Below are 72,089 nucleotides of genomic sequence, written 5' to 3' on the forward strand. Positions count from 1 at the left end.
TATTCCATCCTCACTTGTTTTTCTTCCACTAGCTCTCTTACATAATGATACTTGATTGTGATATGCTTAGTTTTAGCATGCATTACTATATTCTTTGATATATTGATGACACTTGTATTATCACAATAAAGTGTCACAAGCTCAATTGCCTCTTCCTTCATACCTTACAACAAATGTTTGATCCATACAATATTGGTGTAGTTTATAGAAGCTACCACATATTCAACTTCAGCAGTGGACTGTGAGGTGCAGCTTTTCTTTTTTCTGGTCCATCTAATCAACCTCTTTCCTAAGAAAAGTGCTCCTCCACTGATATTTTTTCTATCATCAATGTTACCTCCCCAATTTGCATCAGTTTAGGCTTTTAGTTTAAAATTCTCATTCCTCTTGTAGTATAAACCAAAGTCATTAATTCCTTTTAGGTATCTCAATATTTCTTCAGTTCCATTAAGTGATTTTCTCTTAGATTTGTAGAAAATCTTCCAATAATTTCAATAGCTAATTCAATATTTGGTCTACTATGTGCAACATATTGTACCTTTTTAATCATTGACCTATACAATATCTAATTTACTTCAATAGACTCATCATTGTTGGATAGTTTATAGCCTATTGCCATTGGTGTGCTAACTAGTTTTGAGTCTTCTAACCCAAATGTTTTGAGTACTTTGTTGATGTATTTGGTTTAGGTCACAAATATTCTGTGCTTCAACTAATGTACTTATAATCCAACAAAGAATTTGATTTCTTCAAACATTGACATCTCAAATTCATGCTTCCTTTGATCAGCAAAATATTTGCATAAAACATCTTTTCCTCCAAATATTATATCATCAACAAATATTTTTGATGTCAAAATGTCTTTACCTTCTTCAACTTTGATGTACAAGTTGTTGTTGTCATTTGTTCTTTCAAAACCTATTTTCATAAGATATTTGTGCAACCTCTTATACCATGCTCTAGGTGCTTGCTTCAATCCATTAAGTGCTTTGTGTAGCTTGCAGACCATGTTCTTGTTCTTCTCATCAACAAATGCCTCTAGTCATTTTACGTAGACTTCCTCTTCTAGTATACCATTCAGAAAAGAAGACTTCACATCCATCTGGTAGACTTTGAAACCTTTATATGTAGCATATACAAATAGTTTTCTTACTCCTTCCATTCTTGCAATAGGGGAAAATGTCTCTCCATAATCTAGTCCTTCTTCTTATGCATAGGCTTTGCAAACTAGTCTAGCTTTGTTTCTTGTTATCTCCCCATTCTCATCAATTTTGTTTCTAAACACCCATTTTGTTCTAACCAAATTCTTATCAACTAGTCTAGGAACTAGAGAGCATATTTTGTTCTTCTCAATCTAATTTATCTTTTTTTTCATGGCTTTATACCAGTCATCATCTGGTAGTGCATATTTTACTATTTTCGGTTCAACCTTGCTTAGTAGACATGATTCACTTCTGAGCCTATTCCTTGTCATTGGTCATGAATCCTTGTCACCAATGATTTGATCTATACGGTGATGTTTTCTCACATACTTGGCTATTCTAGGTTCAGTCCTTCTTTACATGTTTGATCCTTCAACTTCAGAGTCATTTCGTTCTTCTTCATATGGCATTTCATTATTCCTTTCTTGCATACTATTTTATGAATCACAATGTGCATTTTCTACATTCTACAGCTCAACTTCTGAATGTAGCTAAACATTCATAGGTTGAGACTTGGCAGATAATAAAGTTTGTTGCTGATACCCAACTTGATTTACAACATTGTCTTCAATTGTCATTCCTTCATAGAAGTATACAAAGGATCTGTAATCCTCTATTTGCTTTGACTCATCAACTTGAACTTTTGCATGCTCATCAAAATTTATATTTGCACTCTCCACAACTTTTTTAGTGTTAACATTTAAACACTTATATGCCTTACTTCTAGTGGAATATCCAATAAATATGCCTTCATCAATTTTTGCATCAAACTTGTCATTTCTAGTATCTTTTAGAATATAACATTTACAACCAAATATTTTAAAATGTTTAACATTAGGTGAATGACCATACCATAATTCAAAAGGTATTGCATTTGTTCCTTTCTTGACTTGAACTCTATTCATTGTGTAGACTACAGTACTTACAGCTTCTCTCCAGTATTTTAGTGTAACATTTTTCTCCATCATCAAGGTTCTATCACAATCAATCACTGACCTATTCTTCCTTTTAGGAATACCATTTTGTGGTGGAGTTCTTGGTGCTGATGTTTTTCTTTTGATACCTTTGTCATTACAAAATATTTCAAACTCTCTTGATATGAACTCACCTCCTCTATTTGACCTTAGGAATTTTAGGTTTTTTCCTGTTTCCTTCTCAACTCTAGCCAAATACAACTTGAACATTTGGAATGCATCAGATTTTTTCTTTAAAAACATAGCAGTCATCATCCTAGAATAATCATCTACAAATAGCATTATGTATATATCTCCTAGGTAGCTTTTCACTTCTATTGGGCCATATAAATCTGTATGGACTAACTCTAGTAATTCTTTGAAAGTGTATGTTTTGCTTTTGAAACTAGACTTAGTCATCTTCCCTAGTTGACATTGTTTGCACATTGCATTTTTAGGTTTCTTCAACTTGGGCAATCCGTTGACTTTCTTTTTCTTGCTAATGCTAATCAGATTATCAAAATTAACATGACACAACCTTTTATGCCATAACCACACATCATTGATTCTAACAAAGGGACATGTTGCTTCTTCCATATCTAGGTAAAATAGATTACTCCTAGTTTGTTCACCTTTTCCTCTCAGTTTTCCATCAGTGTCATAGATCTTGGTAGTTTTGTTTTTAAATTCAACTTTGCAACCTACATTGCCTAACTATGATACACTCAACTTGTTGTAGTTCAATCTTTCAACATAGTATGCATTATCACATGAAATTTTCTTTTTAAGTTTGATAGAGCCTTTTCCTTTGATTTGACATAGGGCATCATTACCAAACCTAACACTATTTTTATCATATTGACTAAAGGTAATGAACTTACTTTTATCTTCTATCATGTGATATGAGCATCCACTATCTATGATCTACTTGTCATTCTTATTCACATAGGTAACCAATGTTGTTGCTTTATCTTCATCTTTGTCTAATTCATCCTTCATGGCTACATAAACTACTTCATCATCATTCTCATTAGAATCTTCTTCAACAATGTAGCATCTCTTGCCTTTCTCTTTGCAATCTTTGCTATCATCTTCTCTTTTGTTCATGTACTTATTTCCTTCTTTATAGTTCTTCTTCTATGGACATCTTGTACCTATATGACCTACTTCATTACAATTGAAACATATTATAGGGAGCTTACCTTTGAATTTTCCTTTACCTCTATGGAATCTCCTTGCCAGTAGTGCTTCTAACTATTCCACATCTTCCTCATCTATGTGTTGGAAATGATTGAATAAGATCATGAATGAAGTAATGGAACTGGTAAAGAATGTTTTCAATCATTATTTTTTCATTGATGTCAAACTTGCTACTTGCAAGAATGACAATTGCTTTAGTAATCCAAATACTATCCATTGGTTGATTGACAATGAGGTGACAATCAATAAGATATAACTAGAACACCTAGAGAAAGGTTCAAGTTATGATGTTGTAATGAAGTACAAGGATCAGCTAAGCCATTGATGAAATAGTGTATTGTTGACATACTCTAAGACATAGATAATGGACACACTAAAACACATCAGAGATGTAAGGTTTAGCTAAGTCATTTATAAAGCCTAAATAAGTTCATAAGAGAGTGTCGAGCAAGGTAGTTAGTGCCAAAAAAATTCTCAGTTGAAGCCAAGAAAGTTCACCTTTAAAGTGTGTCGAGTGATCTTCAAGTGTCGAGAAAAGATTAGGTGCCGAGTGAAGATCAGGTGCCGAGTGAAGATTAGATGCCGAGCAGAATATAGGAGCCAAGTAACACAAAGGAAGCCGAGCATCATTTAATCAATAGTGTCAAGTTGCTACATTATTTTGAAAGTCAAGGATTTGACAGATCTGAGCTGACAAGGTTGTTACCTAGAATTTTGTGAACCAAAAAGAAGATAAGAATGATGAGTTGGTGGCACAGAACTCTATGTAAAACATTTTCTAGATGAAAGTTTCTAGATGAAGATGAGATATGGGACAAATACATTGTATCCTACCTAATCTATTGAAACCCAAAAGTTGGAGAGGGAGAATCGAGCGGGAAAGGTATTCTAGATTTCTATTTAAGGAGTCATAAGGTCATGAAACAAGTAGTTTGTCAAGCATGAAAGCATGAAGTGTTGAAGAAGGTGCTAAAGGGAAGAAAATATAGAAACTCTATTTCAACAGATGACCACAAGGATGATTGCATTGGTATGATGAGTAAGAAGACTCAAGGAGATGAAGCTTGAGAGGAAGATAAGCTGTTAGAGCTGCAGTAATTAAAGCCAAGAAAAAGATTGAACTGAAGTATGATCTAAAATCTGCAAGATATGTTGTGAGTTGTATCAGATCAAAAGTCATTATTGTTACTCTCTAGCAATTGTAATAGTTAGTATAAATCCTATGGACTTAGGTTGGTTTAGTAGCCATGTTATAAATCCTTTATCAGGGTGACATTCCAAGTGAATGTTCCAAAGTCCTTTGACCAGGCCCATTCCTAACAGTATGGTGAAATCCTCTAACAAGGTCACATTTAACAGTGTGTTGTAAGCCTTTAACCAGGTAGACCTTTAATAGGGCATCACTTTAGAAAAGTGAGAATTGAGTAGCATGTTACTGGTGGTTTTTCCCAAATTGGGTTTTCACGTAAATCATTGTGTCATGTGTTAATCTTGCATGTTTTATCTATGCATGTTGATTTACTGTAACTTGCTAAGATTGGTTTTTTAAGCTTGGATGAATGAATAGTTTAATGGGCTCGCTATGATTTGTGAAAAAGTATTATTAGGGAATTTAGACCTTGGATAATTGATTCACCCCCCCTCTCAGTTATTCTAAAGAATTCTAACAATTGGTATCAAAGCTTTGCTGTTGATTTAGTTTAAAGGGACTAGAAGTAGAAAAGATCACAATGCCTAAGAGAGAAGTTCCCAAGCTCAACAAAGAAAAAATTTTTGTATGGAAAATTTTGATGAAGCTACATCTTGGATCCATAGGAGATTATGCCCAAAATTCAATTGTTACTAACCATACTGATCCAACTGGTACTCTTACTACAAAAGACTTGAAAAATAAACAGGAACACTGTTAGACAATGCTGGAGATTGCTTCTGCACTCAACTATGCTGAATTTGATGATATCAAAGGATGTGACACTACATTCAAAATGTGGAAAGCCCTATCAAACATCTATGGAGGAGATCAGAATGTCCAAAGAGCAAAAATAGAAAGCCTCAGAGGAAAGTTTGATGATATGAAAATGGAAGAAAGTGAGAACGCTGCTCAGTATGGCTCTAGAATAAAGGAAGTGGTAAGTGCAATAAGATGTTTGAGTGGTCAACTGGATGAAGATACTATTAATAGTAAGTTCTTAAGAACCTTGCTCCCTATATATGCTATTAGAGTATCTGCTATACAAGAGCTAAGATGTATATCAAGAAACAATCTAAGTTTTGAAGGAATAGTGGGTAGTCTCACTGCATTTGAGTTATCTAACTTTGAAAATTATAGACCTGAGAATGCTGAATCTACTTTCAAGGCCAAGCTATCACTAAAAGATGTTGAACAGGTGAAATCAAAGAAGGGAAGAAAGATGAAATATGTATCCAGTGACAGTAGAACTAATGAGGAAGATGTGGAACAATTGGAAGCATTACTAGCAAGAAGATTTCACAGAGGAAAAGGAAAGTTCAAAGGTAAGATGCCTATCATTTGTTTCAATTGTAATGAAGTAGGACATATTGCTGCAAGGTGTACACAGAAAAAGGATTACAAGGAAGGCAACAAGTACAAATACAAAAGAGAAGATGATAAGAGAGATTACAAAGACAAAGGTAAGAAGTGCTATATTGATGAAGAGGTTTCAAATGAAAATGATGATGAAGTTGTGTATGTGGCCATGAAGGACCAGTCTGATGAAGAAGAGATTACAACACTAGTAACATGTATGAACAAGAATGACAGATGGATCATAGACAGTAGATGCTCACATCACATGACATGAGACAAAAGTAAGTTTGTTAACTTTACTCAGTATGATGGAAATAGTGTTAGATTTGGAAATGATGCTCCATCTCAAATCAAAGAAAAAGGCTCAATTAAAATTACAGAGAAAATTTCATGTGACAATGCATACTATGTTGAAGGCCTAAACTACAATTTGTTTAGTGTCTCACAGTTAGGCAATGTAGGATGCAAAGTAGAATTTGGAAACAAAATGGCAAAAATCTATGATATTGATGGTAAATTGATAGGAAAAGGAGATCAAACAAGAAGTAATCTATTTTATCTTGAGATGGAAAATATTTCTTCTTTTGTTGCAAAATTTGATGATGTGTGATTATGGCATAAAAGGCTATGTCATGTCAATTTTGATAATCTAGTCAATATCAGTAAAATGAAGAAATTCAGAGGTTTACCTAAACTAAAGAAGCCTGACAACATAATGTGCAAACAATGTTAGCTAGGAAAGATGACTAAGTCAAGTTTCAAGAGTAAAAACTATACATCAAAAGAAGTACTTGAGTTAGTCCATACTGACTTATGTGGTCCAATAGAAGTACAAAGCTACAAAGGAGATAAATATATAATGTTGTTTGTTGATGACTATTCCAGGAGGATGACTATTATGTTCTTAAAGAAAAAATATGATGCTTTTCAAATGTTTAAGTGGTATGTGGCTAGAGTTGAAAAGGAAATAGGAAAGAGTTTGAAATGCTTGAGATCAGACAGAGGTGGTGAATTCATATCAAATGAATTTGAGACATTTTGCAATGACAATGGAATCAAGAGACAAACATCAACTTCTAGGACTCCCCCGCAAAATGAAATTTTTGAGAGAAGAAATAGATCTATAATTGATTGTGCTAGAACACTAATGATGGAAAGGACTGTTGCTCTAAAATATTGGAGAGAAGTTGTAAGTGTGGCTATTCATACACTAAACCAAGTAAAAGTCAAGAAAGGTACAAGTGCAACACCTTTTGAATTATGGTATGGTCACTAACCCAATGTAAAGCATTTCAAAATATTTTGTTGCAAATGTTTTATCCTTAAAGATGCTAGAAATGGAAAATTTGATGCAAAAAGTGATGAAGGTATATTCCTTGGTTACTCCACTAGAAGTAAAGCTTATAAGTGTGTAAATACTAACACTAACAAAATTGTGGAAAGTGCAAATGTAAACTATGATGAGCATATAGAAGTCCAAGTTGAAGAACCAAAGAGAATGGATGAATATAGAACCTTTGTGTATTCTTATGAAGGAATGCTTGTTGAAGAGATTGTTGTCAATCAAATTGGCATTCAATAGCAAGTTTCAGTTTTACTCGAATCACAACCAGTGAATGTCGAGCTGCATTCAGAAGTCAAGTTGCAGAATGAAGAAAATGCACATTCTGGCTCTAAAGACAGTACACACAAAAGAGATGTAGAACTACCTAATAATGAAGTACATAGTGACCCTAAATCTAAGATAGAAACAAGGATAGAACCAAGATTATCCAAATATGTGAAGAGGGATCACCTAGCTGAACAGATAATTGGTAACAAAGATGCAAGACCAATGACAAGGAATAGACTAAGAAATGAATCATGTCTATTAAGAAAAATTGAACCTAAGACAATGTTTGATGCATTGCAAGATGGTGACTAGTATAAAGCTATGGAAGAAGAGATTGATCAAATAAAGAAGAACAAAACTTGGAGTTTGGTTCCTAGACCAACTGACAAGAATGTGATTGGCACCAAGTGGGTATTTAGAAACAAGCTAGATGAGAATGGTGAGATTACTAGAAACAATGATAGACTAGTATGTAAGGGTTATGCTCAAGAAGAAGGATTAGACTATGGGGAAACATTTTCCCCTATTGCTAGAATGGAAGGTGTAAGAACTTTACTTGCATATGCTGCATATAAAGGTTTTAAAGTCTATCAGATGGATGTAAAGTCTGCTTTTCTGAATGGTATATTGGAAGAGGAAGTCTATATTGAACAACTAGAGGTATTTATTGATGAGAACAATAGGGATATGTTTTTTAAACTACATAAAGAACTCTATGGTCTGAAACAAGCACCTAGAGAATGGTATGAGAGACTTCACAAGTATCTAGTGCAAATAGGATTTGAAAGAATTAATGATAACAAAAACATGTACATCAAATCAAAAGAAGGTAAGGATATTCTTGTATCTAAAATCTTTGTGGATGACATCATTTTTGGAGGAAAGGAAGTTCTTTGAAAAAGTTTTGCTAACAAAATGAAACATGAGTTTGAGATGTCTATGTTTGGAGAGATCAATTTTTTTGTTGGATTGCAAGTACATCAACTAAAACATGGTATATTTGTGACACAATCAAAGTATATCAAAGAGATACTTAAAATGTTTGGATTGGAAGACTCCAAACCAGTAAGCACACCAATGGAAATTGGACATAAGCTATCCAAAAATGATGAATCAACTGCAGTCAATCAAACTAAGTACAGATCCATGATTAGAAAACTACAATATGTTGTACATAGCAAACCAGACATAGCATTAGCAATTGGAATAGTGGCTAGATTCTCTTATGATCCTAAAAAAATCATCTCATCCAGTAAAAAGAATAATGAGGTATCTCAAAGTTATGGATGATTATGGTCTATATTACAAAAAGAATGAGAAGTTTGAACTCAATGCATACACAGACGTAGATTGGGGAGGTAACATTGATGATAGGAAAAGCACAAGTGGAGGTGCATTATTCTTAGGAAAAAGGCTAGTTACTTGGACTAGCAAAAAACAAACATGCACATCCCAATCCATTGCTGAAGCTGAATATGTGGCAGCAGTAGTCAATTGTACAAAGATTGTGTGGCTCACACATCTATTGAAAGGAATGAAAGAAGAGGTAACCAAACCTGTGATATTGTATTGTGAAATACAAGTGCTATAAACATATCCAAAAATCTAGTAATGCATGCAAAAACCAAGCATATTGCAATCAAGTATCACTATGTCAGAGAATTGGTAGAAGACAAACAAGTGAAGATGAAATATATCAATACAAAAGAAAAAACTTTTGATATCTTCACCAAACCATTGCCCAAGGATTCTTTTGAATATCTTAGAGGAAAGTTGGGGGTAATGCCCCTAACTCAAGTAGTTTAAAGCAACAAAGAGGCTGCCCTGCATCAACAGAACAAATCATTGAAATATCAAAAGAATGATGCATAGGATGAGAATAAGAGCGGAAACTCTAAATCAGTCACATGCATGGTGACAGAGGGAGAAAACATGAGATGCAAAGCTTATGTTTGGCATGTTAAAGATGCTACATCTTTGGTATTTATTTCAAAGAGGGAGATATATGTAGATACTGATTAGTACAAAGAAAGAGGGATATATATATATGAAAGAGGGAGATTCATGAGAAACTAAAAAGTAAAGATATGTGAGATCAATAGTAAGGGTGCAGCAATAAATAGAAAGAAGTAGTAAAGAGGGGAAGCAGAAAGTAGCAAAAAATGTATGTAATTTTGGTGGTAACTAAGTTGATCAATTGATCAGTTTGGTTTGCCATCAATGCCAAAGAGGGAGATTGTTGGAAATGATTGAATAAGATCATGAATGAAGTAATGGAACTGGTAAAGAATGTTTTCAATCATTTTTTTGTCATTGATGTCAAACTTGCTACTTGTAGGAATGACAATTTCTCTAGTAATCCAAATACTATTAATTGGTTGATTGACAAGGAGGTGGCAATCAATAAAATGTAACTAGAACACCTAAAGAAAGGTTGAAGTTATGATGATGTAATGAAGTACAAGGATCAGCTAAGCCATTGATGAAATAGTGTATTGTTGACATACTCTAAGACACAGAGAATGGACACACTAAAACACATCAAAGATGTAAGGTTTAGCTAAGCCATTTGTAAAGCCTAACTAAGTTCATAAGAGAGCGTTGAGCAAGCTAGTTAGTACCAAACAAATTCTTAGTTAAAGCCGAGCAAGTTCACCTTTAAAGTGTGCCGAGTGATCTTCAAGTGGCGAGTGATCTTCAAGTGACAAGTGATCTTCAAGTGCTAAGTAAATTTCAGTGCCGAGTGATCTTCAGGTGCCGAGCAAAGATCAAGTGCCAAGTGAAGATCAGGTGCCAAGTGAAGATCAGATGTCAAGTAGAATATAGGAGCCGAGTAACATAGAGGAAGTTGAGCATTACTAAATCAATAGTTCCAAGTTGTTGCATTATTTTGAAAGTTGAAGATTCACTAGATCTAAGCTGACAAGGTTGTTACCTAGAATTTTGTGAACCAGATAGAAGATAAGAATGATGAGCTGGTGGCATAGAACTCTATGTAAAAAAATTTCTAGATGAAAGTTTCTGGATGAAGATGAGAAATGGGACAGATACATTGTATCCTACCTAATCTATTAAAACCAAAAAGTTGGAGAGGGAGAATTGAGTGGGAAAGGTATTCTAGATTTGTATTTAAAGATTCATAAGGTCACAAAACAAGTAGTTGGTCAAGCATAAAAGCATGAAGTGTTGAAGAAGGTGCTAACGGGAAGAAAGCATAGAAACTCTATTTTGATAGATGACCACAAGGATGATTGCATTAGTATGATGAGTAAGAAGACTCAAGGAGACGAAGTTTGAGAGAAAGACAAGATGTCAGAGCTGTAGTGATTAAAGCCAAGAAAAGTTGAACTGAAGTATGATCTAAAATTTGCAAGATATGTTGTGAGTTGTATCAGATCAAAAGTCATTATTGTTATAATCTAGCAATTGTAACAGTTAGTATAAATCCTATGGACTTAGGTTGGTTTAATAGGCATGTTATAAATCCTTTAACAGGGTGACATTCCAAGTGAATGTTCCGAAGTCCTTTGACTCAGCCCATTCCTAACAGTATGGTGAAATCTTCTAACAAGGTCACATTTAACAGTGTAATGTAAGCCTTTAATAGGGCATCACTTCAGAAAAGTGAGAATTGAGTAGCATGTTACTGGTGGTTTTTCACAAATTGGGTTTCCACGTAAATCATTATGTCATGTGTTAATCTTGCATGTTTTATTCCTACATGTTGATTTATTGTAACTTGCTAAGATGGGTGTTTTAAGCTTGGATGAATGAATAGTTTAATGGGCTCACTATAATTTGTGAAAAAGTATTATTAGGGCATTCAGACCTTGGATAACTAATTCACCCCCCCTTTCAGTTATTCTAAAGAATTCTGACACTATGCTACTATATTGGATACATGTTTTTCTTTTCTTCTTCTTTTACTTGATGTGTCCTCCACAGTATCTTTTATTGTCATCTTGGCCTTGAAAGTAGATTCAAGGTTTTTAGGTCTGTACTTGTCAAAATTGGATAGCTCAAATGCAGTTTGTCTTCCAACTATTCCTTCAATGGTTAGTGTGTTCCCTTGTACACACCTTCGCTATTGAATGGATGAAACTCTTATAACATAGATAGGGAGTAGAGTACTTAAGTATTTGCGGATAGTTATTTCTTCTTCCAATTGTCCACCTAGAATTCTTATTACACTTGCCACTTCTTTCATTCTTGCAATATACTGAGCAACATTTTCACCTTCCTCCATCTTCATGTCATCAAACTTTCCTCTTAAGCTTTCTCTCTTTGCTTTCTAGACATTCTGATCTCCTCCATATATTTTTGATAAGGTTTTCCACATTTTGAATGTAGTGTCACAATCTTTGATGTCATCATATTTTGCATAGCTAAGTGCAGAGGCAATCTCCAACATTTCTTGGTTATGTTCCTTTTTATTCAAATCATCTATAGTAAGAGGTCCTACTAGAGTTATATGTTTTGTTCTAATTGAGGTTTGTGCATAGTCACTCAAACTCGATCATTTTGTTAGACTCTGCCAAGCAACAAAATTGTCTTTGTGGAGCTTGGGAACTTCTCTCTTGGACATCTTGATCTTCCTGCTTCTAGTACCTTGAAACTAAATCAATAGATGGCTCTAATACCAATTTTTAGAATTCATTTAAGTCCAAATGTCCTATTCAAACTTTTCACTAAGTGTAGTGAATCCATTCAACCATTCATTCATCCAAGCTTTAACTTATCTCATCAGCACATTACTATAAATCAACATGCAAGTATAACACATGACACAGTGATTTATGTGGAAATCCAATTTGGAAATATCCACTAGTAGCATGCTACTCAATTCTCACACTTCTGAAGTGATGCCCTATGAAAGGCCTAGCTTATTAAAGGCTTACAACACACTGTTAAATGTGACCTTGTTTGAGGATTTAACCACCTTGTTAGAAGTGGGCCTAGTTAGAGGACTTCAAAACATTCACTTGGAATGTCACCCTGTTAAAGGATTTATAAATGGTTTTTATGCCAACCTAAGTCCTTAGAATTTTTAGATCTAATACAATTGCTAGAGAGTATTATAAAATCTTGAACTGACTACAACATACAACTTATCTTATAGATCTTAGATCACTTTTCAGTTGATACCCTTACCTGCCCTTCAATCTCTACAACTCCTAACAAATTGCCCTTCTTTCAAGCTTTGTCTCCTTGAGTCTCCACTCAATGTACCAATGCAATCATCTCTTCATGACCACTCTTAGAAGTAGAGCCTTCTTGCTCTTGCTTCTCCTAGATTTCTCCTCCTTGACACCCTTCTAACCACTTCGCAGATTTGGCACTGCAACAACAATAGTACCAGTAGCCCTTTGCTTCTTGGTCTATGAATTCTTAAATATAAGTCTTGGAGTACCTTTTCTCACTCGATTCCTCCATTTTCCAATTTCAATTTGCATAGATTAGGTAGGATTCATTGCATCTAACCCATATTCTATTTCCTCTAGAAACTTCTTGAATAATCCTTTAGAATTCGCCCAAAAATGGTTCACATAGGATTCTGTGCCAACAACTCATCATCATTATCTTCCAACTTGTTACAAAATTTAATGTAACCACTATGTCAGGTTAGATTTGGTGAATCTTCCTCATTTGAAATAATGCAGTATCTCGACACATACTATGTTACTCAGCATCAATTATATTTTTCCTAATGCTTGACACCTGAAGATCACTTGACACTAACTAAAACTTTTGTGATACTCAACACCTAATCTTCACTTAGCATATGAATATCACTCTACACACACTAGAAATTTCTATTACTTAGCTTCTACTAAAAAATTGCTTAGCTCCAACTAACTTGCTTCGCACCCACTCATGATCTTAGTTTAAGCTTTGTAGTTAACCTTGTTACAACTTCTTCCTCCAATAATTCTAAGTGTAACCAACCTCTATTTCCATGAGTATGTCATTAATAAATTTCTCAACCATTGTCTTAATTGATCCTTCCACTTCATTACAACACCATAACTCAACCTTTCCCTTAGGTGCTCTCATTACATCTTGTTGATCAAATCCTTTTCATCAATCAACTAGGTGATAGTACTTGGATCTTATAAGAAAATATCATTCCTAAAAATAGAAAAATTTCCATCAATGACAAAATAATGATTGAAAATATTTTTTTACAACAATCTCCCTCTTTGATCTTCAACAACAATGAGCTTTTCGATTAGATTTCCAACACTAGTGAGTCATATACTATGAATGTTGAGTTGCATTCAAAAACTATGACACATTTAGATGTTGAGTTATAGAATAAAGTTGAGACACATTTTGATCCTGAGATTAATGTACATGAGAGAGATTTTGAACTACCTGATAGAGATGTACATAGTGACTCTAAAGTAGATAGACCAAATGAAGAAACTACATTTGAACCAAGATTTTCTAAACATGTCAAGAGACATCATCCTGCTACATGAAAAATAAGACATGGACTCTAGTTCCTAGACTAGAAGATAAAAATGTGATTGGCATCAATTGGGTATACATAAATAAGCTAGATGAAAATGGTGAAGTCAAAAGGAACAAGGAAAGATTAGTTTGCAAAGGATATGCATAGGAAGATGGAATTGACTATGGAGAAGCATTTTCTCTTGTTGCTAGAATAGAAGGAGTAAGAACTCTTCTTACTTATTCTTCATACAAAGGTTTCAAAGTTTATCAAATGGATGTTAAATCTACATTTCTAAATGGCATATTAGAGGAAGAAGTTTACATAGAATAGCTAGAAGGATTTTTTGATGTTAACAAGAAGAACATGGTATGTAGATTACACAAAGCTTTATATGGTTTGAAACAAGCACCAAGAGTATGGTATGAGAGGCTTCATAATTATCTTATGAATATTGAATTTTAAAGGACTGACGATAAAAAAAATCTATACATGAAGATAGAGAAAGGAAAAAGTATTTTTTAATCTAAAATTTTTGTTTATGATATCATATTTGGAGGTCAAGATGCTTTATGTAAGGCTTTTGGAAATGAAATGAAGAAAGAATTTGAGATGTCTATGTTTGAAGAGATCAAGTTCTTTGTGGTTTGCAAGTACATCAGATGAAATATAGTATATGCATCACTGAGTCAAAGTATGTCAAGGAGATACTAAAAACTTTTGGATTGGAGGATTCCAAACTTATACGTACACCTATGGTGACAAGACATAAACTATTAAAGAATGATGATTCAACTAAGGTGAACCAAAAATTATATAGGTCTATGATTGGAAAATTATAATACGTAGTACATAGTAGACTTGATATTGCATTATCTATAGAGATAGTTGCTAGATTCTCTGGTAATCCTAGAGAGAATTATTTGATGGCTATAAAGAGAATAATGAGATATTTGAAAGGAACATAGAAATATGGTATATACTACAAGAGAAATGAGAAATTTGAATTAATAGCCTATACTAATGTTGATTGGGTTAGAAACATTGATGATAGAAAAAGCACTAGTGGGGGAGCATTTTTCTTAGGCAAGAGCCTAGTTACATGGACTAGCAAGAAACAAAACTGCACTTCACAATCTTTAGTTGAATTTGAGTATGTTGCTACTATTGTAAATTGTACATTGTATGGACCAAGCAACTATTCAAAGGTATGAAGGAAGAGATAACTGAACCGGTGATACTTTATTATGATAATAGAAGTGCTATAAATATATCAAAGAATCATGTGATGCACATAAAGACTAATCACATTGCAATCAAGTATCATTACTTGAGAGAATTAGTTCAAGATAAGGAGGTGAAGATGGAATATGTTAAGAGAAAAGAGAAAAATTTTGATATCTTCACACAAGCATTACCTAAGGATGCTAATGAGTATCTAAGAAGTAAACTAGGGGTGATACCCCTATCAAAGTTATCTAAGAAAAAAAAGGAGTGCCCTACATCAAATAAGTTGACTAACATATGTTACACATTGATGGAGTGGATCTTAATTTGGGAGCTGCCTAAAGTAATCATGGTACTAAACCTAAATATAAGTCACAAGCAAGGTGACTAAAGAGAAACTAAAGAAATTCATATTTGCATATTAACCTGAAAAGTCTTTGGTATTAGTGTCAAAGAGGTAGAAACACAAGAGATTGAACAAAGAGCGAGAAATGTTGACTACTAAGAAAGGAAGTGTTTCTATTGATAACATCTATCTACCTAGTAAGAGGGAGATACTATAGAAGGTAGAAAAAAGAAGTAATTTAGAGTGATTCATTAGAATGAATTGATTATTGATTGTCTATTTATCAGAATAGAATATAATTTGTAACATACTTAGAACATGAAAGTTGCCAATAGAGGGAGAGATTTCAATACAAGGCATTATTTTCTTTTTGGTATTTTTTCAGTCTTACAATTTTAACCAAGTCTATTTAGTTGATCAGTTTGGTTAGCCATAAATTCCAAAGAGGGAGATTGTTAGGAAGGAGATCGTTGAAAACATATTGTTACAAGTATTATAAATGGGTTTCAATCATTGTTTTGTCACTAATTTGAAACCTACTTTTTGTTGATAAGACAATTACTTATATGATTTAAGTACTATCACCTATTTGATTGATGAAGAGGAATTAATCAAAAGATGTAACAATAGCACCTAGAGGAAATGTTGAGTTATGATATTAAAATGAGTACATGAATCATCTAAGACAATGATATCATAGTGCATTGATAATCTACTAAGGTTGCAAAGGTTGGTCACACTAAGCAAGTTCAGAAGAAAAAGTTAAACAAAGTTTATCTACAAAGCTTGATCGAATAGATAGTAGGTGCCTAGCAAAGTTAATGCAAGCTGAAAAAAAAATTAGTTTGAGTTGAGTAAAAGTTTATTTTAGTGTATGTTGCGCAAAATAGTCGATTCTGAGTAAATTTTTTTTAATACCAAGCACCAATAAAGTTTAGTTCATGCCGAGTGATTTATAGAGGATGCTAAGAAATGAAGTATGTGTTGAGCATTAGAAGCAAGTTAATGCTAAGTGCCAACATTATTAGAAAGATCATGAATTCATTGGATCTAATCCAACAAGTTTGTTTTCTTGGATTATGTGAACTAGGTGGAAGATAAGGTTGATGAGTTGGTGGCACAGAATTCATGGTAAACCATTTTGAGGCAAATTCAAAGAGGATTGTAGGACAAGTTTCTATAAGTGATATTAAAGGATGGGTAGATTCATTGAATCCTACCTAATATGTCCTAACCCTAAATTGGATGATGGAAAATTAATGACAAAAGATCTTAATTTTCTTTTTAAAGCGATGGTTGGTTAGAAGAAAGGTTGTCATGGGCAAGAACCTAAGAAAGACAAGGAGTCAAGGGTATTGCTTCATTTAGTGACCTAATTGAGAGTCTACATTGGCATGTTAAGGAAGAAGGCTTAAGGGTATAGATGCATGGAGGGTTAACAAGCTATTAGATCTGAAATATGTCAAATTCAAGTAGAATGGAGGATTAAAATAGATAGCTATAAATTTGCAAATGGAGTTGTAAGATGTTATTAGATTGAGCCTTATTGTTATTCTCTAATAATTGTATTAGTCTAGGGTAAATCTTTTGTATTAAGGTTGACCTAAAAGTCATTTGTAAATCCATTAACTAGGTGACATTCTAAGTGAAAAGTCTAAAATCCTCTAACAAGGCTAATTCTTAATAGGGTGGTTAAAATTCTTTAATAGGGTCACATTTAACAGTGTGTATTGTAACCTTTAACAAAGTTGTCCTTTCACAGGGCATCACTTCAGAAGAGTGAAAAATTCTAGCATGTTATTGGTAGTTTTCCCCAAATTGGGTTTTCACATATGTCATTGTGTCAAGTTTTTTGTTGAATCTATTATGTTTCATGTTTACATTTTTGAAAATTTATTTAATGGTAACCTACAAGTTTTAAGTGATTGTATAATTTTATGGATGCATGCATGCATGAAGATAAATGTTTTATGGGTTCACTAAGCTTCAAAAATTTTTATTTATACATCTAGAGCTCAAATAATTGATTCATCCCCGTCTTAGTTATTCTAAAGAATTCCAACAAAAGGAACAATTTTTTAGATCAATCATCAAACTTTCCTCTTTTAATCTTTGAAATACTTGTCTAGCATGATCAAGACATTCTTCTTTACTCTTGGTGAATATCATAATATCATCCAAATAAATAATCACAAACTTACACATGAATCTTTCCATAAATTCATTCATTAACCTCATGAAAGTATTAGGTATATTTGTCAAACCAAAAGTCATAACCAACCATTCATACAAACCATCTTTTTTCTTGAAAGTATTCTTCCATTCATCTCCTTCTTTGATTCTAATATAATTAGATACTCTTCAAATCAATCTTGGAAAAATACTTTACTCCACTTAAACAATCCATTATGTCATCCATCCTTGGCATAGGAAACCTATATTTTGTAGTGATCTTGTTAATAGATCTAGAATCAGTACATATCCTCCATTCTTCATTCTTTTTTGGTGTTGATACAATATGTACATTAGATGGACTCAAAATTTCTTTGATTAGTCCCTTTTGCAATAACTCATGCACTTCTATATTAAGTTCTTAATTTTATGTAAGTGTCAATCTATATGTTGCTTTGTTTGGAAAACTAGCTCTAGAAATCAAATCCATACAATGACTTATACTTCTTACTAGTGGCAAATCATTAGGACTATCCTCTAGAACAATCTCTTCATACTCATTTAGCAAACTTCCAATTTCTTCTGGTACTTGGCTACCACTATCTATTGTCACTCATTCATTACTAGCTTCTTCTACTCGATCATTACTATAAACATGTGGTCCTCTAGGGATTATAGAAAAAAAACTTGATTCTTCTCAACTTCGTTTTCAAATTGCTTTCCAATAATTGTGCAAATTCTCATAGTAGTACACTTAACCTCATCCAAACTTTAAATCAAATGCAACAATTTTTTCTTCTTCCCATTCACCCAAAGACTATATTGATTCAATCTACCATCATGTAAAATATATCTATCATATTGCCAAGTTATACCCAATAAAATATGACAATGATCCATAGGCATAATATCTTAGAATACTTCATCAAAGTAATGTCCAATCTTGAACTTCACAATGTATTGCTCACTTACCAATATCTTATGCTCATCTTTGATCCATGAAACATGATAATGTTTGGGATGCTTCAGCCTTTGCAACTACAACTTTATAACCAACTCTTCTAATACCAAATTTTAAGAACTTCCACTATCAATAATCTCCTTGCAACATTTTCTAGTCATCTAACATTGGGTCTTGAAAATATTTCTCCTAATTGCAGATTCCTCATCACTTCCCTTATTACATAAGGTTCTTCTCACCATCAAATTTTCTCTAGCCTTAGGTCCACTCAATGAGCTCACAATATCTCCTTGAATTACAACATTTACATTACCTTGTCCACTTTTAGAGGATCTACACTCAAAATATCTATGCCCTTCTTTTCCACATCTAAAATAATTACCACAAAAAACTATTAGAAACAATAGTTCACCAAGCTTATAAAGAGGTGGGATGGGTGGGGGGGCACAAATCATTTATCCTATAATTAAATCATTTAACTAAACTTTAAAAAAACTTAACCATTCAACCAAACTAAAAAAAAATTGTAATAAGATGCACATTGACAATTACACCAAATATGTTGACCAAGAAAATGCTTGATCTGAGGGAAAACCTTAGTGGGAATGATGCCCACAACATGATGTATTAATATAAATATTCTTTGTTAGAGGATGGACCCTGTTAGGAGTCTATTAGAAGAATTAGTACATATAGTCCCTATTAGAAGACTTGTAATCCCTATTAGGAGATTCCAACCCTATTAGGAGTTGTGCCAACCCTGTTAGGAGTTGTAGTAGAATGTATGCAAGAAGAGCCAACTACACAAACATGAAATTTCAACTACAAGAAGAGCACACTGCTAAAATATATAGTTTACTATTATGTTCTTCTTTCCTTCATTCTATCAACCAAACCAATCACTAGTTGACCTTGTAGACTAGGTCACAAACCTTGAACCCAAATATCGAAACTCAGATCACTTAGCAAAACCTTAGAAATTAAGTTTTCTTCACTTCCACACTAATCTGTTCAACTTTTTACTATGCATTGTTGTTTCTTATCATCATTTATTAACTACATCATATGATAAAGGAAAATGTCCTTCCTTTATATTGAGTCCATTATACAATTCTTTGAGTCGGCTATTAGACCTTCTCAATTAATCATTATAGGACCACATTAAGAACATGTTACACTTAGTGGTAACATTAATCCTCTGCCTTGCAACTTGAATATCTTTCCTTACATGCAATATTTTGATGAGAAATCTTAGCCACATCATCCCAAACATGTCTTCTTCAAATCCTCAACCTTGATTCTTAGAATAATAATTTTGCTAAGAGATATAACAAGTTTACTAGAACATGCCTTTGTATACTCTATCTCAAAACAAACATAACTAAAACTTACATAACTTGTTCTAGACTTATCATTTCTTCTTCCAACTTTAATTTCATATACTAGATACTCATAAGTATCTTCCATAACCTTAGATAGTTAGAACACTCAACTATCAATCCATACCAACTTGATCTTTCTGATATTCTCTTGTCAGATACCACAGAAAATTGCTATGTTGACATTAATTACAAACTTAGTCATGAATGTAGCATATCATCACAGTATCATATCTACAATAATCCCCACAGGAATATCACCAACATTCATGCTTCCAATAATCTTGCAACAATATCCCCCTTTGAAATCGGTCGCAACATAAATGAAAAGCATCTATTTCCAACAATACCAACAAAAAGAAATTCTTCATCTTACTTTTTGAATCATCTTCATAAATCATTCCCCACCATTGATATACCTCAATGTGCTTTCTATCAAACTATCATTCCATGTTGTGCTTCTTCTAAACTTAGTGTACTCATACCAAGCTTTTCAAACTTTCAAGTTGTACATGCTACTTTTCCATGTTGTTTTTCATGCAAAACTTCTCCCCCATTGACATCAATATCAAAGGTTTCAATAAACAACTTTATTGCATCAAACTCTACAACTATAGATTCTTTCTTAGCTAATGTGTTAAAAGACACTATTCACAAAAATATCCAACAAGAGTCCTAGATGACTCTATCTATCACAGATACTCCCCCATATAGGAAGCATTAATATTCAATCTAGACAACAATAGTACTTTATTACACTAGACTAATTAACTTTTTCATCTTATACTCTAATGTAAGAAGGGGCATAACACCAGATATACCTCACAAATACTCAAAAGTCTCTTTGGGAAGAGGCTTAGTGAATATATCTGCAATCTTCTCTTTAGTTCTCACATGCTCCAATCCAATTTCCTTCTCTACAGCTTTCTCTCTCAACATGCAATACCTAATAGAAATGTGTTTAATCATTGAATACAACACTAGATTCTTAGACATATTTACCATCCTTTTATTGTCACAATGTATGACAATAGGTTAACTAATTTCTATCCTTATATCCTTCAACATATGCTTCATCCAATTAACTTGATTACAATTATTTGATATTGCAACATATTGTGCTTCCATTTTACTTTATGATGTGCAATATTGCTTCTTTCTTAACTAAGAAACCAATCTTCCTCCAAGAAAGAAGGCTCCACCATTGGTGCTATTTCTGGCATTCATACTACCTACCTTATCAATATAAGTAATTAGAGTGAAATCATTAGATTTGTCATACCATAATCCAAACTCAAATGTTCCCTTCAAATATCTAAATGTCCTTTTACCTACTAAATAATGTGCTTCTCTAGGATCAACTTGGAATCTTGCAACAATTTCAACTACATTTTCTATATCTAGCCTTGTGTGAATTAGATATTGCAATCCTCAAATAATATATCTGTACATCTTCTACTCTATAGTAGGTGTCTCATTGTTAATAGATAACTTGTGTCTAGTTACCATAGGTGTTTCAATAGGTTTGGATGTTTCCAAACCAAACCTTTTTAGTAAATGCTTCAAGTAGTTACTCTGAGAAATAAAGATTCCTTCTTTATTCTCTACAATTTGTAATTCTAGAAAGTATTTCATTTCTCCTATCTTACTCATTTCAAATTGTTTCTTCATCTCTTTTGTAAACTTCTCACTTTCTTCATCATTTCCTCCAAATATGATATCATCAACAAATATTACCAAAATCGTCAAACTATCATCAATTTCTTTCCAATAGAGATTACTATCTACCATACCTTTTCTATGTGCAAGCTTTGTCAAATTCTTGTCCAACCTTTCATACCAAGTTCTATGTGCTTTATTCAAGGTGCCTAATGCTTTTCTCATTCTAGATACTATGTCCTTGTCATTTGTCAAAGAAAAACCTTTAGGTTTCTCAATGTACACTTCTTCTTCAACTTCTCCATTCAGAAATATAGACTTTGCATCCATTTGATACACTTTGAATTCCTTCAGTGTTGCATAGGCTAAGAATAATCTTACTGCTTCTATTTTAGCCACTGGATCATAGGTTTCCTCATAATCTATTCCTTCTAGTTGTGAGTAACCTTTACATATCAATTTTGCTTTGTTCCTTACAACTTAGCCTTTTTCATTCATCTTGTTCCTAAATACCCATTTGGTTCCTATCACATTCTTGTCTGCTAGTCTAGGGACTAATTCCCATGTCTCATTCTTTACAATCTGACCCAATTCCTCTTTCATAGCATATTTCCAATAATCATCTTTACATACTTCATTTGCATTCTTAGGTTCAACTTGAGATATTAAGCATATTTCTTCATTGACTCTGTTCTTGCCATCACACCTTTATCTTCACTTCTGATGATCTTCTTATATGGGTGATTATTTATCATATTCTTTCCTAAAGTAGGAGTTTCTATCTCAACTCTTTGCTCTATTGAAGGTTTCAAGCTTTGTTCCTACCTTGGTTTTCCTTAATTCTACAAATCATTGTTAGTCTCAAGAAATACCTCATCATTCCTTGGTTTAGTAACAATGTCTTCATCTGAATTGTAATAAACTATTCTCTCTTGTATTATGAATTTCTCATCAATTCTTACATTTTCACTTTCCATAATAGTTACCAAAGTTGTTTCTTCTGATACTTGCTTTTCATTAACTAGTCTAGACTCATTAACACAGTCTTTCAACGATCTTTCCATACATGGTCTAAATTCTTCAACTTTATCAAAGAGTAGATTCTTTCTAGTTTTTCTTAGTTTCTTAGGACATCTACTCAAAAAATGACCAAACTCTTTACATGTCCAAAAAAAATAAATTAATACCTTCTAGCTCTCTCTTTGTAAGTAGATCAATACCTTCATTTATCTTTATGTCTTCTTTTGATCTAGATCTATCTTCACTTGTACTACTATTCTATTGTATACAATAGAATGATTTTGGATTTGAACACTCAATATTCTACTGTTTAAACAAATATGATAACTCACTGAGAAATTTCATCATTTAGGTGTCAAAATTTCCTTTGTTAGATGTAGGACTATCTTTCCTGAACATGTGCACCATGGATATCCCAAAGTTGTTAAACTTTATCTTCAAGGACATGATGCTTTGATAACAATTGTTAGAAACAATATTCAACCAAGATAATTTGGGGGGGGGTGAATCAATTATCCAAAAATTAAAACATTTATCTTCTTTAAACAATCTTAACAATTTAGCCAAAGCAAGAAACAACCATAATAAGATGTACATAGAAAATTACACTAGATATGTTAACTATGGAAACCCTTGATCAGAGGGAAACCTGGATGCGAATGATGCCCACAAGATGATGTACTAATATAAATATTCCTTATTAGAGGATGGACACTGTTAGGAGTCTATTATAACATTTAGTATATAGAGTCCCTATTAGGAGAATTTGAATCCTTGTTAGGAGTTTTGCCAACCTTATTAGGAGCTGTAGTACAATGTATGCAAGAAGAGCCTACTACCCTAATATGCAATTTCAACTACAAGAAGAGCACATTGCTGAAACATATAATTTACTATTATGTTCTTCTTTCCTTCATTCTATCAACCAAACCAATCACTATTAGACCTTTTAGACTAGGTCAAAAACCTTAGATTCAAATATCAAAACTCAAATCACTTAGCAAAACCTTAGAAATAAAGTTTCCTTCACTTTTGTACTACTTTGTTCAATTTTGTATTCTGCTCTTGTTGTTGCTTATCATCAATTATTAACTACATCATATGATAAAGGAAAATATCCTTCCTTTATATGGAGTCCATCATACAATTTCTTGAGTCAGCTATTAGACCTTCTCAATTAATCATTATAGGACCACATTAAGAAAGTGTTACACTTAGTGATAACATTAATCTTCCTCCTTGGAACTTGAATATCTTTCCTTACATGGAATATTATGATGAGTAATCTTAGCCACATCATCACCAACATGTCTTCTTCAAATCCTTAACCTCAATTCTAAGATTACTAATTCTACTAAGAGATATAACAAGTTTACTAGAACATGCCTTTGTATAACCAAAACTTATGTAACTTGTTCTAGACTTATCATTTCTTCTTCCAACTTTAATTTCATATACTAGATACTCATAAGTATCTTCCATAACCTTAGATAGTTAGAACACTCAACTATCCATCCATACCAACTTGATCTTTCTAATGTTCTCTTGTCAAATACCACAGAAAACTGCTATGTTGACATCAATGAAAAACTTAGTCATGAATGTAACATATCATCATAGTAACATATCTACAATAATTCTCATAGGAATATCACCAGCATTCATGCTTCCAATAATATTCTAACAATCTCCCCCTTTGGCATTGATGACAACATAGATGAAAAATATCTAATTCCAAGAATACCAACAAAAAGAAATTCTTCATCTTACTTTTTGAATCCTCTTCATCAATCATTCCCCTCATTGATATACCTCAAAGTGCTTTCTATCAAAGTATCATTCCATGTTGTGCTTCTTCTAAACTTATTGTACTCATGCCAAGCTTTTCAAACTATCATGTTGTACATGCTATTTTTCCATGTTATTTTTTATGCTAAACTTCTCCCCCATTGACATCAATATCAAAGGTTTCAACAAAAAATTTATTGCATCAAACTCTACAGCTATAGATTCTTGCTTAGCTAAGGTGTCAAAAGACACTATTCACAACAATATCCAACAAGAGTACTAGATGACTCTATCCATCATAGGTACTCCCCCATATAAGAAGCATTAGTATTCAATTGAGACAATAATAGTTCTCTATTACACTGGACTAATTCACTTTTTCATCTTATAATCTAATGTAAGAAGGGGCATAACACCAAGCATACCTCACAAATACTCAAAAGTCTATTTGGGAAGAGGCTTAGTGAATATATTTGCAATCTTCTCTTTAGTTCTCACATACTCTAATCCCATTTCCTTTTCTACAACTTTCTCTGTCAACATGCAATAGCTAATAGAAATTTTTTTAATCATTGAATGCAACATTGGGTTCTTAGACATATTTACCATCCTTTTATTGTCACAATGTATGACAATAGGTTCACTGATTTCTATCCTTATCTCGTTCAGCATATGCTTCATCTAATTAACTTGATTACAATTATTTGCTACTACAACATAGTATGCTTTCATTGTACTTTATGATTTACAATATTGCTTCTTTCTTAACCAAGAAACCAATCTTCCTCCAAGAAAGAAGGTTCCACCATTGGTGCTCTTTCTGTCATCCATACTACCTACCCTATCAATATAAGTAATTAGAGTGAAATCATTAGATCTATCATACCACAATCCAAAGTCAAATGTTCCCTTTATATATCGAAATGTCCTTTTACCTACTAAATAATGTGCTTCTCTAGGATCAACTTGGAATCTTGTGACAATTTCTACAAAATTTTGTATATCTAGCCTTGTGTGAGTTAGATATTGCAATCCTCCAATCATATATTTATAGTTCTTCTACTCAACAGTAGACATCTCATCCTTAATAGATAACTTGTGTTTAGTTACCATAGGTGTTCCAATGGGTTTGGATATTTCCAAACCAAACATTTTTAGTAAATCCTTCAAGTACTTAGTCTAAGAAATAAAGATTCCTTCTTTATTCTATACAATCTGTAATCCTAGAAATTATTTCATTTCTCCTATCTTACTCATTTCAAATTCTTTCTTCATCTCTTCTGCAAACCTCTCACTTTCTTTATCATTTCCTCCAAATATGATATCATCAACAAATATTACCAAAATCATCAAACCATCATCAATTTCTTTCTAATAGAGATTACTATCTACAATACCTTTTCTATATCCAAGCTTTGTCAAATGCTTGTCCAACCTTCTATACCAAGTTCTATGTGCTTTCTTCAAGGTGCATAATGCTTTTCTCATTCTAGATACAATGTCCTTGTCATTTTTCAAAGGACAACCTTTAGGTTGCTCAATGTACACTTCTTCTTCAAGTTCTCCATTCAAAAATACTAACTTGACATCCATTTGATACAAGTTGAATTCCTTCAGTGTTGCATAGGCTAAGAATAATCTTACTACTTCTATTCTAGCCACTGGAGTATAGGTTTCCTCATAATCTATTCCTTCTTGTTGTGAGTAACCTTTACATATCAATTTTTCTTTGTTCCTTACAACTTAGCCTTTTTCATTCATCTTGTTCCTAACTACCCAATTAGTTCCTATCACATTCTTGTCTGCTGGTCTAGGGACTAATTCCCATGTCTCATTCTTTACAATCTAATCTAATTGGTTTGTCATAGAGTATTTCCAATAATTATCTTAACATGCTTCATTTGCATTCTTCGGTTCAACTTGAGATATCAAACATATTTATTCATTGACTCTATTCTTGTCATCACACCTTTATCTTTGCTTCTGATGGTATGCTTAGATGGGTGATTCTTTATCATATTCTTTCCTAAAGTAGGAGTAGCTATCTCAACTCTTAGCACTATTGCAAGTTCTAAGCTTTGTTCCTACTTTGGTTCTCCTTCATTCTACAAATCATCGTTAGTCTCAAGAAATACCTCTTCATTCCTTGTTTTGGTAACAACATCATCATCTGAATTGTAATCAACTATTCTCTCTTGTATTATGAATTTGTCATCAATTCTTACATTTGCACTTTCCATAATAGTTACCAAAGTTGTTTCTTTTAATACTTTCTTTTCATTAACTAGTCTACACTCATTAACACAGTCTTTCAAGGATCTTTCCATACATGGTCTAAATTCTTCAACTTTATTAGAGAGTAAATTCTTTCTAGTTTTTCTCAATCTCTTAGGACATCTACTTAAAAAATGACCAAACTCTTTACATATCCATAGAAAAAAAATTAATACCTTCTAGGTCTCTCTTTGTAAGTAGATCAATGTCTTCATTTATCTTTATGTCTTCTTTTGATCTAGATCTATCTTCACTTGTACTACAATTCCATTGTATACAATAGAGTGATTGTGGAACTGAACACTCAATATTCTACTCTTTAAACAAATATGATAACTCACCAAGAATTTTCATCATTTAGGTGTCAAAATTTCCTCTTTCAGATTAGGACTATCTTTCCTGAACATTCTTGCCATGGATATCCCAAAGTTGTTAAACTTTATCTTCAAAGACATGATGCTCTGATACTAATTGTTAGAAACAATATTCAACCAAGATAATGTGCATTGGGGTCGGGTGTGAATCAATTATCCTAAAATTAAAACATTACCTTCTTTAAACAGTCTTAACCATTCAACCAAAGCAAAAAACAACCATAATAAGATGCACATAAATAATTACACTAGATATTTTGAGTAGGGAAACCCTTGATCAGAGGGAAACCTTAATGGGAATGATGCCCACAACATGATGTACTAATTTAAATATTCTGTGTTAGAGGATGGATGCTATTAGGAGTCTATTATAACATTTAGTACATAGAGTCCCTATTAGGAGAATTTGAATCCGTGTTAGGAGATTCCAACCTTGTTAGGAGTTGTGCCAACCCTGTTAGGAGTTATAGTACAATGTATGCATGAAGAGACCACTACCCAAACATGCAATTTCAACTAGGAGAAGTGTTGACTACTTTTGGGGGTTTGTTTTGCATGAGGTCAATGGTAGGAATCCATAGTGTAATTCCTCTCTTGAAAAGAAAATCTTTTAAAGGATCCACTCCAAGGTTCAGTGTTTGTCTTGCGACATACCAAAATCAGCTCAGTAGAAGATAAATGTGAATGTTTAGGAGGAGGCCTTTGCTGGTTCCAAAAACTATTTTACCTTGGAATCAAGTAAAATCTATTTGCTGTCTCAAAAACATCACACCAAAAGAACAATACTTTTGTATTTTTTGTTTTTCAATGAATGCAACTCTAACAATGCAACTACTATGAGGTCCTATTCTAACAAGGGGGTTAGCAAAGCAAATAATGAAACTCAAAACAAATAACATGAAATCAAATAACTTGAAAGTGAAATTCCTAAATGGAAATAAGCTACAGAACACAACACGCTGCGAGTTAAACCTTCGAAGAAATTGGTAGGAAACCAATGAAAATAGGAGCAACGCTTCGTAGAATCCACTGATGCAATCATTGGTGAGAATATTTAACAAATCGAATGATGTTTCACTCTTCATCAAATCACAAGGCCACGGAAAGTGCGCTTATGTGAGACAAAAAGCTATATAGACACAATTGGGTGATTTCTTCTTAAGCTCGTTACGTCAATGGAATTCATATATCTATAGCAAACACTAGAACTAAAAAATTGCACAACTAGAAAAAATGCAATAAACCTTTGGCTCAATCAAAATATTATGAATAAAATCCACAAAACAATGACACATTCAGGCAAGAATAACTACACTCCAAATGCTAGCACCAAAAGCATAACTTTATTGCATAATAACGGCGGCCCTTTTTACATTTTACAATGGGGTATTTATAAGAAATCATCTCCTCAATTTTTGTTGAGAGTGAGAGATATCTTAATGCAATAAAATGCTCTTAAAACATTTAAACAAATTAAATATATACAAACTAACAATCTAACTGGTGCTTAGAGGGACTCCATCCATATTTTATTCATTAATTGGATGCACGAGCCCTCTACATGTCGAAAATAATGAAAGCATAAGAGAGAAAGTAGGAGGAAGCCATCAGTTGAAGTAGAAGTGCATGGAGACACCAAAATTAGAAGCTGCCCCTTCACTAGACGTGTGTTAGTGTTAAACTTGCCATCAGAATGTGCTCCCAATGCATGGACAGTGATATTTTTGGAACTGGTAGTTAACTATTGGCGCGCCTCTGAAATGTGGAGCTACATGAAAATGTGGAGCTACAGAGCTATTAGCTGTGGACCTACGAAGCTGCAGACCTACGGATCTATGAAACTGCGAACCTGCAGAGCTCAATTCGCCAAAAAATCAAGTTCTCAATTTTGAAAATGATTTATGAGTTTTGCTCAAATGAGGTTTTAGATCACTTTTTGTATATGCTCCATGCCCTTTTTTTGATGATTTACACCCTCTTTATAGCCAATTACTTTCATAAACTTACACTCCCTCTACTTCTTCAATCAAAAATCTCAAGGCACCTACATTGAATCTTGTCCCAAAAAGCTGAATAAGGTGAGGAACCTGATTTTCTTTATGTGTCCAACCTCTGTATCTTTGACCTGTCTTCTCTCCACCTGTCCAATCCTTCCTAGTGAGAAACCATGTGATCTAGGTTATCCAAGATGATCAAATGTTTGCAAATTTTCATATTTTTTCACAAATTTTCTAGGTGTTTTTTTTTTTAAAGACCTTTTTGGAGGTCTTTTGCTCAAAATTTCAAGTCGAAACCTTTTTCGGTCCCTAAAATTGGGTAGTTGAAGGCTCATTATTTTATGGATTTGAAATTAGATCTTAAGTTCTTCTTTCCAACGGTGTAAGCAGTTCTGAATTCTGAGGCCCGAGTCAAAAGTTATGATCTCAACAAGTTGAAGATGCCATTTTTACCTACAAAAAAGAAGAAGAAGCAAACATTAGTCCATAGAGTTAACAATGCATAGCAAAAACACACTAGCCATTCAAACAAAACTAGAGGTGAATCCTAAAATCTGGCTAAGTCTAAAATTTTGAAGCCCTAAAATTTGGCTAAGTCTGGATTCCTGAAGCCCTAAAATTTCTTAGAATCTTTACCCTATCTCTGGGAGGTCTGAAACCTATCTCAAAAGATTTGGCGCATATATTAAAATATATCTTAAGTATAAGATATATTAAAATATATCTTAAGTATATATTAAATATATGTTAATTTATACTTAAATGATATATTTTAAACCCCCTTATGGCTACATAAAAAAAATATGAGGTGAAAGGGCAGCTTGGCAAGGGCACATGGTGCTTTGGGAGCACGCGGCATGAATGAGCACGAGGCTCCTTCATCATGCAAGCACACACACATAAAAAATGCATTCGAGCATGCATGAGCAAGCACACATGAGGCGCAGTGCATGGGTATGCGGCTACGCACCAGGCGCGGGGCGTAGGTGCACAGCTACACGCAAGGCATAGTGCACGGGTGCGCACCTACGTGCACACGCGCGAGGGGTAGTAGCGCACGAGCGCGTGAGCATCGTGCAGCGCATGTGAGGCATAGTAGTGCATGCATGCGAGCATCGCATGAGTGCATGACACAAGCATGTGGGCGCTTTGTGTGAGTGTCGCAAGTGCAGGTGCACGACACTTTTTCCATCTTTTATTTTTTTTTTAATTTAATTTTTTTTATTTTTTTTTTATTTTTTGTGATTTTCAATTTTTCAATTTTTTTTATGATTTTTGGACTCAACTTTCAAACAAAAATTCTTCTCTTGACTCGAATTGTGAGTTGGAGAGTCGAAAAAAATAGGGAGTCCCCATTCCTAGTAAGGAATGGGGCATGTGTTGTGGACACCACAACAACTACTCAAACATGTATTTTACTATTATGTTCTTCTTTCCTTGATTCTATTATGTTCTTCTTCTTCAAATCCTCAACCTTGATTCTTAGAATAATAATTTTGCTAAGAGATATAACAAGTTTACTAGAACATGCCTCTTTAAACTTTATCTCAGAACATACATGACCAAAACTTACATAACTTCTTCTAAACTTATCATTTCTTCTTCCAACATCAACTTCATATACTATATACTCAGAAGTATATTCCATAACATTAGATAGTTAGAATACTCAACTAGCCATCTATACCAATTTGATCTTTCTGTTATTCGCCTGTCAGATGCCAAGAAAAATTGTTATGGTGACATCAATGAAAAAATCAGTCATAAATGTAACATATCATTATAGCAACATATCTACAATACTCCCCCATTGGATTATCATCAATATTCATGCTTCCAACAATCTTGCAACAAAAGCCACTTCTAGAAAGAGAATTACATCTTCCTCAATATGGACTACCACCTTTCCACTTGGTGTTGTCTTTTTCATCATTCTTCCACTTAGATTTTTCTTTATCCTATATAGAACTATCAGATCTACCACTTTCACCATAAGATCTACCTCTACCTCTCTAAAGTCTACCATCTCTACCTCTTTTTCTTTGTTCATTCTTCTTTGTCAAGATCTCCTTAGCCTTCAAGGCATACTGATATGTTTTTTCTACAATCTCCAATTTCACAAAACTTATCTCATCTTGAATTCTAGATCTCAATCCATTTAGATATCTTGTAATCTTCTCAACATCAATGTCCACATGTCCAGATGATGTAGGGAGCTTCCCTTAATACCATAAACTCATAACAAAACATAGAAACAATAGAAAATGCAAGAACAAAATATGGAATTCTTATTTGCCTCACAAATGTGAAATTATAGAATTCATAAATACAACATGCTAACCCACATGGGCGCCTTTAGTACAATTATTTGCAAGACAGACTATGAAATATCACCTAGAGCTCTCCTAGACAATATTTGGGCCTTTCTTAAATAGTCAGTTTTATGCTGCCCAAGAAGGTTCTAGATGCTCAATCTTAATACCCAAGGCTAACAGACCCTAACAATACACATAGAGTCAGCCAAATACATCTTTGACAAATAATTTTAGAAATTTTGGTAGCCTAACTTCCAAAGGCCATAACTCATGAATCATTGCTCTAATTGGCTATTTTAACCACTTTTTAGAAACACCAACTCTTGATCTCTAGGCTTGGACCTCATTTGGGCAATCTACGGCCTCTAATGGTGAGCCTAAAGATTTTTCTAAAAAATTTCTATCAAAAATCTGCAATAACTTCTCGGATACTAATGCTTGAGCAATGAGATTTTTATGGTATGCTTATATCTCTAAAGTGAACCTTCTTGTAGAAAATGAGAACACTCTGAGCTCATATGACAAAATTACTAAAAATATAAGTTCCAATAAATAGTAACCATCCTATCTACTAGTCCTTATTAAAATTAAAAAGACTAAAAAATAAAATATTTTTGGGTGATGCAAGATTTCCCTTACACCAAGGATGCTCCTACATCAGACGCTTGGGGTAATTTGAGAAATGACCCCATCACATCTGAGGTGTTCAATGGAAAACCAAGATATTTAACCTCCTCCTTTGCTAGCCATGATGAATCATCAACTAGTCTCCCTTTCCATTTGACTAGATATTCCTCATAAGTTCTATTTGTTGTACTCTTTCTAACATAATTGTCCAGTATATCCTCAATCTCCTTTGTAGCCAAACTAGCTACTAGAATGCTCCATTGCACTTCTATAACTTCATCTTCATCACCTCCTTCATTATACTCTATCAAATCTAAACTATTAAATATTAGTGAAATATTAAATTTAGCAAGCAAATCCAATTCATACGAATTTCTAGATTCATGTCTTTTCACTATCTTGCACAATACAAACTTCTTCATCTTTAGCTTATCATATGTACCCACTAGAAAATGCTCCTTTCTCAAATGAATCATGACTTCATCTCCAATCTGAAATTCCTTATATCTCCTTTTCATATCTACCTTATCCTTATACTAAATATTCATCTTTATGATGTGCTTCCTCACCTCCTCATGGATGTTCTTCAAATGTTCAGCAAAATCTTCTACTTCAGCACTACTTATCTCTCCTTTATCTAACTACCTCAATTCAGAAGCATTTTTGGGACTACTACCATATACAATCTAGAATGGTTATTTACTAGTACTTCTATTGATAAAATTATTATATGCAAATTTTTCCTATGGTAAAATCATATCCCATCCTTTTGGTTTATCTCCGACCAAGCATCTCAATAGATTTCCCAAACTATGATTCATAGCTTCTATCCATCCATCAATCTGTGGATGATGTGATGAACTAAACTTCAAATATTTCTTCAACTTCTTCCATAGTGTACACTAGAAATACCCAACAAATTTCGTATCTTGATCTGAAACTATACTCTTTGGTAGACCATGTAATCTCACCACTTCTCTGAAAAAAAATTCTACTACATGAAGAACATCACTAGTCTTCTTCTAAGGAATAAAATGTACCATCTTTGAAAATATGTGAACCACGACAAAAATAGAATCATGCCTACATTGTGTCCTCAGTAATCCAAGAACAAAATTCATTCTGATATCATCCCATGGCTTCTCTCGTATAGGTAATGGCTGATATAACCCTATATTCTACTTCACTCCTTTCACCATTTGACATATTCTATAACTTTGTACAAAATTCATCACATCTTGCTACAACTATGGCCAATAGTGATTTTCAGCAACCAAATCTATGGTTTTATCTCTACCAAAATGTCCAACCAATCCTCCATTATGCTTCTCCTTGATGAGATTCTCTCTCATTTAACTTCTAGGAATGCACAACTGGCTTCCTTTAAACAACATATTATCCTAGATCATGAAATCCAACCACTTTGTCCTATCAAGTGTAATAGGTTTTGTACAAGCCTTCCATGCTTCACCAAAATTAGGATTATCTAGGTACAATGTAGAAAGTTCCTTGAATCCAACCACCTCTAGCTCCATTTCTGTCAGTAAAATTTGTCTTCTACTAAGAGAATCTATAACTTTGTAGACTTCCCTCTCTTGTGTTTCAAAATAAATGTATAAATCTGCAAAAGCTCAACCCACTTTAAATGCCTTTGGTTCAATTTTCCTTGACTATTCAAACATTACAAATCTTGATGATCAGTATACAAAAAAAAATCCTTAGAAGAAGATAGTGTCTCCACTTCTTCAATGCTTGAACTATAACATAAAATTCCTAATTAGAAATAAAATATTTTCTTTTTGCATCATCCAACTTCGCACTGAAACAAGCAATAGGTCTACCTTCTTGAATCATAACAGCTCCTGTTACAGTACCACTAGCATCATAGTCTACTTGAAACACCTTGTTAAAATTAGGAACTACTAAAATAGGTTGCTCAATAACTTTCTATTTCAACAGATTAAAACTCTTATCTACTCCTACAATCCACATAAACTCTTTCCTATCTCCTCTCATTGTTTTAGTCAAGGGTCCACAAATATTACTAAAAATTCTTATGAACTTTCTATAAAATGTAGCCAATCCATGAAAAGATCTTACCTCTATTGTAATCCTTGGAGTCGGACATTCAAGGATAGCCTTCACTTTCTTTGTGTCCATTTTTAGACCTTCTATTAAGACTACAAATCCTAGGTACACTAACTCTTTCTTTACAAAACTACACTTTTTAAGGTTTATTAGCATTTTTTCTTCACTCAACTTATTAAACACCTTGAAAATATGAATCAGATGCTCTTCTATTACTAAATATCATTATATCGTCTAGGTAATCAATGACAAACTTCCTAGAAACTCCTTCAATACCTCATTCATGAGCCTCATGAAAGTGATTGGTGCATTGGTTAGCCCAAAAGACATGACTAAGCACTCATATAGTCCTTCCCTTGTCTTGAAAGTAGTCTTCCTCTCATCATCTTCTTTGATACAAATATGATGGTACCCACTCTTTAGATCTATCTTTGTGAAATACTTAGATTCACTTGAATAGTCCATAATATCATTCATCCTTGGAAATGAAAATATATACTTTATCGTGATCTTTTTGATAGCATGAGAATCTATGCACATCCTCCATTCTCCATTCTTCTTTGGTGCTAATACTACTAGTATAACACATGGACTCAAACTCTCTTCAATCAACCCCTTCTCCAAAAACTCATGAACTTGTCTATTCAACTCTTCACTTTTTGTTGGTGTCATTCTCTGCACTACCTTGTTTGGAAAATTGGCTGCTAGAACCAAATCCATCTAGTGACTAATATTCGTCATTGAGGGTAATCCATTGAGTACATTATCTGATACAATATCAAAAAACTCTTCCAACATATCTGCAACTTCTATAGGTGCCTCCTCTACTTATTCTTTACTATCTTTAGGAATTATAGAAAAACACATATTCTAATGTTTCTTACCTTTAAGAAACTCTTGTCCATTAGAAAACCATATTCTGGTAGCACTACATACCTTTTCCTCTTTATCCTTGAATGGCTTCAACTTATGCTTCAGTCCATCCTTAGTTAGAGTGTAGGTATTTGCTCACCCATCAAGTACAACATGCCTATCAAACTATCAAAACTTAGCTAACCGAATATGATATATGTCCATAGGTATGATATCACATAGTACCTCATCCTGGTAGCTTCCAATCTTGAACTTCACTGAGCACTATTCATTGCCGATGACCTTGTGGTCATCTTGCACCCAAGCAATATAGTATGGACATGGGTGTTTCTACCTCTTCAACTCCAACATGGTGACCATCATTTATGATACTAGATTATTAGTACTTCCACCATCAATGATTCCATCACAACACTTATCTTCACATTTTCACCTTGTGCAAAACAAACTCCTTCTTTACTTAGGTTCATTCTCACCATCAACAAGACTCTTCAGTTAACTAGGACTGCTCCTCTTTTAGCATCTTTAGAATGTTAGGACCTGGCAACTTTTTCAACATGTAAAACTCTTGCCTAAACTTTGTTTCGTCAATATGTCCTTCCTTGGCATTGGATACATTTAAATGATATATGCCCTTCTTCTCCAGGGTGAAATTTTTTTCCATGGAAATGATAAAATTGTGATAATGGAAATGATTATTATTGTTTCCCCTCTAGTTCTAACTACTACTTCTAGCCTCATCCTTGTTCTTTTGATCATCATTATGACCACCATAAGATCATCCAATAGATCTTCCACTATGACCTCTTCCACTATTCTTAAACTTCTTTCTTAGTTTCTCCTCAACTCTTAGGAAAAATTGGTATGCCTCATCAATATAGGTCATTTGAACTAGACTTAGCTCATCCTAAATGTTGGGCCTTAACCCATTAAGATAATGGGCAACTTTCTCCTTATCAGCTTTTGCATGGCTAGTTCTAATGATAACTCGATAGAACTCTTTGGTATACTCCTGAACATATTTTTTTGCATGCTTCAACCCTTGCATCTTCTTCAACAAATCAAGCTCATAATCCATAGGAATGAATTATCACTTTATTTTTTGTTTCATATGATCCCATCTAGTGATTTTTGTCATTTCCCTTTCTATTTTCACTCCAATTGAACCTCTTGCCACTAGATCTTTGCATGCCCCTTTAGTTTTGCCTTCGCAAACTTGACCCTATTAGGATCATCAATATTTTCATACTTCAAGTACTCCTCTACTTCATTGATCCAATCAATCAGCTCCTTGGGGTTAAGATTTCCCAAAAATGTGGGAACCTCAAACTTAGGTCTTTTTCCAATCTCAGAGATGGCCTTAAAAAGCCTCTCTTCCTTTGGATTTATAATTACCTCTACTTCGGCATTTTCTTCTACTTCATTCTCATCCTCACTTTCATCTCTTCTGGAAAGATTCATTACTCTATGCATTTTTTCTTCCAATGCTTGCATTTGTCTTTGAGGGCTCATAAACCCTCAGGTGTAACACATATAGCTCTTCCACCATGCTCTCTTTGTAGAGGCATTTTCATACTTATATTGAAACCCTAGTTCAAATTGCCTCACAATCAGAGATTTGTCTACACACTTAGCCCAAACCACAATCCTAGTGTGAACTAACTCACATTGGGTGATCTATCCTCACACTCAAGAAGTCTAGCTCTGATACCACTTGATGCAGGGAGTTCCCCTTAATACCATAAACTCATAACAAAAACTTAGAAACAATAGAAAATGCAAGAACACAATATGGACTTCTTATTTGTACTGCAAATGTGGAATTATAGAATTCTTAAATACAATATGCTAACCCAAATGGGTGCCTTGAGTACAATAAGTTGCAAGATAGGTTGCAAACTATCACCCAAAGCTCTCTTAGACAATGTTTGGGTCTTTCTTAAATAGGTAGTTTTATGCTTCTTGGGAAGGTTCTAAAAGCTCAAACTTAATACCTAAGGCACACAAACCCTAACAATACACATAGAGTCATCCAAATACATCTTTGACAAATTATTTTAGAAATTTCAGTAGCACAACTTCTGAAGGCAATAACTCACGAATCATTACTCCAATTGGCTATTATAACCACTTTTCAGAAATGCCAACTCCTAATCTATAGGCTTACAACAATGCTAGCACTTTTTTGTCAAGTTTTAAGAGCTCATCTGGGCACTCTAACACCTCCAATAGTGAGCTTGTAGATTTTTCTATAAATTTTTCCACCAAAAATTTGCAATAACTTCTCTAATACTAATGCTTGAGCAATGAGATTTTTATGGTAGGCTTATATCTCTAAAATGAACCTTTCTATAGAAAATGAGAACACTCCAAGCTCATATGAAAAACTCACTAAAAATAGCAAGTTCCCATAAATAGTAACCACCCTGTCTACTAGTCCTTATTAAAATAGAAATGACTGAAAAGTAAAATATTTTTGGGTGATGCAAGATTACCCTTACACCCAAGATTCTCCTGCATCGCTAGATCTGATGTCCAACCTGTAGAATTCCTCAGTATACTCTTTCATAGTTATGTCTCTTTGCCTCAAATTTTGCATCTTTCTCAATAAGCTAACTTGGTAGTTAGTAGGAAGGAATTTGTTCTTTACCTTGTTCACCATCTTCACTAAAATTTTGATCTTTTTCTTTCCTTTCCTTTGTCTATTTGTAAATGCACTTACCATAATGAAGCATGGCCTTTCAACCTAGTAATGGGAATTTTCACCTTCCTATTATCATGAGTGTTTTTATAATCAAAGAACTTGTCCATAGTAGAGATCCAATCCAAAACAATATTGGTATCCAATTTTTCATCATAAGAAAAAACTTCTATAGTAGCTTTCAATATTCTCCAAAAAATACTCTCAACAATCTTTCCTCATCTTGATCTTCTTTAAGTTCTAGATTAGGGTTTGATGCTACCGCTTCATCATCACTCACATCATGAAGATGTGCTCATCTCCTCTAAGTTGTCTCCATAGCATATAATCTAGTCATAATTTGTCTCAATGCATCTAACATGATGTTATCTACATTTCCTCTACCTTGAACCATCTTTACAAATTAGGTTCTTGCAATATCATAACTCTTTGTAAGTTATAGGTCAAATCTGTAGATCTGCAACCCTACAACCCAATTCAAATTAGGGTTCTATACAATTCAATCTCCACAAAGATGAACCTCAAGCTCTAATACTGCCTAACACAAGGAGAACAAGAAAAACATGGGTCATAGGCTCACCCACCAATCTAAACCAGCCTTGCATAGTTAACACAATGGAAGCAAAAACACAAAGAGAACAAGGCCATAGAGAGAGAGAAGGAAACACTTTTATCAATTCATCAAAATATCAGTATACATTCCTAGCTATAAGGCCTTTTGGCTTATGACCAAATACAATATACATTCAAGATCCAAGATCCTGCTTCAAATTCTCACTTCTAGACATATATACAATAGACTTTCTCAATTGTCCCAAAATCTCTCTTCCAAAATCTAAGCCTAAAAATCCTATTTATGTTGCCAAAATGGCTTACAAAATATTTTAGAACATTACAAAATAGAAGGGTCAACCCAACAATAGTCTATACACATCCCAAGACAATATCTAATCATAAAATTCATGATCAAAGTTAATCCTACAAGTTGACTCCCATTAATAACCAAAACACATAAAACTTGTCCAAAATGTTGATACTCGACATCATTAGGTTTACTTAGCACATGAAGGAATGCATCACAAATACTAGGCAACTTGACACCCACTTGATAGCTCGACACACACTACAAAGTGAGATGGGATAACACACAACTCTAAATGTTAAGATGATGTGGGATAACTTCAACTTGGTTTATATTGCAAAATTACTGGCACTCAGGAATCACTACATCTTGGCAAAAATTGGTAGAATGAACACAAATGAGCAGGATAACACATCAACCTAGGATACTCCTACATCAATCCCTCTCTCTCCATCAATTCATCTCTCTCTCTCTCTCTCTCTCTCTCTCTCTCTCTCTCTCTCTCTATCTATCTATCTATCTATATATATACATATATATAAATAGATTCAATCAAAGTCTAGATGTGAAAGTTATGGCTCTTCAAAACTTGATCTAGTTCTAAATACACTAGTCAGGTTTTGATTTTTATGTATCTTTGCTAGGCTTGGTAACCAAGCCTAGCCACCTTTTGAAATTTCATATAACTAGATCGAGTTATTGAAAATTTTTCTTTTCTTGGGGGGATGTCCACTTTTTTGTACACCATCTTGATGCACTTACTTAGATGTAAATGGAATATAATATCCATATTGGGAGCGTGAGAGTGAACACACACTCTTTGTCCTTGTCCATGTCCCACTCCCTGCCTTTGATCATGTCCATGCCCATGATCATGTCCTTGACCCTAAGGATTCTCATGATCCTATCCCTATCTTGAGCCTAACCATGATCCTATCCCTAACCCTGATCTCTATTGTGTGATGTCATCTACATGGGTAACATGCACAAATTAAAATGTAACTAGGCCCTATTAAATTCTAAAACCTATCATATTATAGCTTAAGAGGTGGACTATTAGGTGTTAATAGGTAATATTAGACATGTTAATATGTTATTTAAATTAAGAAGTCTTATTAGGCCCTAAGACCTATATTACTAAAGGCACATAGATCATATTAAATCTTTATCTATGTTTTATTAGGGGTTAATAAGCTAGATTAGGTCTATGAGGAGAGGAAAGAGTAGGTGAAAGGAGACCAAGGAGAGAGAGTGAAGAGAGATAAAGTGAGGAGAAAGTGGGGAGAGATAGTGAGGGGAGAGCAAAAAGAGAGTGAGTGAGGAGAGAAAAGTGAGGAGAGAGAGAAAGTGAGGAGAGGAGAGAAAGTGAAGAGCATGAAAGTGAAGGGAGAGTGAGGAGAGAGAAAGTGAGGAGAGAGATATAATGAGAGGAGAGAGATAGTGAAGAGAGAGTGAGAGGAGAGAGTGTAAGGAGAGAGAAACTGAGGAAAAAGAGCGAGGAGAGAGTAAGAGGAGAGAGATAGTGAGGAGAGAGATAGTGGAGAGAGAGTGAGAGGAGAGAGGAGAGTGAGAGGAGAGAGAAACTAAGGAGAGAGTAAGGAGAGAGAATGTGAGAGGAGAGAGTTAGAGGAGAGAGAGAGTGTGTGAGGATAGAGAAAGTGGGGAGAGTGAGTTAAGAGTGAGAAAGTGAGGAGAGAGAGAGGAAGTGATATGAGAGAGAGTGAAAGGAGAGAGAAAGTAAGAGGAGAGAGAGTGAGGACAAAGAAAGTGAGAGGGGAGAGAAAGTGAGGAGAGAGAATGAGGAGAGAGAAAGTGAGAGGAGAGAGAGTGTAAGGAGAGAGAAAGTGAAAAGGAAAGAAAGTGAGGAGGGAGAAAGTAGGGAGAGAGAGTGAAAGGAGAGAGAAAGTAAGGAGAGAGACTGAGAGGACAGAGAAAGTGAGGAGAGAGCAAGGAGAGAGAAATTAAGGAGAGACCAAGGAGAGAGAAAGTGAGGAGAGAGAGTAAGGAGAGATAAAGTACGAGGAGAGATTCGTTGAGATTATGGGTGTTGTGCACATTGCATAATAATGTTAAATTGTATTATTTTATTTTATTATATAATGTTGCACCTAGATTGATGTGCAACATGTAAAGATTCCCTTGGGATATACTTGATGAGTTGTATTGTATCATTGTGAGAATATTTGATGTAATTATTTAATGTTGGAGAAAAGAAAGTAAATTTCCAATAGTAAATGTAGGGTTAGTGGGTTAGGTAGCACATAGTTAATGTAATACCATTTGGTGGTTTTGTGGGACTTGCTACTATATAAGTAGCCACAAGGGTAGTTGTAGAGAGAAGAAGAAGAAGGTAAAAAGATAATAGTTGAGCTAGATAAGGCTTGAGAGGTTAGCCAAGGGAGCATTTGTGAAGGTTGGAAGCATGGCATGGGATGTGTGCATTCATGCTTGTTCACATAGATTTCTCAGTGGTGGCTATGGCTTTGAAGGCTTCCATGGTTGTATTACAACGATGTTTTCACTAAATAATATATGGTGATGGATGCTTTTGGAGACTGGTTTTTTTTTCCCTCAATGAGGGTTTCCCAGGGTATATCTTGTGTCATATTTTTTGTGGGTATGTTGTCTATTCTATTGCATGTGGATTTCAATTACATATTTGTCTCAAATCTATTATGGGTTATGTGGAAATGGGTATATTATTTCTTGCAAGTTTCCTTGCAAGTGGTATCAAAGTTATGATTTTATTGTTGTAAATATAGATTGAATCCATGAGAATGCATGAGAGGATAAAAGAAAGGCAAATATATATGGGTCTTATACATTGTTTATTGTAGATCTAAGGGTTTTTAATTTGCTATCATGATGGGATGTTGGTAGATTTTGGGCATGTGAAATTTTTGGTCAAAAGGATTTTTTGGATGTCTCATTTAAATAAGGGTTTCAGGGAGTAGCTTGTAAAGATGACTTCCTATGTAAAAACAAAGCTCACCATTGGATCCGGGTTGATGTTTCCATAGATTTTGATATATATTATGCCATAGTTTGGCCATCTGAAGAGAAAATACAAAGGTTTTTAGTTTTAGACCATGATGGCCATCAAATTTAATCTCATCAAAATTTTCATCACAAAAAAAAAATCACAGCAAAATGGTGAAAAAGAACATCTTAGTAAAAGGGTCATAACTTTCTGATAGGATATCAGACTCCATACTTCTTAGAGGAATTAGAAAGCTAATTTAGAGCATTACAATATGATGTAGGTTTGACTTTGTGATTGTGTAATTTTTTTAGGTTCTAAGAGCCTAAAAGTTAGATTTTTTTTATTTTGAGCAAAAATTAGGGCATAACTTGGGCACATAGAGTTGAATTTTTGACTTTGAGTAGTCAACTGAAAGCTCTTGGAGAGCTCTACACATTGGTTCAAATTTGGTGTAAGTTTGACATGGTTTATTTAGTGATATATTAATCTAAACAATTTATGGTATATATTGACTATGGTAACATTGTGAATTTATGAAATTGTATGCTTAAAGAATTAAGATTTGATGTCATTATATACTTAGTTCATATTTTAGATTGGTCTCATGAGGATATGGTTAGTAGTCTTTGGTTTGGATATGTATGATGACTTGTTGAATCTAAAAGTTCTGTAGTGTTGTAAGTGGTCTATACTTATAGGTTGCATTTATAGCTTGGATATGTATCATCTTTGTCCATTGATCTTTCATTATTGATGCATATTTAGACTGGTGGCTTGGATTTGGGATGTCTATATCCTAAGTCACATTATTTATTGATTTGTCTTCATGTAGAAGGGATGAGATGTTGTTACTAGGTATAGTCATGGTGGAGGATTGTGGTTGACTATTTTATGCTGACAAGTTAGAAATTTGCTACTCCCTTAATATTGGTTATCTTCATGGTGTGTGGAGATGGTTCTTCATGGTATGTGGAGATTGTTTTTCTTCATGGTGTGTGGAGATGGTTGCATCTTGAGGACTAATGGAGTTTTTTGTAAAGATGAGGTTTATGATTTCATTTGACATTTTATCCTTGGTGTTAGGTGTTGGAAATATAGATAGAGTAACTAATAGGTGGTGAATTAGTTACCACAAAAAATAAATCCAGAGATCCATTAGCTATCTATTAAAACTAGTTACTGTTGTCACTCGATAAACATGTAGAAATTTGGTGTAACTCGATAAATGCAGTGTATGTTAACCTATTACTAATCTTTAAAAATTCACAATGATTAACATGTAAGCATAAAATAAATAAAATGAACACATGAGACACTAGATTTAACATGGAAACTCAATATGGGAAAAAACACCAAGTAAATAGCTACTAATTTTCACTCTTTTGAAGTGAGCCCTATTAGGGGTCAACCTAGTTAAAGGTTACAATACACACTATTAGGTGTGACCTTGTTAGAGAATTTAATCACCCTATTATGAGTGGCCTTGCAAAAGGTCTTTAGAATAATTCAATGGAACTATCGCCTTGTTAGATGATTTACAAATGGTTGTTAAACCAACTCTTCTAAGAGATTTAGGAATCTCTATTCTGATTCAGTAGATCCTTCCTGATCAAATGTAACTTTTCTACTCCTCATGGTTAACTGACCATCCTTCAAAGTTCTCTCATGCCTTCCTCTTCAAACAATCAATACACTTTCATATTTGCTCATACTTTGGAATTCCAACTTGACGTTTCATATATACCATACAAATTATCAAGTCGGCTCATTTACAACTTATAATGTCAATAGGCTAGAATCATTACTTGAAACAATTAAACTTTATTTCTCAAATTAACATAATCTTTCATTAGCTAACCCTACTTGGTGAACACTATTCTTGAAATTATTTCCTATGTTAACCAACAAAAGCTTGGTTAACACTGCAAACCCTACAAAATCTTTTGAAGATGGAGTGAACTTGGTAGACACTAACTTTCTTTCGTTAACCATGAGAGCTCAGTCAACACTACTTTTTTCCATAATTTCCTTTGATGCCTGAGTGAGCTCAGTAGACACTATCTACATAGAGTAATTTACATAATGCTTAGTATACATTGAAAATCACTTGTTGACCAACTGAGCTTGATAGACATTGAGAGTTTCTTTGCTAGCCAACTGAGCTTGATAGACTCTAAGAATTTCTTTGCTAACCAACTGAGCTCGGTAGACGCTGACTAATAACTGATATGAGATTTGTCTAACATCAAAAACAACACCCAATTAGACAATTGTATCCACAATCTCCCTCTTTGGCATTGATGGCAACACAACTTGTCATAGCACAATGAAATTTGAAAATAGGTCTTTCTCTGATAGAGATTTTCTCCCTCTTAGATTTTATGCCACAAACCTCTCTAATGTAGTTTTCTCCCTCTATGAAGGAATTACCTAGCTTCTTCTTCAAACAAAAAACTCTCCCTCAAGAAAATTTCATAAAGATATGGTAGTAAACTCTCCCTCTTTGGCAACACATGCAAAAGACAACACATACCAAATGAGTATCAATGTACCTTGAGTACTGATTCATATGCAATATCCCCTTGATTATGCTATATGAATTAATAGATTTTCAACTTGGTACCTATCGATGCATCACTATGGCTTTACTTAGTGATCTTTAGATAGGGGAATGACCCCTAACTTACCTCTTAGATACAAGAATGCATCCTTAGGTAATGACTTGGTGAATATGTCTATAATCTTTTCTTTTGTATGGACATATTCCAATCTGATCTCCTTATCCTATACCAATTCTTTGACAAAGTGGTACTTTATAAGAATGTGCTTTTTTTTTGCAATGCATTACTGAATTCTTTGATATGTTAATTGCACTTATATTATCACAAAACATAACAACTAGTTCTTTGATCTCAAATTTCATGCCTTCCAACAACTATTTAAACCAAACAATATTACAATAGTTCACTATTGCTACAAAATATTCTGCTTCTGCTATAGATTGGAATGTGCAATTTTTTTTTTCTTGTCCAAGATACCAACCTTTTTCCAAGAAAAAATGCTCCACCACTCGTATTCTTTCTATCATCAATGTTTCTTTCCCAATCAGCATCAATAAACACTTTTAAGTCTAGATTTTCTCCAAGTTTATACAGCAATCCATAATCTTTAATTCCTTTCAAGTATCTCAAGATCATTTTGATTTCCATCATATGATTTTTTCTGAGTTTTTTCGAGAATGTAGCCACTATACCAACTACAAGAGCAATATTAGGCCTTGTATGAACTACATAATGCAATTTTCTAATCATTGATCTATATAAGTTTTGAGCTACCTCTTTTGAATCATTATCTTTGGTAAGCTTTAGTCTAGTACACATGGGGGATCCAACTAGTTTACAATCTTCCATACCAAACTTCTTGAGTATCTCCTTGATATACTTAGACTAAGTAATGCAGATTCCATTCTTGTTCTGATGTATCTTAAGACCAACAAAAAACTTAATTTTATCGAACATAGACATTTCAAAACCTTTGTTCATTTTCTCTACAAAGTCTTTGCATTGATCATTATTCCCTATAAATAAAGTATCATCCACAAAATTTTTTTCCAAAACAATCTTGTTATCTAGTTCTTCCTTTATGTACAAACTACTATTATCATTAGTTCTTTGGAAACCAATCTAAATAAGATAGTTATGCAATATCTCATACCATGCCCTAGGGCCTTGTTTTAGTCCATACAATGCTTTGTGTAATTTGTAGACCATGTCCTTTTTTTTTGGATGAACAAAACCTTCAAGTTGTTCAACTTAGACTTCTTCACCAAGAATACCATTAAGAAATGTTGATTTAACATCCATGTAATATACCATTTATGTGGAACATATGCAAGTAAGGTCCTGCCACCTTCTAATCTTGCAACAAGAGCAAAAGTCTCATCATAATCAATGCCTTCTTCTTGAGAATATCCTTTACATACCAATCTAGCTTTGTTTCTTGATACATTACCATCTTCATTAAACTTATTCCTGAATAACCATTTTATTCCAATCGCATTTTTATTTTTAGGCCTAGGTACAAGAGTCTAGGTTTTGTTCTTCTCTATTTTCTTTATCTCTTCATTCCTAGCCTCAATCCAACTTTCATTTTCTAATATATCTTTGACATTTCTAGGTTCAAAATCAGCAAGTAAACATGTATTTTTGAGCTTACTTCTTGTCATAGCACCTTTTGATTTGTCTCCAATAATTTAATCTAGTGCATGATGTCTTTTGACATACTCAGCCAATACAAGTTCTTTGCCTCTTGATTAAGTTCCATTGTCTTCATTTTGAGTTTTAACTTCTAGCTCTAGTCATTTTGTCTATAGCTTGAGCCCTTCAAACTTGGTAGGAATTGGCTCAATAGCTTCATAATGTTACTCGGGTCCTTCTGACTTGGTTTGAACTTCTTGCAACTCAGTGACTAAGGAAGACTTAGGAGTAGAAGTTTCTTAATTAATAGATGTGTCTAGCAATGCATCAGGTTCAATGAAAAAAAATCTCCTATAATCTTTTAGTTCCTTTTTTCTTTCTTCTTCAGTCCTTTCTACAAACTCATCAATTTTGATATGTGCACTTTCTATGACTTTTTGAGGAGATAAATTCAAACATCTATATTCTTTACTATTGCAAGAATATCGTAAAAATATACCTTCATCACCTTTCACATTAAATTTTCCTTTTCTAGATTCTTTTAAGATGTAACATTTACTTCCAAATACTTTCAAGTAACTTACATTGGATTTATAGCCATACCATAACTCATAGGGAGTTTTGAATAGTTCTTCAACTATACTCGATTTAAGGTATGAACTATAGTGTTGATAGCTTCCTTCTAGTATTTGATAGCAATGTTCTTTTCAATCATTAGAGTCCTTACACAATCTATGATAGATATGTTCCTCCTTTCATCTATTCCATTTTTCTCGAGGGTTCTAGTACCTAATACCTATATTTTGATTCCTCATTTAATGCAAAAGTTATTGAATTCATGTGAGATGATTTCACCACCTTTTTCTGATCTCAAGCATTTCAATCTTTTCCCTATTTCCTTCTCTACTTTAGAAAAATACCATTCGAACTTCTCAAATGCTCTTGACTTATCTATGAGATACATAATAGTCATTATTCTAGAGTAGTCATCAAAAAAAAGAATAAATAAATTTTCTCTAGTATATCTTTCAATTCCAATAGGTCCACATAAATCAATATGCACAATTTCCAAAATATTTTTAGACTAATAGTTTTTATTTTTAAAACTAGTCTTTCCCATCTTACCAATCTGACAATTCTTGCATAGACCAACATTAGGTTTCTTCAAACTAGGAATGCCTCTTACTTTCCAAAATTTTCTTATTTTCACCATGTTGTCAAAATTTACATGACATAACCTTCTATGTCGTAACCAACTTTCTTCAACTTGAGCAATAAAACATGAGTACTCATCAAGATCAAGATAAAACAAGTTACCTTTTGTTTGTTTTCCTGATCTAATTAGTTTTCCTTTTTCATCCAGCAGTCTTGCCTTGTCATGCATGAATTCCACCTTGAATCCAATGTTGATTAGCTATGCCACACTCAACAAATTATGCTTTAGTCCTTCAACCCAATAGGCATTGTCACATACAAGTTCTTTGGCTAATGAGATTCGACCTCTTTCTTTTATGCAACAAGGTCCATTGTTTCCAAACCTTACACTAACACCATCATATTCTTCAAAGTTTCCAAACTTTTTTTTGTCACAAGTCATATGATGTGAACATCCATTGTCTATGATCCATGTATCATTTTCTCTCACATGAGAGATAAGTGCCATCTTATCTTCTTCTTCATTATTAGATTCATTTTTCATAGTAATGTAAACTATTTCATCCTCACTATTATGATAATCCTTAGAGTCCTTAGCCATAAAACATGTTTTCTTACCTTTATCCTTGAATGATTTGAAATCTTTCTTGCCATTGTACTTATGACTTTTCTTCTCATCCTTGCTTTTCTTGTTTGGCCACCTAGCTGCAATATGACTAATTTCTTCACATGAAAAATAGATTAGGGGAACTTTACCTTTGTATTTTCCTATGCCTCTAGAATATCTCCTTGCAAGTAGAGATTTAATAACTTCAAGATCATTGTGAAAACTTTCCTCTAATTCTTCTTCACTTTCTGACTCAGTGTCCTTTACCTTTTTGCCTTTTTCTTTAAGTGAAAGTTTGGCTTCAAATGTAGATTCAATATTCTTGGAAGATGGAACATAATTATCATAGTTATCTAACTCAGGCTATCAATCTTCCTACTATGGCATCCAAAGTTATCTTATGATTTGCTTCACATCTTCTTTCTTGAAATGTAGATACTCTAATTGCATAAATGGGAAGCAATTTTCTAAGAACTTTACTTACAACAGTTTCTTCCTTGATATCTCCTCTAGAAGCTTTGATTGTATTGACACTTGCTTTGATTCTTTCAACATATTTGGTAATGTTTTCATCCTCACTCATTCTAATCTGATCAAATTGTCATCTTACGCTTTTTTCTTTGGCTCTCCTCATATTTTCATCACCACTATAGATATCCTTCATCTTGTTCCACCTTTTAGAGACATTTTTGCAATCCTTGATGTCATCAAATTCTTCATAGCTTAGAGCAGATGCAATGTCTATCATGATGGTGTCATGAGTCTTTTTCTTAGTAATGTCATTAACAAATAATGTACCAGAAGGAGTTGTATATTCTTCATCAAGGTATTTCAATTCTATATGTCCAATGGAAGCCAGATGAAGTCTTATCAATCCTTGCCATGTTGAAAATTTATCTCTATTAGGCATTGGAATTTCTCTCTTGTAAGACATCCTAATCTTTAGCTTAGGTCCTTGAAACCCTTCCTGCAAGCATCAAAATCTCTGATACCAATTGTTGGAAATATAGATGTAGTAAATAAGAGGGGGCTGAATTAGTTACCACAAAAAACAAATCCACAAATCCATTAGATGTATAATAAAACTAGTTAATGCTGTGACTCGGTAAATATTTAGAAATTTATTGTAACTCACTAAATATAGTGTATGATAACTTATTACTAATATTTAAAAATTTACAATGATTAACATGTAAGAATAAAGGAAATAACATGAACACATGAGACACAAGATTTAATGTGGAAACCCAATATCAAAAAAACCACCAAGTAACTAGCTACTAATTTTCACTCTTTTGAAGTGAGTCCTATTAGGAGAAAACCTAGTTAAAGGTTATAATACACACTATTATGTGTGACCTTGTTAGAATATTCAATAATCTTATTAGGAGTGGCCTTGCAAAATATCTTCAGAATAATTCAATGGACCTGTCACCATGTTAGAGGATTTACAAATGGTTGTGAAACCAACTCTGCTAAGAGATTTACGAATCATTGCTACAATGGTAAGAAAGTAACAATGAAATGACCTAAGTGAGATGCAACTGAATTGCTGATTATAGATCTATGTTCTACTTCACTAGATCCTTCCTAATTAAATGTAATGTTGCTACTCCTGAAGGATATCTGACCGTCCTTCAAAGTTCACTGACACTTTCCTCTTCAAACAATCAATACGCTTGCATACTTGCTCATACTTTAGAATTCTAACTTAACCTTTCATATATATCATACAAATTATCAAGTTGACTCATTTACAACTTATAACCTCAATTAGATAGAATCATTACTTGAAACAATTAAACTTTATTTCTCAAATTAACAAAATCCTTCATTAGTAGACCCTACTCAGTAAGCACTATTCCTAAACTAATTTCTTGTGTTAACCAACAGAAGTTCAGTTAACAGTGTGAACCCTACAAAATTCTTTGGAGATAGAGTGAACTTGGTAGATACTAGCATTCTTTCATTAACCATGAGAGCTCGATTAACACTACTTTCTACCACAATTTCCTTTGATGCTTGAGTGAGCTTGGTAGACAGTATCTATGCAAAGTAATTTCTAGGAATGCTTGATAGGAACTGAAAATTTCCTTGTTGACCAACTGAGCTTAGTAGACACTGAGAATTTCTTTGCTAAGCAATTGAGCTCGGTAGACTCTAATAATTTCTTTGGTGACCAACTAAGTTGGGTAGACATTGACTAATAACTAATATGGCATTTGTGTGACATCAAAGGACACACACAATGAGACAATTGTATCCAAAAGTTAGGATGGTTTTATTTTTATGTCATGGTGTACTCTTGATATAGGTTTAGAGTTTTTGACATGTTATAATATGTTCATATGGAACATGTTATCTCTTTGGTTAAGATTGTTAAATCATGTTGTCATGTTTATGTTCATGAGGCCATGGTTAGAACTTTAACATTGATCTTGGTTTAGTTTCTTGGTATTGATTACATTGATCATTTTATGGATACTTCATTAGATTGCTATGTTGAATTTGGAGTTGGCATGGATTGATTGGTTACAGGTTCTCATAGATACTTAGAGCTAGTGGTGATGCTGATTTCTATTAGATTAGAGAAGTATTTGTTGGAACTATTTTTTGGTTTTAGTAGAAAGTCTGAGGGGCATTCACCTACTATGGACTTAGAGGAGATTTTTATTAGATGAGTCTTGGTTGGAGACTTGGATATCTTGATAAATTCTCATTCCCCACTCATGGTCTACTTGGTAGTTTACTACTTGAGAGGTATAGCCCATTATTTCTCTTAGGTGTATTATATTTATGGTTATCTTTCATGGATATGGATCTTGAGCTATGGTACTTGAGTTAGTTCTAGAGGGTTTATTTGAGATATGGTTTAGCATTGGTTATCTCCATGTGCATATGTTGTTATCCTAGTTGAGTTGGGGAGATGGTTTTATATTGAGCATATTCCTTGGATTAGGAATGGTTATTCCTTGTTTTAGGAATGGCTTATGAGTTTGATCTTCTTGTGAGAGGCTTATATCCATGATTAGTTATATGGTATAGTTTGGGTGTTGTTGTGGCTCCTAGTTGGCATTTTATTGAGGAGATCATACTTATATAGTTTACATCTAGAGTTATGTGTAGGAGGACATGATACAAGTTATAATTTGCATGGCTTCTCTTTGGTCTTGGTTATCTTATTGGATGTTTGGTTTTTCTTACATTGGATTTGAGATTAGTTAGAGATTATGATCACAGGTTTGTGCTCATGTATGTCATGTGAGAGATGTCATATTTATTTCTTTATCCCTTTCCTCTGTTGGTTGTGGAGAGCTTGGGAGACTGTTGGAGATTTTTTATGAGAGTTGTTCTTGTAGATTAATTGATTATGTATTATGAATATCCTTGACACTACATGGCTTTATTTCTTTGAGATTTTGTGAGTGGATTTATTATAGATTTGACATTTTCTTTTTTAGTAGGAGCTTCTTGGTATATATGTAGTAGGTATTTATCTTAAGGCTTGTGATTGTAGGTTACAAATTGGATATGTCGATGATGTGAGATTTACTTGTTATACCTTTGGAGGTATGGATAGTTGGAGGGGTTTGACACTTGTTGTAAGTGTTATTTCAGCTATGGAATTTTGACACTATGGATACATGTGATTACCTTTGGATCAAGTTTTTTTTCTTTGCATTGTTAGTTGGTACAATATTTTTTAATCTTCTAATGTGACATGTTAGGTGGTTTTCTCCATGGATGGCTTCTATGTATATGTAGTTGTAGTGGAATAATAGGAGGTGGCTTCATTCATGTTTGAGGTGTTGGATACTTTAAATTTGTCATAGGTATCTTTAACAAGAACCCCATAAGTCCTCAAGATGTAACCATCTCCAAACACCATTAAGAAAACCAACTACACATACCATGAAGAATCATCTCTGCAACCATGAAGAAAACCAAGAACCCCATAAGTTGTCAAGATCTAACCATCTTCATAAACCATGAAGATTGATGAGACCAAAATTTTCCTTTATTTTATGGTAGTTTTAAGATACTTTGTTGATACTCTATTTTATCTTTGTCAAAACATTTTTGGACCTATGATTATTAAACCTATGATAAACCTATGGGTAGAAACTATGCCATCTTTTGCTAGTATTATATGCATTATGCAGTATTTCATATAGTTATCAAAATGTGTGTTCTTATATTTGAATTTAATTTGATAAATGTTTATTTGAAAACATGTCTTTGTATTGAAACTAACTTGTCAATGAAGACTGAAAGATGATTAGAGGAATTCAAAAGTTGAGTGCCAGCAAAATATAAGGAGAAGAGAATGCTAAGGAGTAGCCACAATAGAGGAAAGTTTCAATGGTTCCAGAAGACACAACAGTGAGTAAGGAGGAGCTATGAAGACTTATTACCTTCTCTACACTTATTCTATGGCAAGTGAATGTTTAGATTTTATTATTCCCACCTTAAGCCATTATTCCTTCCTCCTGCCTTCAATTGTTATCCTCCTATTTTCTCGTCTGCGAATTTAAAGCTAGGTCATTTACTTTTTTGTTATGGAATAAAGTTTGATTTCTTATATATATATATATAGAAATCAACCCAAGTGTGTTAGTTTTTAGCCAGTTAGAAGAAAGAGTTTATGAGAATAGACTGCTAACTTTTATAGTTGTGTTTTTTACAGTTCTGTGTTATGTAATGAATTTCTAAAATCTAATGAAATAGTTTTTGGCTTCTCTTTTGTGTTAGTAGTTTAGTGAAGCTGACCAAGGGGGGCCACTTGGAAGGTGGATTAGATTAGGATAGAATAGATTTATTTCCAAGTATTCTTAGTTTTATAAGTAGAATTTGTAAGTTCCTGTAGCATCACACTTTGTGAATGTTCCTGCAACATATGTGAGAATAGTTATAGTGGATGAACCGAGTTGGAATATTTTTTATCCTTTCATTGTATTTGTAGTATTCATAGAGTTAAGTGTGTTAGTTTCCTACAATAATAGTGTAAGTTCTATTTCTTGCATTTTACCTACTTCATAAGCTTAGTGACTCATGAAGAGACCTAGTGCCCATACTGTGCCGACCATTTCAAGTATATGTCCCTGGGTTGACAAGATTAAATTCACCTCATAGTGGGAAAAATAGTCCTTAGTTTGAATATATTATTCCTAAGCATGGCCTAGAGCATGACTATGAGACACCTATTGTGAGGTGTATCATTTATAGTGTCATTGTCAGGGATGGTGTCAAGCTAGGAGCATTTTTGAGTCATAGTACTTAGATAAAGTTTTTTTTAGAAATATCTAGTTTGAAGTTTCTTTCACCAGTGTGAAAAGTTTAATTGCATGCATCAAAGAGAAAGACGATGAGCTGAATATGGCTGATTTCTTCCATAGGAGTCTATTAATTTGAATGAAGAAATTGAAGAAGAAGAAGTTGAGTTACCTTTTGAAGATGCAAGCCCTATTTTTTCCACAACATCATCATTAAGAACTAAACCAATAGATATAAGCAGTCTTCAACCTTTCACTAAAGTATTGATTGATTTTCTTGATAAAATTTCTCTGAATCCACTAGTTGTTAATAATCTAGTACCCAATGTCCCTTTTTAGTAGCAACCTCATAATCTAATACCTCCAGTCATGGCACAACCTACTTTTCCATTTCCTCTTCCAAGTCTTGTAACCAATGCTTTAGAAACATACACCCCACTTCTCTTCCAAAGTTCTATGGCCTTGCAACTAAAGACCCTGATACTTTCTTGTTTGAATTTGATATAATTTTTCATAGTTTTGACTACAACACCAATGCCCATAAGCTTAAATTATTTTCAGCAACATTGAAAGAATTAGCTCTACGATGGTTCATGGGCTTAGGAGCCAATGTAGCAAGAAGTTGGGATGAAATGCAAGCTTTGTTTCTAGTTAAGTATAGAGAATACTAAAAAGAATCTAGTTCAAGAGGGGATGATATCTTTAGAATATCATAGAAGGAGGAATAAATATTGGAAGACTGTGTTTCACATTTCTTATATACACTGCAAAAGAACCCTCAACACATGTTTTCCAAAGATTCACAAAAACTAGTCTCTCTAAGAGATGTGAATGATGACTATTTAGAAGAACTAGACCTATTTTATGGTGGTGAGGTATATCAAGCTTCTTGGGATGACCTCAAGAAGATCTTTCAGAACTATTCAAGGTCAACCATAAAGAAAGGCCAAGGACCTCGTTCCATAGTTACTAAAGGAATCAATCAAGGCATTTCAAAGCTCGGGATATCTAACCTATTGTCAAATTTCAAGCAAGACATCATCAATGATGTTACTACACATATAGAAACAATGATTACAAAGAAGAAGAAAGCTAAATCCAAGTTACAACTAGCTAAATACTACCCTCATTGCAAGAAGAAGGATTGCTAATGTAAACTAGTCACAAGCATTGAGAACTGACATCTTCCAACTAAGTACATCAAGATAGATGGAGATGATGAGAAAGTATTCTTTGTTTCTCAATGCCGATCATGGTTCCAATGTCAAGTAATGCCTCAGAATCCCTTGAAAAATCCAAATTCATATGGTAATCATTGGCAAAACTGTAATCCCCAAGGTCCTCCACAAAATCAACCCAATTGGAATAATGCTAGGCAAAACAACCCACAACAATCCCAATGGCCTTAGAATTCCCAACCACCTTGGCCTAACCAACAAAGTAACCAATGGTAGAACCAACAGAAGTACTAGAAAAACTAGCAAAACCAATGGAAACCACCCCAAGGGAATTGGTAGTTTGCAAACCAATGGAGGGGATCTCAATAATGGCCTAACCAAAATACTGGTGCTCCACAATTATCACCTCTAGTTTAGTAACCTTCTCTAATGCCACCACTTAAAAATCCTAGACCTCAAAAGCAAACACACTTACCTACACAACCTTAGCCAAACCCAAATAGCCAACCATAGTAGCCCATGTATGGTGTTGGTGCTTAGCAGTATCCTAGTTACACTCTGAATGTTGCTGATATACATCTGAGATCTGGCACAACTTTACTAGTGCCTAAACCACCTCTTATAACTAAAATACTAGACTCTCCTATAGCATTAGAACCCTTAGTTGCTAAAACCATTGACTCAACCAATGTTACTATGTCAACCCTAGCTCAACCAGTAGTGGAGCCTCCTTTTCCTAAAAAGTTGATACAAAAGAAACTTGAACAAATAGAGAAACAACCTTTTAATATTATTGATCAGCTTAAAAAAATACATGTCCAAATACCTCTATTTCAATCTATAATGGAATCCTTCTCGAAGAAACTTGGAAGGAAGAAAAAGGACCCCACCATTGTCTATGTTTTGGGATAATTGGTTGACATCATGCTAGGGAAATTGATTACACCAAAATATTTTGATCCAGGAAGTCTAGTAGTGAATGTCAGTATAAATGGTCAGTTTGTTAAAAATTCTTTAATAGAACTTGGAGCTACTATAAATGTTATGACCAAGCATACTATGAAGAAGTTGAAAATAGAAGGAGTAAAGGCTACACCAACAATTCTACAACTTGCAGATAGTTCTACTTTTAACTCTGATGGGATGGTAGAAAATATAGTTGTAACCTTAAATTCTCTAGAATATCCTACAGATTTCATGATTTTATCCCCCAAAATTAATATATTTGGTTACCTTGTTACCCTAGGTAGACCATGGTTAGCCACAGCTTATGCAAATATAAGTTGTAGATCAGGGAATATGACCATATCAAATGGCCAGCAATAAAGAATTTTGATTTATATCCTCTAGCCTAACCATTACCAGATCTAAGCACATCTGTTTGGACAAATTTAGGAGATGACAAAGAAGAGTTAAACTCCATAGTAAAACACACGATTTTGTATAAACAGTCTTTTCTAAAACTACAAGAGGAAGATTCAGTTCTTTAGAGTATCCTCACTAATAGTTGTGTGGTAGAAAAAGATGTATCTTAAAGTTCTATGTTGGAATTAATAACATATGAGGAATGTGATAAGAATTGTACTTTTCTCAAAGAACCTAAAATTCTTTATCCACTTTTACCTTATGAATTAGAAGCAAGTCCAATCTCTGAAGTTTCTATAATAGAGTCCACCACTATTGTTGTACTAACTAAAGGTCATAATCTTCATGTTAATCCCAAATTAACACCCACACAAATAGAATAGTTAAAGGAATTGCTTCAAAGGAATGAAAAGGCCTTTGCATGGGACTATAGTGATATGAAAGGGTTGAGTCCTACATTGTGCACTCATAGGATATACATCAATGAATGCTATCAACCACTCCATCAACCCCAAAGAAGGATAAATCCAAGCCTTAGAGAGATAGTTAAAACTAAATTGCAAAACTTGCTTGATGTTAGTTTTATTTATCCTATATCTGATAGTAGATGGGTGTCACCCTTGGTCATAGTGGAAAAAAAGGGAGGAAAATGGAGAATTTGTGTAGATTATTGAGAGTTGAAAAAAACTACCAAAAAGGATCACTTTCCTTTACCATTTATAGGCCAAATTCTGAACACACTAGCTGGAAAGAAGTATTTCTCTTTTCTAGATGGGTATAGTGGTTATAATCAAATCAATATTACTCTTGAAGGCTAAGACAAAACCACATTTACATTTCCATGGGGTACTTTTGCATACTTTTTTTAACCATTTGGTCTATGTAATGCTCCTACAACATTCCAAAGAGCATTTATTAGCATCTTTGCTAATATATCACATGATTGTATGAAAATATACATGGATGACTTCACAACATTTGGAGTCACTTTTGAATAAGTAATGGTGAATCTTGGAAAGGTTTTGGTAAGATGTCAAGAACATAATTTGGCACTTAACAATGAAAAGTGTTTCATGCTAATGCAGGAAGGCATGGTACTTGGTCATTTCATATTAGTTGCAGGAATACAAGTGGATCCAGCTAAGATGGGGGTAATTAAAACATTTCCCATACCTAAAAAGTCAAAAGATGTAAGATCTTTTCTAGGTCATGCTAGATATTAAAAACATTTCATAATTTTTTTAGCAAAATGGCTAGTCCCTTATATAAGTTACTCACAAAACAACCTGAATTTAGTTGGACATTTGAATGTGATGAAGCCTTCCTCCAGCTTAAGAAAATTCTAACTATAGCCCCATTTTTACAAGGCCCTAATTGGAATTTTCCTTTTCACCTATATACAGATGCCTTTGATTATGCCATAGGAGCAGTCTTAGCACAACAATCCCAAAATCTTGAAAATGCAATCTATTATATCAATAAGAGCCTTCATGGACTAGAGCTAAACTACACTATGACTAAAAAAGAATTGCTAGCAGTATTTTATGCCCTCAACAAATTTTGGCATTACATAACTAGCTATTCCATATTTTTTCATACTGATCATGTAGCAATTAAATATCTCATGAACAAACTTGCTATAGTAGGTAGGTTAGCAAGATGGTTACTATTGTTGATAAGAGTAGAAAAGCTAATGTTGAAGCTGATTATTTATCAAGAATCCATCCTGATGATACTGACACTACTTTGGTAGATGATGCATTTCTAGATGAGCATTTATTTCATATTGCTATTCAAACTCCATGGTATGCAGACATTGCTAACTACATTGCAACAAATAAAATACCAACACATTTTTCTTACAAGGAAAAGAAGCTACTTACAGAGAAAAGTTTCTATTTCTCCTAGATACATAATCTCTTGTTCTACACTAGACTTGATCAAGTTATGAGAAGATGTGTGAAAGAAGATGAGACACATGACATTCTACATGCATTTCATAATGAACTATGCAAAGGACACTTTGCAACAAAAAGAATAGCTTTCAAAATCTTGACAACTACTTATTATTGGCCTACACTTCACAAGGATGTGGTCAACTATACAAGGAAGTGTGACAAGTGTCAAAGGATGGACCAACCAAAAAAAATAGATGAAATGCCTCTTAATTCTCAGATGGCATTAACACCAGTTGACAAATGGGGAATGAACTTCATTGGTCCAATTGATCCTCCATCTAATTGGAAATCCTATATTCTTGTGTGCAATAATTACCTAGCAAAATGGGTTGAAGTTAAGGCTATGAAGCATGCTCGTGATGAAAAAGTTGCTGAATTTCTATATGAAGAGATTTTTACTCTTTATGGTGTACCCAAAGAGCTAGTCATTGGTCAAGGTGCACAATACACCTCTAATGTAATATTAGAGTTAATGAAATAGTATAACATTAGGCACTAGAAATCTAGTCCTTATCATCCTAAAGCTAATGGAAAAGTAGTGGTCACAAACTGTGAGTTGGAGAACATCTTAACAAAAATAGTCCATTTGCACTGTAGGAATTGGACCAGTAGATTACAAGAAGCTATTTGGGCTTATAGAAAAACTTGGAAGACTACTATAGGATTCACACCATTTGAGCTCTTATATGGTAAGGTAGCAATGCTTCCAACTAAATTTGAACATAAAACTCTAAGGAAAACATTAGCATTGGATATTGAACTTCCTAAAGCACAAACAGAATATCTTCTACATCTTAACTCTTTGGATGAGATGCAAAAAGCTGCTTTGGAACATACTGAATAGATACAAAAATAAATGAAACAATGGCATGATTCCCATATTATCAGTAAACAATTTCAAATTGGTGATTGGGCACTACTATATGATTCTAGATTTAAAGATATGATAGGAAAGTTGTAGACAAGATGGCTAGGACCATATGAAATTAGTCATGTCTTTGATAATGGAGTTGTTCAACTAACTACCATTGATTTGGTACCTTTCAAATTGTTAGTCAATGGTCAAATATTGAAATTATACAAATGGCCCCAAACAAAAGCAAACTTCCTACATCGATTTTAGTAGCCAGATTCAAATACAAATCAAGAAACTCTTCCTATAGTCAAAGGTGTCAACCTTCTGACTACTACTCTTCAACATTAGTTTCTTTGTGCATGCTCATAATAAATACTTTATGTTCACATAAAGCTCAATTTTCTATTCATTTTTTTCTTTCCATTTCATTTCTTTACCTTAGACCCATCCACCTCATCTCATTTCTTTATCTTCCAAATATCCACTTTCCACGTCATCAATTTTTCATGTTTTCAATAAACCCCACAAGACGCTAATGGACTCTATCGATGATGATATCACTTCTACCACCTTTTTTTTTTTGGGTACATTGTATAATTAGATTGATAGACATAACATTTTTAAATTATTCTTCACTTATAGTGTGCAGAATTTGTTAATTATTTTTAATACTACATAATTAATATGATGGCAACATTATGCTAGTTCCTTACCCAGACTAGGTCTAACAAGTGTGGACACTTGTCCAAATTTAGTATGGGGCAAGGAAGGTCACTAATATCCAATGGAATTTCTATTTATCTATAAAGATTTTTCCAAATATTTGCATTCCCTTCATTAATGAAAATTAATTTCCATAAGTACACAAGTGAGGTGTCATACTCCCTATTTTTGAATGATTTTATTTGTCAAGCTGTGATGTGACTTATGTTTAAATTTTTTGTGATTTGAACCCCATTTTCAGATGGTTCTCACACATATTCATGATTTACCTTCATTAAAATCCATATTATTGTGCATAACAATTTGTTATAACATTAATTGCCTATTAAAATAAAGAAGTGTGTGTTGAGTCTATAAAATAACAAAGCAACTCGAAGTTTGAATTCAAAAGGGAGAAAACAAAGTAAATAGAGGAAGTGTTAAGAGAATGGGTGGACAATTGCAAAGGAGAGAACCAATGGAACATGCGATGTTACTCTTAGATGTAGAGGCCGTAAGAAGGTTTAATGCATGTGGATGGTTAGGATATTTTTTGAGTTTGATTGCATTTGATGAGGAGGCAGCCAAATAATTTACAAGGTCATTCGATGAGAGTGAAGCTTCTATTTGGGGCTTAATAGTGATTGCAGTAGAGGAACACATTGCTGAAGTGACTGGGTTACCTATAGTTGGAGAACATTAGCTCAGAACACATGATGCAAGGTTAGAAAGAGCTCAATTTACCAGACCACCTAATCTCCAAATGGACATTACAAAGCAAGGTTGTAAGAGAATGTCACCACCACCACCATACAATGAATTAGCCATGCATATTATTAGGTATTTTACATGCAAACACAGATTCTTATACATGCATGCACATCATTTCAAATTACTTATTTGTGTAAGGCATAATCCTACAGTAAACATTCCAAATTTCTTGTATAATATGCTCTACATTAATGCAAAAGAAACTTAGAAAGGAAAAGATAATCTCATTACTCATCATGCCTTAATCAAGTTTTTGATAGAAAAGTCACTTAGGGATGTATCTCCTATGACATGGGATGAATTTGTGCAAGCCAAAACTCTACAACCCCAAGCTACCCCTAGTGAACAACCTAGTGAGGAAAATGTCTCTACCAATGAGCCTATTAAACAAAATACCCCAGAGGCTAAAGCCAAAAAGACCCAAGAAAATTTGCAAGAAACTATTTCTATTCAAGAAAATTTTCCTTCATCTGTACAAGAGACCTTGAAACCTACTTCTAGAAAAGCCAAGAGGAAATGAAAACTGTAGGAAGAAATCTCTATTTAGGAAAAGGAAGAGCCAAACCCTAAAATTGTAAGACAAAAGAGAACAAAGAATAGTTCTACAACAACTACTCCTATAGTAGATACACCTAAAGAGAAAAGTATGCAAAAGGTTGTTATGTAAGAAGAAACCCCTGTAAGAAGAAACTCTAGGATGAGAGGGAAATTTTCTAAAGATTCTACTTAGACTAAAACATCCACTAGGAAATCCCCTGTACAAATTGTTTTTGATCACTCTCCTCCCCATCCTAAGATTGCAAGCATTCCTAAAAATCCTACTAAGGAATGTAGGGATGAAAGAAAAGAAAATCTAGATGATACCCTAGTAGACCTACCACATACTTCCATCTATAGGGATGAAATAGTTCTTGAATATGTTGATCCAAACACTTCCCTAGTTCCCCATAGATCAACATGGATTACTAGTTTTGTAGAACATTTATGGTAGGAATAGAGAAAGAGGAAAAGAGATCATGAAGAAGATAGTGGTTCTATCACACTGTAGAAAATACATTTTGAGTTCTATGGATAGCATTTATTTGCTAAGGCCTTGTGGAAAGAAGAGAAGAAAAGGATGAATAAAATTATAGCATCTCAAGGTGAAGAAATTATAGATTTAAAGGAATAGTTAGCAAGTCAAAAGAAATGAATGGACCATGCCCACAAGTTAGCTAATCAGGCCCTTGCTTGTAGACCACCACCAAGAGTTTATGCTCTTTTTTTGAAAGAAAAATTTCTTTTTTTTAAATTAATGTTAACTCTTAAGAATATTAATGTGGAGTTCAAATCAACATAAGTGTTTTATGGACTATATCAGACTCTACCACCTTGGCAATAGAATTTACTTTGTGAATTATATGTTCATAATTTTACTATCCCTTGAGAGACTTAATTGAATCCCTTCCTTTACATAGGGGATATACACTTAAGAGCCCTCATGTCCTAGATGTCCAATGAAGAGAATTATGATAGGCAGTTGAATAATTATAGTGATGAGGAAAGGACAAAACCCTTACCTTTAAGAGTAGAGTATCAAGCTAGATGAAGTTCTTGAGGATTGATTCATATTAACTTATGGAAAGAAGAATTTATAAGTAGGGAATAGGATATTTTCTACCAGAGCTAAGGTTTATGTTGATTATGAAAATTTACCCTACTTTGCTTTCCAAAGAGCTATGATTGGTGCTAGGAGTAGATGGGCCAAATTGCTTGAATTTCTTAAAAAGTTAGAACCACATAGTTCCATCAGCTTGGAGGCATCACTTCATAGAGTTTCAAAATATTTATAGTTAGGAAAGTAGGCCAGACCAGAGATGTGGTGTCCCCTAACCATGCAGCCTCCAATGCTTCTGTGACCTTTATATAACATCATTGCCAATAGACTTGAAAAGCTACAAGAATATCATAGAAGGGAAGTGTGGGAGAGAACCAGAGGATTTTAAACACTTTCAAGAGCAACAAAAATGGAAGGACAAATATTGGAGAGTTTAGGTCATTAACAAGGAAGTGCAATGCTTGAGGATAAGCATTAGTTTAGTAGGGGGCAAATGATAAGACCAAAATTTTCCTTTATTTCATGATAGTTTTAAGATACTTTGTTGATACTCTATTTTAGCTTTGTCAAAATATTTGTCGACCTATGTTTACCGAACCTATGATAAACCTATGGGGAGAAACTATGCTATCTTTTGCTAGTATTATATACATTATGCAGTATTTCATATAGTTATCAAAATGTGTGTTCTTATATTTGAATTTAATTTTAGAAATGTTTATTTGCAAACATGTCTTTTTATTAAAATTAACCTATTAATGAAGACTAAAAGATGATTGGAGGAATTCAAAAGTTGAGTGCCAGTAGCATTAACGAAGAAGAGAATGCTAAGGAGCAGCCATGGTGGAGGAAAGTTGCAATGGTTCCAAAAGACAGGCAACGAGTAAGGAACTATGCAGACATATTACCTTCTCTACATTTATTCTATGGTGGGTGGATGTTTAGATTTTATTATTCCCACCTTAAGCCATTATTCTTTCTTCTTGCCTTCAGTTGTTATTCTCCTATTTTCTCTCTTGCAGATTTAAAGCTAGGTCATTTAATTTTCTATTGTGGAATAAGTGTTGATTTCCTATATATATAGGAATCAACCCAAGTGTGTTAGTTTTTAGCTAGTTAGAAGAAAGAGTTTATGAGTATAGACTATTAACTTTTACAGTTGTTTTTTTATAGTATTGTGTTATGTAATGAATTTCTAAAATCTAATGAAATAGTTTTTGGCTTCTCTTTTGTGTTAGTATAGATTTATTTCCAAGCATTCTTAGTTCTATAAGTAGAAGTTGTAAGTTCCTTCTTGTAGCATCACACTTTGTGAATGTTCTTGTAGCATATATGAGAATAGTTATAGTGGATGAACCAAGTTGGAATATTTGTTATCCTTTCATTGTATTTCTAGTATTCATAGAGTTAAGTGTGTTAGTTTCCTGCAACAATAGTGTAATTTCTTTTCCTTGCATTTTACTTTCCTATAGCATAAGCTTAATGACTCATTAAGAGGCCTAGTGCACAACTGTGCTAACCATTTCAATTATATTTCCTTGGGTTGACAAGATTAAATGTACCTCATAGTGGGAAAAATAGTCCCTAGTTTGAATATATTATTCCTAAGCATGGCCTACAACAAGACTATGAGACATGTATTGTAGGTGGATCAAAGATAACGAGTACACCATGCTAATGTTAAAGATGCTTCTATAGCAATAGGATCTAAAACAAACCTCTAATATCTACAAACACTCAATAATTATATCAATGCCAACAACTCCCACTCAACCATTGTACAAAATCATCCATGGAATCATATGAATTGATTTCCTATATGAAGATCCTCTAGGTCTACACTCACAGAACCAAAGTGTCAGTACCAAGTGAAACCAAGATCTCCAAACCTAAGAAAATACAAACCAAACTAGGAACTAAACCTACACTATCACCCCATCACTACCACAAGCTCCCACTAAACCATGTATCTAAGTTATCCACAAAATTATGATGAAAAACCATCCTCTAAACATAAGAATAAACCAAGGCATCAAACCATCAAAGAACTTAAAGTGCACTTCATGAGCTCCTCAAAATAAACCAAATAACCATGGTCCTCAACCAAGAAGATATATACCACCATAACCAAATGAGAAATCCAAACCAAATAAACATTAAGGATGTAAATGTATATCCAATCATATCATGGCAAAATCCATGGCACCATGATCATATCCATGAACCAGGCAACTAACTCTTAAATTTTTTAATAAATTAACTTGTACAATAGAAAAAATAATATGAAATATTATATAAATACTTGATAATAGCTGAGAATAATAGGCCTCTTCAAGGGGGCAACCTCCAAATATCTCCAATGAGAACACACTTCACAATATAATGATGAAATAAGACTCATAACCTCCTAAATATACATAATTATACTTAGGTTGAATAGACACAACCCTACATAACACCTAGGCTGACCTACCTACCTACCTAGATAGTAATATATTAATGATAACATGACTTAACTAAGGATTAATATAACCACAAGTTGACTATTCATAACCCTATACACACAAATATTAAGTGTGTAGCATGCCCCCTCTCTTGAAAGATGCACTATCCTCAATGCTAACCAAGTGAGGATTCTTTTGAATGAACTCCTCATCCTCCCATGTGGCCTCTTCAACTAGTAAATTCTTACATTGGATGAGATACTGAGTCAAGGTTATATTCTTGAGCTTCTTCATGTGTTTTTGAAGAATGCACTATGGTTTCATAATTATTCGTCCTTCTTCATCAAGTTCCAGTAGTACTATTTGAGTAGGAATATTTTACCCAATTACTTTCTTCAAACAAAAAACATGAAAACTGGGATGTATCTTTGTTGTTGGTGGAAACTCAAGCTTGTTGGCAACACTACCAATCTTTTGCATAATTTGGTATGGTTCATAATATCGTGGAGACAACTTATTATTTTTTTGTGTTGCTTCATTGATATTTGTTTATAAGGTTGCAATCTCAAGAAGATTCAGTCCACAACTTCAAAATTTCTTTCACTACAATGTTGGTCCGCTTGTTGTTTCATTCAATTTTGTGCCATAGATAAATTCTCCTTGAGTCCTCAAAGTACCTATTGCTGATGAAGCAAGTGGTACTCTACTGCCTAAACTCTTGGTGACACCTTTAATGATAATGCGATGGATAGAGGTTGATATCCATAAAGTGCCAAAAATGGAGACATTTTTTATGAGCTATGAAAAGAATTATTCTACCACCAATCTGTAAGAGGTAGCCAATCCACCCATTGAGATTTCTTTTATGAAGTGAAACAACATAGATATCCTTCCAAATATTTATTAACCACCTCAATTTTCCCATCTAATTGACAATGATATGAATAACTATGATCCAATTGAGTACCCGAACATGAGAATAAATCTTTCCAAAAGTGACTAGCAAAGATAGTATCACGATCACTAATAATAACCTTAGGTGTACCATGTAGCTTTTGGATATTCTCCAAGAAAACTCTTTCCACTATACTTACTATAAAATGATGTGATAATACAATAAAATGTGCATATTTAGTGAGGTGATCAACTACTACCACGATGACATTATGACCTTTAGATTTGGGAAGCCCTATGATGAAGTCCATGGATACCTCTTCCCAACATTGGCTAGGAATAGATAAAGGTTGCAAGAGATCTAGTGTCTTAATTGTTTTCCCCTTATTTCTTTGACAAACCAAACATTCATCCACACATTTTTGAACATCATCTTTTAGCCCTTCCTAAAAAAATCTTTCTTGACCCGATGATATGTCTTCAAAACTCCTAAATGGCCACCAATTGGGGATTGATGTAGTTCTTTGAGAATCTTGCATTTAAGAGTGGAATTCTTGTAGAGATAGAAGTGCTCTTTATACCAAAGAATATCTCCTTTTAAACAAAACTTATCCAAACTACTAGGGTCACTTTTTATTTGCTGGATGAGATTACTTGTGACAACATCATTTTTCCACTCTTCTTTGGCTTCTGCCACTCAATTTTCTTGTAATATTGAAAGGGCACACAACAAGGATTCATCTTTTTCATCCTTCCTAGAAAGTACATTAGCCAAATATTTCCTTTCCCCTTCTATATAAAATTCAAATTCATATCCCAAAATCTTAGTGACCCATTTTTGTTGCTCTTATGATGATAGTCTTTGTTCCAAAAAATATTTTAGGCTATCATGATCTATCTTAACCTTGAAGTGTCGACCCATTAAATAAGGCCTCCATTTTTTAACTACATGAAGGATTGCTAACATTTCCTTCTCATAAATAGGTTTGAGTTGATTTTTACCTTTTAATTGACAACTCGCAAAAGCAATTGGTTGACCTTCTTGCATGAGAACTACTCCTATCCCATTTCCAAAAGCATCACATTCCACAATGAATTCTTTGGTGAACTCTAGAGTGGCAATCACTGGAGTTGTACACATAGCCTTCTTTAGTTGCTCAAATGATATAGTAGTAGATTCATTCCAGTGAAAAAAATCCTTCTTCAATAGAGTTATAAGGGGTATTTCTATATGACCATAATTCTTCACAAACCTTCTATAATATCTTGTCAATCCCAAGAAACCCCTCAACTTCTAAATGTTTTTTAGAATAGGACATTCCATAATGGTCTTAATTTTATTAGGGTCCACCCTTACTCCATGTAAAACTATGTATCCCAAATACTCCACCTCGTTAAGACCAAAAGCACACTTGGATGGCTTAGCATAGAGTTTAAGAGCTTCAAGTAATTGTAATTCTTGGTCTACATGCTATAAATGTTCTTCCCAAGTCTTTCTATAAATTAATATATCATCAAAAATCACTAACACAAACTTTCTCAAGAACTTAAAAATGGAATTCATCAAACTTTGAAATGTAGATGGTGCATTGGTAAGAATGAATAGAATCACCAAAAATTCATAATTACCCTCATGCATTTGAAATGTTGTCTTACAAATATCTTCCTCCTTAATCCAAATTTCATGATAACCTTATCTAAGATCTAACTTGGTAAAATACACAGCTCCATTTAATTCATCTACAAGATCATCGATGATTGGAATAGGAAACTTATGTTTAATGGTGTATTTGTTGAGCACTCTATAATCTGGACACATGTGCCAAGTTTCATTATTGTTATGCACTAGCACAATAGGTGAGGAGTAATCGAATTGGTTGTGTCTAATAATTCCTACCTCTAGCATTTCCTTAACAATTTTATTCTATCTCACTTTTTTGTATGTGTGGGTACCTATAAGGCCTAATGTTTGGTGGCTAGCTCCCTAGAACTAATTGTATGGTATGGACATGATCCCTCTTAGGAGGAATTACTTTAGGCATATCTCTAAGAATCACTAAGTGATGATCAATTATTGCTTGTAAATCTAGATGTGTAAGAGAATTAGATTGAGAGACTTCTAATGAACATAGTTGGGCCACAAATCCATCCGCACCTTTCTTAAAAAGATTTTGCATTAGATGAGAGCTTACCATCTGTGAAGATTTTTCCTTTAATCCCCTTAGTTTGACTACCTTTCCTTTTGATTGAAATCACATGAATAGTTCTTGGAAGTTCATCTCAATTGTTCCCAATGTAGTAAGTCAATGTACTCCTAAAATAGTATCTATTGCACCCATGGATATCACATACATTGGGGTATCAAGTTGATCTTGAGGACTCATGGAGTTCTTGGTTATCTTCATGGTGTGTGGAGATGGTTCTTCATGGTATGTGGAGATGGTTTTTATTCATGATATGTGGAGATGGTTTTTGTTCATGGTATGTGGAGATAGTTGCATCTTGAGGACCAATGGAGTTTTTGGTAAAGGTGTGGTTTATGATTTCATTTGACATGTTATCCTTGGTGTTAGGATGGTTTCATTTTTATATCATGGTGTACTCTTAATATAGGTTTAGATTTTTTGACATGTTATAGTATGTTTATATGAAGCATGTTATCTCTTTGGTTTAGATTGTTAGATCATGTTGTCATGTTTATGTTCCTAAGGCCATGGTTAGAACTTTGACATTGATCTTGGTTTAGTTTCTTAGTATTCATTACATTGATCATTTGGTGGATACTTCATTATATTGCTATGTTGAATTTGGATTTTGCATGGATTTATTGGTTACAAGTGCTCATGGAAACTTAGAGATGGTGGTGATGCTAATTTCTCTTAGATTAGAGAAGTATTTGTTGTTATAGTTGTTTGGTTTTAGTAGAAAGTTTGAGGGGCACTCACTTGATATGGACTTAGAAGAGATTTTTATTAGATGAGTCTTGGTTGGAGACTTGGATATTTTGATAAATTCTCATTCCCCCCTCTTGGTCTACTCGGTGGTTTACTACTTGATAGGTATAGCCCATTATTTCTCTTAGGTGTATTATATTTATTATTATCTTTCATGGATATGGATCTTGAGCTATGGTACTTGAGTTAGTTCTATAGGGTTCATTTGAGATATGGTTTAGCATTGGTTATTTCCATGTGCATATGTTCTTATGCTGGTTGAGTTTGGGAGATGGTTTTATATTGGTCATATTCCTTGGATTATGAATGGTTATTCCTTATTTTAGGAATGGTTTATGAGTTTGATCTTCTTGTGAGAGGCTAACATCCATGATTAGTTACATGGTATGGTTTGGGTATTGTTGTGTCTTCTAGTTGGAATTCTATAGAGGAGATCATACTTGTATAGTTTACATCTAGAGGTGTATGTACAAGGACATGATATAGGTTATAATTTGCATGGTTTCTCTTTGGTCTTGGTTATCTTCTTGGATGTTTAGTTTTGATTACATTGGATTTGAGATTGGTTAGAGATTGTGATCTTGGGTTTGTGCTCATGTGTGCCATGTGAGAGACGTAATATTTATTTCTTTATCCCTTTCCTCTATTGGTTGTGGAGAGTTTGGGAGACTATTAGAGATTTTTTATGAGATTTTTTCTTATAGGTTATTGGATTATGTATTGTGGATATCCTTGACACTACATGGATTCACTTCTTTGAGATGTTGTGAGTGGATTGGTTATAGATTTGACATTATCTTTTGTAGTAGGAGCTTCTTGGTATATATTTAGTAGGTATTGCTCTTGAGGCTTATGATTGCAAGTTATAGATTGGATATATTTGCAATGTGAGGTTCACTTATTATTTCTTTAGAGGTATGGATAGTTGGATGGGTTTGACACTTGATGTGGGTGCTATTTCAGCTATGTAATTTTAACACTATAGATACATGTGATTACCTTTGGATCAGGTTTTTGTGCTTTGCATTTTTAGTTGTTATAGGATTTTATGATCTTCTAATGTGACATGTTGGGTGGTTTTCTCTTTGGATGGCTTCTATATATGTCTAGTGGCAATGACATAATAGGAGGTGGCTTCATTCATGTTTGAGGTGCTAGATACTTTGATTTTGTTGCAGGTACCAAGATGGAGTGCATGGTTTACTTTAATCCATAATGGTAGATGCGCTAGGAGGTATTGTTCCCTTTTTTATTGATGTGCCTAAAAATTGACCCTATGCAATGTATACAACAAGTGGGAGGTTGTTGAGATTATGGGTGTTGGAAAGATTCCATAATAATGTTAGATTGTATTATTTTATTTTATTATGTAATATTACAACTAGATAGACATGCAACATGTAAATATTCCCATGGGATATACTTGATATTATCATTAAAAATTACTAAATATTATCATTATAAATAATTAAATATTTATAAACACCGTAGAAACAATGAAAATACATACCCAAATACTCCAAAGAGGTAAAAAAATTGTAGACAGAGACACTAATGCAAGCTATGATGTCACATACTTCACTCTAAGTCCACTAATCCACCAACTCACACAAGGAATGATAAGACAAAATGAAAAATAAAATGTATAGAAGGGCCTCAAATGAAGCCACTAGGGACCTTCATTCAAAGCTTAGGTCTCATTTGAAGCCTCTAAAAAGGGTTGTCCCCAGTTTCCATCCAATTTCTTCATGATGCAAAGTGGGAACCGTTGTTGTGGCCCTAACCATAAAATAATTCCTCTTGCATCCTAAGTGAATGTTTCTCAAGATTACAATAACCATAGCATGAAGGATTTAGAAAATATGGGATATTCAAAGACCCAATTTTTTTATTTTAAACTAGGCTTTCATGGACCAATATTGATTACATGAATACTTACAAAAGTGAAACTTTCAAGCCATTGTATTTAGGAACCAAAATAGTATATACTCTATATTACATTCCATATTTGTTGCTTCTAATTTTAGTAGACTTGTAGTCTCAAAAATTCTATACTAATCATGACATTTTCATAAAATAATAAATGAATATGTGGTTGCCAATATTAGTGTGTCAGTTGTAAAGTAATTGGATTAATATAGGGCCCTTAAGCAATAAATTGAAAGTATTGAAAATGTGGGTGAAATAAAAGAGTTCAAAGAAGGAAAATTCTATAATAATAAAAACTAAGACATGAGGATTTTGAAATATGTTCAAGGGATGCTAGAAGGGTGCTATAAGGATTTTTGAGCATTGAAGTTGATACATCTCTTTATGTACAACAAAAATGAAAACTATACTATAAGAATTTTTAAGAGGTGAGAGATACTAAAAGGATGAATAAGTTGTATGAAAAGTTATATCATTGGAAATAAATTCATGCAACTAAGGCACCAAAATAAAAAAGTTTAATATATTATTTCATCACAGGATAAAGTGTCATTTGATCAATTTAATCAGATGTAAAAATGAGTAGTTATATGTATATTTTTAATGACATGTTATCAAAAGTCAACCTTCTAAAAATATTATTGAATGAATTGAAAATAACATATTTAATATCGAAAAGTGATTTAGTATGTTATGACATTAAACTAAGTCTCATAATATCTATCACATTATTCATTTGTAAATCAAAATATAAGTTTATTTAAATACTTGTTGAGAAAGCTAAGTATAAAAATATGGCTAGTTGGCACTTTGTAGGATATAAATGATGAAGTGTTTTAAACCAAAGAGATTTTGAATCATGGAAAATGACGAGTGAGACCATACCTTAAATATGTAGAAATAACTTAATATACATTATAATGAAGGGTGCTTCCCTTAATGCCACAAACACACAACATAAAATAGAGAAACAATAATAATTTGTGAGAACAAAATCTGAGCTTCTTATTATTTCCACAAGTTTAGAATTATAGAATTAAAAAATATAATATGCAAACCCACATAGATGCCTTCCTTACAAAAATCTTCAAGAAGATTTGTGAACTATCACTACACCTGCCATAGAAAATCTATAGGTTTGGGGGTGGGGGGGGGGGGGGGTGTAAATCAATTACTCAAGGTCCATTAGTACCAATTGAATAATCAAACAATTAAACATTATCTATTCTTCTTATCCTTTTGTGACTCAGTCTCTACTATAATCTAGATAACAATATTAACTAGTAGTTCACTAACCTAATATAAAAACTTGTAGAATGTAAACATTTGAAATGTAAAAAATCATAAAAAATTCAACACAAGTTTAACGCTAGTATTTAACATGGTAAACCGATTTGGGAAAAACCACCAATAACATGTCGCAAGGTTTTTACTCTTCTAAAGTGAGCCCTGTTAGGATCAAACCCTATTAAATGTTACAATACACACTATTAAACATGACCTGGTTAGAGGATTTAATCACCCTATTAGGAGTGGCCTTATCAAAGTACTTTAGAACATTCCATTAGAATGTCACCCTGTTAAAGGATTTACACATACTATTAAGTCCTTAATGACTGTTAGTTCAACATTTGATTAAAAGTTTTTCACTACAAACTATTTATAATGATTAGAAATAAAATATTAGGGTTTGATTTGTATGAGTACAACTCACTTTAAAGTTTTAGATCTCTATTTAGCTCATGTGTTGATTCCCTGATAAGCCTTCCTTATCACCTTTTTCCTATATTTGCTTGGAAATCCTTCAAGCATTCACCCTTCTCTTCACAAAAAACTTAAGCCTTCTTCTTAGATTTTCTTATCAACCTCAACAACTTTGTTCCATCTTACTCAAAACATGTGCAAGTTCTCTATTCTATTCTCCCTCACATCATCTAACTTTGTGCTTTCTACCATTCTCTAAAGTTCATCTATATTCCTCCTTAAATAGGAAATTATGGTTCTATTCTATTTCTCATAATCACTATGTAGCTTAGGATTTGTGATTTTATCTAATAGATTCATTGTATCTAATCACCATTCTATTAATCTCTTTCTTTTCTACAAAATTCTCATAAATTATTTTCATGAGGTATCTTACCTAATCCTCTTCTTGAATTAAATGGTCCAACACATCAATCTTTATCTTCAACACACTTTCCATATCCCTAGAAATCAACTGAGTTGGATGGAAATCATGATTTCTTATATGCATTCAAAATATTCTGACTTGATGATCACAGGATTCAAACACCTAGGCATCATCAATTTTATTAGCCACTATAGTACTTCTATCTTGATATCAATAGTATTTTCTTAGTCGACAGTAATGCTCAATCAACGTTGAGTTCTATTGGAACTTGCTATTGCTCATTTGACAATAGCATCACTAGTCATAAACTTCAAGCTCCTTAATCTTCTTTTGTATTCCTTAGGAAAAGCTTAACAAAAATTTTAGTCTTTTCTCATGTATTTATAATGTAAATAATCAAATTATCTAGTCAAAGTATAACTAAGAAAATATCCATTGTTGATTTATTTTCATAACTCAACCTT

Source organism: Cupressus sempervirens, chromosome 10, assembly GCF_028749045.1.
Source record: "Cupressus sempervirens isolate cs-2001-9-10 chromosome 10, ASM2874904v1, whole genome shotgun sequence".
Classification (NCBI taxonomy): Eukaryota; Viridiplantae; Streptophyta; class Pinopsida; order Cupressales; family Cupressaceae; genus Cupressus; species Cupressus sempervirens.